This window comes from Thamnophis elegans, chromosome 6 (genome assembly GCF_009769535.1).
Source record: "Thamnophis elegans isolate rThaEle1 chromosome 6, rThaEle1.pri, whole genome shotgun sequence".
NCBI lineage: Eukaryota > Metazoa > Chordata > Lepidosauria > Squamata > Colubridae > Thamnophis > Thamnophis elegans.
The window spans coordinates 22,411,315-22,483,190 of NC_045546.1; the positions used below are offsets into that span (position 1 = coordinate 22,411,315).

The 71,876-nt window shown below is 41.4% G+C and overlaps 3 protein-coding genes and 2 non-coding genes across 6 annotated transcripts; 4 read left to right on the forward strand and 1 right to left on the reverse strand.

Annotated features, from left to right (window-relative positions):
* Window positions 1-13,553: 13,553 nt before the first annotated feature.
* LOC116510703 (ubiquitin carboxyl-terminal hydrolase 12) lies at window positions 13,554-27,931 on the reverse strand. Its single transcript, XM_032220352.1, has 9 exons — window positions 27,669-27,931; window positions 22,374-22,454; window positions 21,453-21,666; window positions 19,323-19,549; window positions 18,219-18,295; window positions 17,860-17,943; window positions 17,435-17,632; window positions 15,554-15,632; window positions 13,554-15,259 (listed from the first exon to the last, which is right to left on the reverse strand). Exons 1-9 carry the CDS (start codon window positions 27,714-27,716, stop codon window positions 15,158-15,160), a joined length of 1,110 nt encoding a protein of 369 aa, XP_032076243.1. The 5' UTR covers window positions 27,717-27,931; the 3' UTR covers window positions 13,554-15,157.
* A 6,112-nt stretch (window positions 27,932-34,043) lies between these two features.
* Window positions 34,044-39,052, forward strand: LOC116510702 (60S ribosomal protein L21). Of its 2 annotated transcripts, none has more exons than XM_032220349.1 (6): window positions 34,044-34,123; window positions 36,037-36,115; window positions 36,403-36,464; window positions 37,446-37,558; window positions 37,896-38,046; window positions 38,924-39,052. In XM_032220349.1, the coding sequence occupies exons 2-6, from the start codon at window positions 36,049-36,051 to the stop codon at window positions 39,011-39,013; spliced, it is 483 nt and encodes a 160-aa protein (XP_032076240.1). In that variant the 5' UTR covers window positions 34,044-34,123; window positions 36,037-36,048; the 3' UTR covers window positions 39,014-39,052. The 2 variants fall into 2 exon arrangements, with proteins under 2 accessions (XP_032076240.1, XP_032076241.1); XM_032220350.1 differs by having other exon boundaries at window positions 34,063-34,079.
* On the forward strand, window positions 36,915-36,996 carry LOC116510846. The gene has a single exon (XR_004255682.1). It is a non-coding gene; the product is annotated as a small nucleolar RNA SNORD102 (small nucleolar RNA).
* Window positions 37,622-37,754, forward strand: LOC116510854. The gene has a single exon (XR_004255688.1). It is a non-coding gene; the product is annotated as a small nucleolar RNA SNORA27 (small nucleolar RNA).
* Window positions 39,053-47,507: 8,455 nt separating the features above from the next.
* Window positions 47,508-59,084, forward strand: LOC116509849 (ras-like protein family member 11A; the record flags this gene model as incomplete). Its single annotated transcript, XM_032219129.1, has 5 exons — window positions 47,508-47,631; window positions 48,091-48,147; window positions 49,268-49,347; window positions 50,413-50,861; window positions 59,072-59,084. Coding segments are annotated over exons 1-5 (723 nt in total), but the record flags the coding sequence as incomplete, so codon positions are not given.
* Window positions 59,085-71,876: the final 12,792 nt, after the last annotated feature.

Genomic DNA, 71,876 nt, shown 5'->3' on the forward strand with positions numbered 1-71,876 from the left:
ATTATCCAGATTCAATGTTTTATTAAAATGTAAATTGATAGATTAAATCAAATTAGTTTTCCCGTATTTGATTTATGTTCTTGTTTACATAAATGGCATAAAATGTGAATTGTGCATGAAACGCTCAGCCAGGCCAAATGTTGGTCTGGGTAGTGGACTTTTTATTGGGAGTGTCCACAAGGAAATTTTAAAAAAGCTCAACACTCTTTTTGCCTCATTCCCCCTAAAAGAATAGCACACAATTTCTGAGGCTTAAGTGTACCTTAGGGTTTGAGCAAATGTCACAAGACAAAGGGGGTGGGACAGTGGTGGGTTCAGGATCCCGGTGCAACCGGTACGGTGCAACGGGGCCCGGCATCCATCACCTGAACGCACGCAGCACGTGCAGCAGGAGTGGGTTTCTCGCCCCGTTCCAACCGGTTCGGTTGGAACCGGGCCGGCGGCGTCCTCGTGCACGTGCGCGGTGCACGCATGCGTACTAGCGTCTGTGTGACGCTCCAGCTGCTCCTGGACGATCGCGCAGGAGCTGTATGCGTCCTGCGCATGCATGGAAGCGCAGAACTAGTCAAAACCGGGTAAGGACCGCGGGCGGGCAAACGTGCCCTTCACCGTTCCCGGAAGTTACTTACTTCCAGGTTCGGCGACCAACCGGTTCGCAGGGACCGCTGCGAACCGGTTGAAACCCACCCCTGACGTGCAGCATGTTCATGCGTCCTTACCTCCTGCGACGCTCCACGATCCCTCTGCGATGTTCCAGCTGCTCAGCGGAGTGTCACACAGGTGCCGTACCGGTAAGGAGTGCGGGCAGGCAGGTGGATGCTTCGGAGCACTGTACCAGAACGGTACCCAGTGCTCCCAGCACCCACTGGTATGCCCGTACCGGGGCATACCAGTCGTAACCCACCACTGGGGTGGGAGCACTAGTCATTCTTGACATGGATGCTTGCACTGCATACCAGAAAATGTCAAGCATGCCAATGTTTGGTTGCTGTTAGGTGGCTTCAGAGGTAGTATTCAGCTGGTTCGGACTAGTTCACCCAAACCAGTAGTGGAAATCGCGGGTGGGTTCGCCCCAGCTCCATGCTGTTCTATTTAGGTACGTTTTCAAGCTACGGACATGCGTGCAAGCCACACGTGTGGAAAGCCAAGCACATGCATGGACGGGGCACGCTCACACTTGCGAACAGGTAGGGAAAGTAAGTGAATACTACCCCTGGATGGTTCCAGCAACTATAAAAGAGTTGGTAGCCAGATGTTTCTAGAGTTTCTAGAGTTAGCAGCTGTTGCTCTTTGCCTGACACACTGAGCTTGCCTATCTATTTATTAAATTTATATGCCATCCATCTCACTGTTACACCACTCTGAGCGGCTTACAGCATAATAAAAAGATAATACAAGATAATTTAAAACAAAGGAAGATGAAATAAAGATTATAAACCATTCTTCAGTCTCAAAAGACTTTGGAATCGTGCTCTGGAAAGAGGTCAAAGCTGGAGCGTCCTCTCCAGCACAAGGCCTGGGTATGGAGGATAGACTGTTACCCAAGCAGCAGATTCCCCGCTTTCCACGTCACTGAAATAGTCCAATGGAATGGCAGAGCCAATACGATTGGTTCCAGCTGTGTCGCAGGAGTTACCAGAATATAGTTGTACACAGTCACGAAGTGCTTCCGGGACTCCGGCTCTGGATTTTGCCTCAAGGTTGACTCCTGAAGCCTTTTCCAGTAGTGGATATAGCCACAAGGCAGTGGAGGTTTGTAATCAGAGTTTCCCTTCTCCTAGAAGATGGTTCTGCTGCTTTATCTGCCATTGGAGCATAGAGCCCTCTTCCACCTTCAAAACCATTGACCGTCTTCTCCTGTAACCCTGGAAAGGGGCCCTTACGAGGTGCTACCAGCCGGGCCAGCTGAACCAAGGTTTTTTAAGGAGGTGTTACTCCTCCATCACTCATCCTTTGTCCTGGCTTGTGACAGGCAGAGCCTGGCTTCCTAAACATTGGGCCCAGGATGGCAGGTTTGATGATAAACCAAGAGGACAGATTACCTGAGTGTGTGGATCTTCTCTCTACCCTGTCAGCCAATCCCAACATTGAGTGTCCCTTTTGGAGCCCAGGTCAGCTGTCACACGCAGGTTTTGAAGGCTCTTCTGGAAGGCCAGGAGTGTGGGAAACAACCTCATCTCCGGGGTGGGGGGCGAGAATATTTCAGAGGCTGGGAGCCACAGCAGAAAAGGTTTTATTCCTAGACCCTTTAGCTGGAATTCTTTGACAGACCAGTTCTGAAGTAGACATGTTCAAGTGGGATAGGCCAATCCCTTTGGGGCCATTTTTCTTTTGGCCCTTCATCTCTTTTTTTACTCCCTACCCAAATTCTGCTCTCCCTCCCCAATCTCCCTTCAGCCACATGCAAATTTTTCAGCAGGGAGGAAAGCTTACCACAATCTGTTTCTTTATCCAAACTAAGAAAAAATACTTCTAAATGAAAAAGAACCCATGGCTAAGTCTTGGTTTTAAATTTAGCATGCAGCAAGTTAGATGTAATGTAGATCTTTTCTAAAAAGTCTGTTTTAGAAATATTTTTGTCATTTTGTTTGGAAGATTGCTTTAAATCAAGTGTGAGGCAAAACTGCTGCTTGTGATCGTAAGAGTGAATAGGTTTGGCATTTTTCCATTTGGGAGAAAAATGAGTATGGCATCCAGACAAAACCCGATTAAATTGTTTAGTCATCATCGTTGCTTGCAAGTGTTAAGAGTCAACTCATCTCTGTAAATTGTTTGCTGTCTTTCTGGAAAATTCTTTGCAAAGCATGATGTCTGTTTTATCTGAATGATGTCTCAGCTCATGGTTTGCTTATATTATCAGAAGCAATTGAGCTTCTTTCATAGTTTACATTATAATGACATCGGCATGCACCGCTTGTAACTCTCCAAAACATAGGCAGGAAGACTTGGGGGGGTGGGATGGAAGAACACATTTTAACTCTTTTTGGTTGTTGAAGGTCACAAAGAGCATGGCTAATGTGTAATAACGTTACTGGAATGAGTTGAACTGAAAATTTCAGCTTGAAATTTTAGGAGCAAAGTAAAAAGGTATTTTTACGGATGAAAATGGAGGATCCATGTAAATTGAAGGTGCTGACCCCTGTCCTGAATTTAGGTAGTAGTACTTGGTGAGTCTCAGTGGTGAATTTCAAATAATTCCACCACCGGTTCACTGAAAATATGACCACGCGCATGGGCGCACGGCAGAGGTTGGTTCCTACCAGTTCGCACCTATTTGGTAGAACTGGTTCATCAAATCTACCAAACTGGTTAGAAGAGGTTCCACCAGTGGACCCGGAAAGCAGGCCACACCTACAGAAGAGGTTCCAAAATTTTTTGAAGCCCACCACTGGTCCTTGGATATGATTATTCTACACTATCATGCTCATATTTATAAAACTCAGTGCCTCTGTGAAAGGTAAGGATGACTACTGCGTTTGTGGTGCAATCAGAACATTGCGTGTGTTGAAGTTGTTTTAACGCAAACCAAAGATGCCTTTTAAAAAACAAGTTTACATCATATTCTTATCCATGCCAATGCTGTGTGTGAGGTAATTTAAGGTGGTTCTGACAAGTGTCGTCGGCATCTTCATATCCGGTCACATGGGCGGCAAGCCACTCCCACCCAGTCACATGGGTGGCAAGCCACTCCCACTAAGGAGGCCACACCCACAGAGTAGGTTGGAACAATTTTTGAAACCACCACTGGTGCACGGCTTCCGTGCATACCCACAGCTTCTGTGCATGTGCACGCCTTCCACGCTTGTGCACACGCATGGCTGCTGTGTACATGCACAGCTTCAGCACATGTGCATGTGCACAGCTTCCACGCATGTGTGGCGGCTTCTGCCATGTGATGTGGCGTGGCTTGACTGAGCAGCCTTTCGGGGCCTGCTCCCCTCCATTTCTGCTCTCCAGGGCAGCGGCTGCTTCTCTCCGCACTGCTGGGAGAGCGTCTTGTGCAATTTAGCAGCTGTGAGCCACCGCTTGCCTCTAAACCCCATCCGGAAAGCGCTGCGGCACAGAGAAGCAGCAGCCATGTTGAATGCTGTTTCTCTCAGCCACAGCGCCTTCCGGATGGGAGATCTTACAGATACGGGCCATTCTCAAACTGCCCACTCTCCCCCCCCTGCAGCCCTTTGGCCTAGTGCGGCCGGCTGCAGGCCAAATAAATTGCTTTGCCCTGGGGGGGGGGGAGGCATATTTTCAGGCCAGAGGGGGTGGCATGCAGGCAGAGGCCCAGGACAAGGCCGGAGCCATGGAATGGCATGTCCCTGGGCCCTGACCCAAGGCGAAAGACAAACAGGCAGGATTCTTACCTTTGGTGAGCAGAAAGGACGAAGCATGGCAGCGAGGCATGGAGATTAGCTGGGCCTCATGGTGAAGGCAAAATATATAAGGTGGAGTGTGGCGGGGCCAGTCAGAGGTGGCATTTGCCGGTTCTCTAAATTACTAAAAATTTCTGCTATCAGTTCGCCGAAACGGCTGGAACTGGCTGAACACCACTTCTGGTCAGTCTGATTCATAAGTTGTTTATGGAAGACAAATCAACTATCAATTCATGGTACACTGTTGACAGTCTGAAATCTTAGACTCAGTGGTGGCACAGATAAACTAGCAGGCAGTCAGCTAGAGTACAACGTGTACAAAATATGTACCTATGTTTTGTAGAGTCGCTCTTAAAATACACTAAAATGTCAATTCCATCCACAAAATCCTCATTTTACTGACCTCGGAAGGATCATGGAAGGATGAGTCAACCTTGAGCTGGTGAGACTTGAAGTGCTGGCAGCCAGAAGTAGCCTGCAGTACTGCATTCTAACCACTGCACCACCACAGCTCTTTATTAATTAATCTCATCAACATGCTGATAATACCCAATGATATTATGTTGGCCAAGGCAAATTAAGTGAGGCTGTCCAAGTCTTGTTCCAGTGTCTGAAGGCTGTGAGAACTGGCTCAATCGTGACAAGACTGTGGCTAAAAATCTTGAGGATCCTGCCTTTGGTCTTGGATGGAATTGCATCCTGTCTGGTGTGCAACTTATGAATCATCTTGGACTCAAGAACTCCTGTTCAGAATATGTGGCAGCAGGGGACAATAGGGCCTTCACACCAGTTATGTCCTTTTCTAAACTAGAAAGCCTCTGAGACAGTCACTCACTCCTAGTCACCTAGAAGTGGGGACGCCAATTGGGAGCTCCTTTCATGTCCCCAATAAGAGCTGGAGTGAAGGACAGGGGCTCACCCTGCCTCACAGCAGCACTAGGATCTCCAATGCGGGCTTGCTGCTTGTCAACCATGCTAACCACTGTACTCCTATTACAGTGGTGGGTTTCAAAAATTTTTAGAACCACTTCTGTAGGTGTGGCCAGCTTTGTGGGAGTGGCTTGCCGGCCATGTGACCGGGTGGGAGTGGCTTGCCAGCTTTCATTTGGGTGGGGGAAACCTGGAAGCTTTCAGATTCAGGTTTTCCCAGATGTGCCAATATGACATCTCTAATAAAATGGAACTTTGGGGAAACTCAAGCCTCAAAGCCTTCTTTCGTTGTGAGTGTTACTTGGAACCCTGACACTGTATGGGTGCCTGTACACCAGTGGTGGGTTTCAGGGGTGGGTTTCTCGCCCCGTTCCAACCGGTTCGGTTGGAACGAGGCTGGCGGCATCCTCGTGCACATGTGCGGTGTCCTTGTGCACGTGTGCGGCGCGTGCGTGCACGCGCACGGCGCACGCATGCATACTAGCGTCTGTGCGATGCTCCAGCTGCTCCTGGAGGATCGCGCAGGCGCTGTATGCGTCCTGCGCATGCGTGGAAGCGCAGAATTCATCAAAACTGGGTAAGGCGCGGGCGCGTGCGGGCGCAGGGGGGGCCTTCGCCGTTCCCGGAAGTTACTTACTTCCGGGTTCGGCGACCAACCGGATCGCAGGGCCCTCCGCGAACCGGTTGAAACCCACCCCTGGTGGGTTTCACCTCTTCTGTAGGTGTGGTCTGCTTTGTGGGAGTGGCTTGCCGGCCCTGTAACTGGGTGGGAGTGGCTTGCCACCATGTGACTGAGTGGGAGTGGCTTGGCAGTCATGTGACTGGGTGGGTGTGGCCAACTTGTAAAATGTGGTGAAACTCACTTAAGAACGCTCTTGCTTAGCAACCAAAATGTTGCCTCAGAAACTCTGGCATTTGAAGCACGCAAGTCTTCAAGCTGTCAAGTTACAAGACCCTTGCACTCCTAACCCTTTAGAAAAAAAACTCCCAGGGGTGTTCAAACTTGACAGCTTTAAGACTTGTGGACTTCAACTCCCAGAATTCCTCCTCTCACTCTTCATCTTGATGATGTCCGGACGGGCGGGGGGAGGGAGCTGGAACCGGTTCTAAACAGCACTGTAGATTTGTGGAACCTCTTGTATAGAAGAGGTTAGAACTGGCAGGAACCCACCCCTGTCCTATTAGTATCCAGGTAATCTCGGGTTACAAGTGCTCCCTTAGTGAATGTTCAAAGTTACATGATCAGTGCCTTCTAGGGTTTACAAACAAGTCCTGAAACTACCAATCTTGCAGCACCATGGCAGTTGTTCACCTTTACGAACAACCACAGAGGCTTTGCAACATATGTCCTGCACTTTGCCGGCCAAAATGGACCTCCATTTAGGCTGCACAGAACACACCTAGTACTGAGTAGGCCAAAATGGAGTGCCGTTTAGGCCTGTGCCGGCCTCACACGGCATTACGCAGGCCTAAATGGAGCATTGGAGGAGCGAGCCTGCCCCTCCAAACCTCCATTTTGGCCTACAAAGTGATGGGCGAGGACCTGCACAGGCCTAAACTGAGCTCCATTTTAGCTGGCAAAGTGCCAGCGAGGCCTGCACAAGCCTAAACAGAGCTGCAGAGGGCCGTGCACAGCTGAGAGGCTGGAGACAGCTTGCTATATCTTCGCATTGTAAGTGACCCGATGTGGCAGGTTGGGTGCGGGGAAAGCAATTGTGGGGAGCATGACGTATTTCAATAGGTTGGGGAGGCCTTGGATGGTCTTAAGCAGGTGGCCTGTTCCATCATTAGGTCTCCCATGGCCTTCGACTGGAATAGATGGGAGACAGGTGGTCTTTCATTTGGAGAGAGAGGGAGGGAGGGACGGAGAGGGAGGGAGGGACGGAGAGGGAGGGAGGGAGATTCACTGAGGATTTGCATATGCATATTGTACTGAAATAATGAAAATATTAATGCTCTATGAAAGTTAAAAAACAAAATGTTCTAAGGTTCAAAAATAAGCCAAAAATTAAAAACGAACATCATGTGTATTTGATAACACTGAATTACTCCCACTGACCTCAACACCCGAGTGTTGAGTGTTGAATGCAAGTTGTGTTTTTATTACTTTACTTTGTTCACATATTGTTTATTTTTGAATTGCACCCCCTCCCTAATGATTGTAAGCCGCCCTGAGTCCCCTCAGGGAGAAGGGCGGCCTATAAATCCTAATAAATACTAAAAAAAATACTAAAAATTATTCAGCACAAATTCTGATGCAAGTCTCAATCATTTTCTTGTATACTTGAAAGCATTTGTCCTTGTATGTTAAGATACGAGGAAACATGGTTTGCTTCGCTTTGACTTAACATGTTGTGTGATCCAGCTAATTGTGATCCAGCAGCTATGCAAAAGAGAGTTCTTATGAAATGCTCAACTACCTTTAGTAAGACTGTGCAGCTCTTAAGATTCAAATGGTGGTGGTGATTCACAGCATGGATGGGTACATACGTAACAGTTGTCAGGAATACCTTAAGTAAGGGCATCTTTTCAGGGAATGAGACAGGACTGGCATAGATCGTCTTGGTTTAGCAACTGCCTCAGAAAGAAACCATTTGCAGTTACAGTGGTGATGAAAATGTAAATTTACCACCAAGGCCCACATTTATGACCTTTGTAACATTTTTTCCTAAGTCACATGTTCAACATTAGCCAGTTGGTACATATATTGCCCTATACCCACTCCCCCCCCATCACTTTGTGAGCAATTGAATAAACTCAGCGGCCTTAATTACAGTTGTTGATTAGAATCCTCCAGCCAGGTACCAGGTATTGCCTTGAAATGGACAAGACCCTAAATCAGTGGTTCCCAAACTTTTTCAGTCCACCGCCCCCTTGGTGCTACAAACTGATCCTCAGTGCCCCCCACTCAGTGGTGGAATTCAATTTTTTTTCTACTGCTTCTGTGGGCGTGGCTTGGTGAGCGTGGCTAGGGGGTCATGTGACTGGGCTGTTTGCACGACGGAAGAAAGATAGTAACAGTAAAATTAAAAACTGTAAATTAATTACACATTTATTCAAAATTCAATTTAAAAACCTTTTTAGTTAATGTTAATTCAACAGAATTGTTGAACATGATCCAGTGATACCAGGTTTCCAAAGTCTGATAGTCATTTATCAAGAACCTTAGTGACTAGTAACTTAGTAAACTCAGTAAAATTTAGTAACTACTTCACTGTTCAATAAATTCTTAATGTGATGGAAGGGCTTGATGAAGCGATATCAGTTTCCCAATGTCTGGTTTTAAGTTACTTAGCAGGAGTCTTAAATCACGACGTTAAGTAATCTGGAGTTGATTTCTTTGCTTGGAGAGAAGTTGTATGGCCACACTGAAGCCACGTTCCACCAAATATGATGTTGGAAATGCAACAAGGAACTTCTTAATCACTCTCTATAGTGCAGGATAGCAATCAGAAATTTATTTCTGTAACCAAAACTCTTGGTATGATTTCTTAAACTTTGGCTTCAGCTCAATGTCATTGTGCAGCTTTATGAGTTGTTCCTCCACTAACCCATCTTCCTCAGTATCTGAAAATGGATTTATCACCCAATCTGGAATTTCCATCAAAAGAAGATCCTGATATCGCTCAGACATATCTTTATGCAGCATGTCCAAATAGTCACAAAAATCTTGAAGATCATCATCTTGTATCCCACCTTTCTCTTCTAGCTCAGAGAAGCTCGGAAATTGGTATAGCTCGCAATGGCCTATATTGTGCTTGAATAGAGTTAACTTTGAAATAAATGTAGAGATGACAGATTTGGCCTTAATAAGAATTGACCTAATTTCCTTGCAACTGCAAATTCACTTTATTGAACTTTGCAAATAGTTCTGATAAATAAGCAATGTCATGCCTGATCTCTTTGAGTTCACCATTGAGCAAGGCATTCTTGTCTTCAAAAAAACTCCACAACACTGTCAAAAAGATTACAAAAGCATCTCACACAGTTGCCGTTTGATAGCCAACAAACTTCTGTATGAAGCAGTAAACGATCAAAATCTTCATCATTGAAAAGGTATTGAAAAAGTGACTTATGACCATTTTTGACGCATTGTAGCATCCCTATGGTCGTAAGATCAAAATTTGGATGCTTGGCAACTGACTCATACTGTACTTATGATAGTTGCAGTGTCTCGAGGTCATGTGATCATCTTTTGCAATCTTCTGACAAGTCAAAGTCAATGGAGAAGCCAGATTCACTTAACAACATTAGTAACAAGTGCAGTGATTCATTTAACAAGTGGCAAGAAAGATAATAAAATAGGGCAAAATTCACTTAACAAAAGAAATTTTGGGCTCAATTATAGTCATAATCTGAGGACTATCTGTAGCCTGCAGCAGGAGGAAAAAGGCTTTTCAGAGAGCAAAGAGATAGCAGTTTGGAATGTAGGCAGGAAGAGAGCAAGTTTGTATCTTCCCTAGCAATTTGTGAAATACAGGTGGCCCTTATCTTTCAACTATTAGTTTAGTGACAGTATGAAGTTACAATGGCACTGAAAGAATTGAGTTATGACTGTTTTTCACACTTATAACCGTTGCACCATTCCATGCCCATGCGATGAAAATTCAGACACTTGGCAACTTATTCATATTTATGATGGTTGCAGTGTCCTGGAGTCATATTGGTCACTTTTGTGACCTTCTGACAAGCAAAGTCAATAGGAAAGGAGGAAAAATGCCACTTTATAGCTAGTACAACTAATGATTAAAGATATTCATTACTGGGAATGAGATCAGGGCAATGACAGTTCATTTTGGGGGGGAAACACAAGGATGTAGTCAGGACAAGATGTTAAACTGCACTGTAAGCTACTTTTATTAGGTGTGTCAATGCTTGAGAACCCCTTGTCTCAATTCCACAAACGATTCTGAACAAAACGTGCCTCCCTCTTTCAGCAGATCAGCCAGCCAGCTAATGCTATGAAAGTTATTACTAATTTAAAACACATTTTCTGGAGCATTTCCAGCAATGGGCAAGATTAAGATTGTTTATTAATCCAGATGATTTTTAAAAGAATCCTATTAACAATACTAATACTATAGGAAAAAATGTGCATCTATGAAGTAGTTGCAAAATCATGCCCTGCCCCAGCATGAAAGGATTACAATCCACAACCTCTTTTGTATGATGTTCAATCCTTATTTACATAAGAAAGTAGTTCAAGCGGAGTAGACGCTCTTCCTCTTAGGACCACATTCCAAAATTTCAGCTTCCCCTGCAATTTTTTATGGAGGCAGCAGCTCAGTTTCTACACAACATGACAGACCGGCCGAGGGTCTCCGTGCACTCATGTCGGGTGGGACAGGACCTTCGGCTCTTGTGAAGCTGTTCACCCACACGCCCATTCATTAAATAACAGGAGTTGCGGAGAAGGAAGGTGGCAAAGCCGGCGAGAAGCAGGGAAGACAACTCCATCGTTACATTTAGGGGGTTCAGGCCCCCCACAGCTGGAGGAGCAGTTTTAACTGCCAGTCTTGCGCAACGAAGAACCCAGCCCTTCCACCCATTGAAGGCGCGCGCGAGACCCAAGCCTTCCCAAAGGCGTAGCATCACTGGTTCCTGGTGAGGCAAGACTGAGCCTCCACCTCCACACAAGGGGAAGGACTCTCGCTTTCGGTCCCATCGCATTCCCTGTGCTAAGCTAGGCGAGTCGGAAGTACAATACAGCAGAACACCTCCAGCACTCCTCTGCCACCTCCCTTGCCTCTTAGTGCTCCTCTTGCCTCTTAGCGCCCCCCTAAGTCATCCCACCGCCCCCCAGGGAGCGGTACCGCCCACTTTGGGAACCACTGCCATAAAGAGTTTCATATTTACAGTTTTTAATTTCTTCTTAAGCGGCTCATGGAGGATCTCCTAGGCAACCAGCTGACCCTAATGGATTTGATGTGTATCCGATGTCTATGTGCCTGCTTACTAAAACTCTTGCAATAATTTCCTCTCCAATAAATGTAACACCAATCCTCTTCTTGCTAAGTACCCCTGGAACTGAGTGAGATTCCAAAAGGTAGAATGGGGAAGGAGGAGTAGAAGATTTGCCCTTTTAGCAAGCATCTTCATGAAACAAGTTCCAGAAACCTTCCCTCTTTGGGATTAAATCCTCCTGATGCTGTAATGCAAGGGGAAAGGGAAGTAAAATTATATATATTCATATGATTTTTCACTTAGATATCACTTTAACAACTGAGTTGCTGGTTCCAATCCATAATCAAGGATAGACAATTCTGCTTAACCCAGATTCTTCCCGACCAGTCCCAGTGAACAGTGCCTCCTGGATCCTACCTAATGAGAAGTATGGTAGGAGGGGACTTAAAAATAGGATTCACACCTCGGATGAGGATAGCTCTCATTTTAATGGCCATTCAGAAGCTAGTAAATCATGGCTATTCTAAAACTCAATGGCCCTAATTAGAAGGAAATAATTGATGCCTAGATGTATAAATATTGTCAAAATATTATATTTCTATAAATATATTATCACATTGGATTGTTGCTGTTGCCCTTTTGAATGACAGAATATTTTAAGGCATGGGTGTCAAACTTGCAGCGTCACAGTATTTTTTGTGGATTTTCCCATTCACAGAGCTGGGATGGACGTGGCCTGCATATGACGCATCTGGACAGCAGCCAGTTTGACACTCCTTAAAGCAATGTAAACATTTTATATGTAAATTATGAATAAATGAAAGGCATCTATTTGAAGGTATGCCTGTTAAAGTCCTACACAGGTGTCAGGGTTCCAAATGTTTCCCTTTGAACGTGATATACTACATAGCCTTATGCTTTAAAATTATTTGGACAAACTGTAGCAGACCTTCATCTTGAATTCTCTATGATTGAGCAGACACTCCAACTTTCATTTTAACCGTCAAGGTATCTAATATCAAAAAAATACATGTAACTAATTTTAAACATGTCTGATGAAACTTGTGAGTTACACACAGCATTTCAAACTGGAGTTGTTGAATCATTCCAAAATTAGTTCACCATCTTCTGATTTCTAGCAAGGAAACAGCTGAGCATATTCTTAAGAGATAAGCAATTTGTGTGATATTTAGGACCAAGAGAGCCAGTTTGGTGCAGGAATTAAGGCTAGAAACTAGTAGACTGTGAGTTCTAGTCTGGCCTAGGGCATGAAACTTCCTGGGTGATCTTGGGCCAGCCTCTCTCTCTCTTTCTCTGCCTTAAGGAGAAGACAATGGAAAACCACTTCTGAAACCTTGCCTAGGAAACTCACCAGGAGACCACCCTCCAATCCTTCCGCGCCGCTTTGAAGATCTGGCTGTCCCTGCTGGCCTGGGGTTAAGACTCCAACCCCACCCGAATTGTGTGACTGTTGTGCTCTCTTTTAATATGTTGTATTGTTTCCATATTGGAATACTGTTTGTCTTTCCCCCCCTCCCTTTTTGAATTGTGAGCCGCCCTGAGTCCCCCCAGGGAAAAGGGCGGCATACAAATAAAGGAAATGAAATGAATGAATGAATGAGTCAAGACAACCCTCAAAAGGCACAATGGCTCAGTGGCTCAATGACAGTGGAGATGACCTCAGTTCTGATGGTTTGAGCCCAAACATTGTGTGGCAGAGTGAACTCCTGTCACAGCTTCTGTATGCCTCACTGTTCAAAAGCATGTTCCTCTATGCAAGTAGATAGATAGGTACCACTTTGGTGGGGAGATGAGCTGGTGCTCTGTGCAGGCAATCAGATTCCTGACAGTTCTGAATCTTTCCAGTTGCAATCCCCATGTGTGAGGCAGTTCTGAGAGGGAAGGGGGCTTTGGATGATGCTGCAGAAAGAACCGCTAGACTTTCTCTCTGGTGCAAAGCCAGCTTGCCCTCTTGTGGCACATCTTGGGAAACATGCAAACGTGTCCTATAACAGGGTTGGTGCTTTGGCAAGCCAAACTACTATTCTGCAACAGCATTGTGGTCTCCTGGCTATTGTAACAATGCCATATGCTAACAACAAAACAATAATACAACTCCACAACATGGCCAATATTTAGGGATTATAGTTGTTACATTCAAAAATATGTAGAAAGCAATAAATTATACTGATGTTTCCAACCAGACAAAGACAGTAATCCCGAATTCAAGTTTTATGCAGTCATAACATCCATAAATAGTCCAACAATATGTACTTTTATATAAATCACTTTTAAAAATGAATATTCATTCTCAGTGGAATCCCCCAGCAAGATGATAGAATAAATGAAACAAAGCTTTACATGTTTTAATAAAAAAATCTTTACAATTTAACATGATTTTTTTTCACATTAGTTAAATAACACAACCTACATTAAAAATCTGTTCAGTTTGATGATGTTAAATTCCTGAGCTAAACTGTATAGGTAAACTGAATGCATTAATTATAGCAGCAGACAAAAAGAGTTTCATACTAACACTGCCAGCAAAACAAAACTATGATGAAAAGGAAGGAGTGCCAAAATATGAAGGCACAATTGATCTAACTGGAAATATGCATTTAGCTTTATTTCATCAAATTACATTCAGCCACTGTCACTCAGACAACATATCAATGATGTAGAGATCCCTTGCTTTCAGGATCAAAATAACCAAATTTAAAATATTCTTTTTCTTAATTTTAAAATTTTAGTGGGTAAAACTTTCACAAGACTTTTGGGAGTTTTCAACTATCCATGCCCATTGCATTCACAGAAACTGAGATATCCTGAAGCTATTTTACATTTTAATTAATGCTACAATAAAGACCAAAATTACATATTTGCCATCCTGGTTCTATTAAGCATGGGCAATTTTGGCCTATATTGCAGTCAGAGTGTTTAGAAGACTTAGAAAAGAAAAACTGGTACAGTAGACTACCTATACCATCTTAGCAATGATAAAACAGAAAATCTGTTTTACACCATCAGAGACACTTCAAATTTTTTAAATAACACACACGAAACATACAGCAAGAGACACTGGCTCCTTATTAAAGAAGCAAATTCCATACTTTCCCCTGGTTAGTTTAGGTTTTGAAAGTATATTTTCTGAGAAATCTTGTAGATGAACAATGTAAAAGAGTATTTAAATCCAATAAAATCTAATATACAAATCTAGGTTCCAAAAATTGTGGAAATATAAAACACAGAAACTCTAGAAGTTGCAGTAACACATAAATAAAAATAAAATTATAATTATAAATCAAGTTCTTCCCCATAGAAAGTTTAAAACTCAAAACTGTTCCCATAAAGGTACTTATTACTGTAATGTAAGCTTCTTACAAGAAGCAAAACACATTTGACTTCTTGGTTCCAGTCACAAAACCATATGCTATAAATTTATTCTGGCCAAGAAAGCAACTGTTAGGCTAATTCTCTATTTATGTGTGCAAAAAAATCTAGAAACTGAATATAGGTAAAATCAAGATTAAGAATCATGTGCACTTTTAGTATTACCAAATAAATTAATGTGCCAAATTTATATTGCTTTGTTCCACTTGCATTCGATACAACACTGACAAGAAATCAAATATGCCAAAGATTATGAAAATATATCCACAAAATTGGACTTTTGATCAAGTCTGCTAGATGCAACTTGCTTGATGGGAAATTCTTACAAGAGTAGCTGATCTGTTTCTCCAGTGCATTTGTGATGCATCAGCCTTGTCCTTATGACCCCTGAGCAAATTCATGGAGCACAATATGAAGATTTTCAAAAGCCTCTCTGAATACCTGGGTTTGTCGCAGCGCAAACCGCATTATCGTTCTTTTGTCTCTACTTTTACTGTCTTCTAATGAAGTCATTTTCATGTTATCCAGAAAAATGAGGCAGGAAGTAACTTTTTGCCTAGATACATTCAGTCCCGGGACTGATAGAAGAGAATATAACCAGATTCTGAGTTTTTTGAAATATCTGATGTCAACCCGTAGAAATCTTCAATAGCTTGGGCATCTATTTTCTGAAACAAAATAGAGGTGTATACATTTCTCAAAAACAATAATTTGCAATTTTGTAGCAAAACTATGACTCTAGCACCAGCATATTAAAATAATTGTCACTTGCAGCAACATATTTACTGAGAAAAACATGCACAATTATTTTTTTTGGGGGTGGTGGTGGTAAATAACAGATCTATATCAAAAGCAATTAAGTTGCTTCCAAATACTTCTAGTTTTAATCATCTAAAACCAAATAGCAAAAACATAAGTTTAATGAATACATTTTACAATCAATGAATCATAACAATTCTTACCTCTACAATGTCATCATCAAAGAGCAGCCAAAAATCATGACTTTTTACAATAGCAATATAGTGTCCTCTGTTAGGTCCACTGTGAAAAGAAAGTAATTAATAGTATGTCATCTTCAAATTCAATATTATGTGGGGGAGGGATTACATAAAATAATACTACATAGAATCTTTGGTTAGCTTTATGGCTTTTTTCTATATGTTTAATATATAATCTTTATTGACTATTTTACTGAAGAAAAAAATGTGGCTCCATCCTGATGGATCATTCTACCACTGGAAATAAAAATGGTTCCCACCCATTTAGAGTTCCGAAAGGATATCAAAACTTGCCTTTGCTGGTTGGCCTGGGGCCTAAGAGGGATTCTTACCACTGGAGATGGCTGACAGGGTAAGATCTTATCCCGTCCATCTCGATTCTGGTTCCAGTATGGTTTGAAAAATCATAATTTGTATAGTTTTAATCTTTTGATATCTTATTTTTTTTTAACTTATCTTGTAACTTATTAAAAAAGCTATCCAGAATTATCTTATACTGTAGGTTAGATGGGCTGAATAAAAATTTAATGAATACTTAATAATTTTCTTGTTATGGAAGATATAGAAAATTATAGGCCAGGACTAAACATCATTAGGTGAGAAACTCATGCTTCTCTTGTCCTGCTACACGCACCTCCATTTTAACTTCCGCTACCCATTTATCACCTTTCCCATATCCGTCCTCTGGACAATCCTGCACTCTATCACCTCCAATTGACCTTCGCCTTCTCTTTCCTCTGGTTGCCGAGTTGCACCAATGCTGGCTTTTTGCAAGGTGGCTGCAGGCCATGCAAGGCCTCAGGAAGGCCCTAGGCAGCTGCCTTGCTCATGACAGGCTGAATGCATCTCATTAGCAATAGGAGGAAGAACACAATGAAGGTCAGCTGGGAGCAGGAGAGGCCACAGGTACAGGGAGAGGTGGGCAGCAGGAAGAGTGTTGCACAGATGATGAGAGTGCAGGGAAAACCAAAGAGCAATGGGGGTGGCAAGGGTATTGTAATCCAGGACAGTAAGGGCAGAGAACATAGGGCACTGGGGGCAGCACAGAGCAGGACAGCCAAAAAGGTAGAAATGGGGAGCGGAGATGTGTGTTGTTAAGTGAGGACTATTATATAAAAATGCTGCTGTACTCTATCTTAACAGCATGACTACTGCTTACTATTACTTTGAAGAGAAAATTTTTGAAGAAGAAATATAATTGGTTGCTATAACATAGGCAACCTGTGATGGTGAACCTATGGCACGCGTGCCACAGGTGGCATGCGGAGCCATATCTGAGGGCACACGAGGTATTGTCCTATGTCAGCTCCAGCGCGTATGTGTGCACTGGCCAGCTGATTTTCAGACTTCCGGAGGGCAGGGGAGGCCATTTTCGCCCTCCCCAGGCTTCAGGAAAGCCTCCAGAGGATGTGGGTGGCGAAAAACGGGCCCAACGAACCTCCGGAGGCTTCAGTAAGGCCTGTGTGCATGTCTGCGGGTGAGTGCAGGAGGGTTGTGCACACATGCGCGGGGGAGAGCATTGCATTATGGGTGTGGGCACGCACACAGCCTTTTAGCACCCAAGCAGAAAAACATTCGCTATCACTGACCTATGTAATACATCAGCATTCCATATTACACGGATGATATGGTAAATAAATCTGGATCACTCAGATAAGCATAAGGTGTGAGTTAAGAGGATAGAGTTACATGGATGTATTTCCTCATCTCATTTATATACCTAGCACTAATGCCACTTTACATATGTAATCAATTTCAAACTTTATGTTTAGGACTTTTAGCATAAATGCATAGCACTGTTTTCCAGGAGGTTAACAAAAAACAGATTGTAATATATTTTATTACCTTCCACAGTGAACTACTACTGCCACAAGATCATACATTCTGTCAGGATTTGTGGCATCACCAGACGTATTAAATAGCCGAAGTTCTAAAGGAAATACTACCCTATAGGAGAGTTTTGTATATCGATGTAGCTGGTCCATGTATTTAAATCTTTTCAGATGAAGAGCAAGAATCATAGGCAGCTTTTTTACTTTCATTCTGAAACAAAATTAAACTGATTACCATATTTAATTAGATTTCAAAGTCTATTACCATATTTAATTAGATTTCAAAGTCTACAAAGTCATAAAAAATTAATAGAATTGTTATCAATCTTCATTTGCTGAAAGTTTAAGTCAGGCAATTACATAATGCAAAAACTCAAAATATGCAGTTAATTTATGTACATATATATTGCTAACGCTCAAAATAAATAACTATGGTACCTTTTGTGTGCTTCCTGTTTACTGCGACATTCTTCACAGTAATATTTATATTCACTGCACAAGGTTTCTGTGTTGCTAAAACCCCTAAAATGGGAATGTAAAAAAATCCATTTTTGAATAAATTATACTTAAAGTCCAACAACTATGAATTACTCACTGAAATATTTTTCATACTGAACTGTACATGGCATATTTGAAACATATGCACTAAGTAGGCAAGTGTTCGAGTTCAATTAAGGAAGAATATAAAAAGTGTTATAAAGTTTATTAATCTAAAACTGGTCTAATAAAATCATTTTACTTAATTTTAAATTTATATGCTTATAAGGACAGAATCAGAGATAAGTTATTGCACGTACCTTAAACAATGTGTGATTGAAGTGTTTTGTTCCACATCAACAGAAAGATCTAAAAAATCTTCATCTTTGCTGCTTATCTGCATGTTAAAAATAATTGTATAATTATCTATTTATGTATATTTTTGAAGGATCTTAAAAACTAAAAATAAAGCAAAATAAAGCTTAAAGCAATAATTAATAATGGTAACCAAACTTTTAACAAAATTCACTCTTTTTAGAGAAAAAATGCTATTATTTTCATCTCTCCATTTGTTAATATTCCACTATTAAAAGCACAGTAAATGCCAAATAATTTCAGGAATCTTCTCTTGATTTATCCTTTTACACTGAAAGAAATTGATTCACTTCTCTTGGAAATACAGTGGCATCTCGGTACTTATCAGTTCTGGGAGGCATGATAAGTACCAAACAATTGTTCTCCATAAGGAATAATATTTCCATACTCACTTTTTCTAAATGTCATCTGTTACCTAACTTTTTTATATTAAAAATTTAGTTTACATTACTATAAAAAAGTCCTTGCACACAAATAAACATCTGTGATTCAATTCTATTAAGTCAGGCTATGAAAAAAGGTTTATTGAAATCACACACAACTCAAATTCATATCAATATTTTTTACTCAGCTTTTGATCCACTATCAAAAACAATATTTTCTTTTTATATATTAACTGATCAGGCAGGGAGGATATGCTGTGGACTCTGTCAGCCAAATAATTCTGACTGGCAGGATCCAGGAAGAGAGACTTGTCTCCTGTTGCCCCTACCTCTGGAACATGCTCCCTGCCCAGAGGAAAGGCAGGCCTCCTCTCCCTTGGCCTTTTGGAAGGTAGTGAAAACATAGCTCTGAGGCCTTTCTTTGGGCCCACAGATGAATACATAACCATGGGGCTGGTTAGCATTCCAAAAACTCTCTCCCCCTTTTAATTATTTTTTAACATTGAATTTTAATCATCCTTGGCTCTTTTTAAATTTATATACTGTTTTTATGTTTCAATATTTTATTTGTACATCACCCAGAGTCCCTCTGCAAGGGAGATGGCCAGTTTCAAAAATTGATAAATAAATACAGAAGATTAAGACAGACTTGTAGAAAATGCTTACAGTTTCACAGGTGAGACACCTTGTTTCATTGGTTAATGTTCCCTGGAAGATTTCATGAACCCATGTTGGATCTGGGGAATTATTGTTTTCGCTATCGATGCTGCCATTAGGTAGACGACCATTCTGTTTCTCCTGTTTTTTCTCTTCTTGCAAAATATCTGCCACTGTATTCAGCAAATAGTTCAAAAATTCATGTGCATCTTGCTGCATATAATTGTCGAACAGCTCTACAAAAAAATTGGTATGTTTAATCTACTTCTTGGATAGATACTGTAAATACATTTAAAAAGCAATTGCTGGGAACAAACAATATCAGAAAGCTATTATACACATCCTGCCTGGCCAACTTTCTTATACCATAGAACTCTCATATAAAGCAGAGAGTTGAGCTGCCTAAGTTTTGAAGTTGAATTTTGTTCAACATTCCAACTTCAGTCTCCCAACTTTATTTCATACATTTAGTGTGATCCAAAACACCCTAAAACCAACTGCAGCAGGATGGAACATATATTCTGGACTTCAGTACTTTATATTATTTCAGGTGTGTTATTGGAAGTTGGTTCTATATATACTTAAATTTTCAAAAATGGGGGAGAGGTGTTATTTTTTTATCCCTGGCGTCTTTCTAGGAGCATATTGAAGAAGACTGAGAATATTTTTCAGACAACAGAAAAAGATATCTGCAGTACGCAAGCCTGCTTCCACCCAATAGTAGATATGATCTATTATTTAATATGATGCTCTGAAAAGACATGGCTGCTTTAAAGAGCTACAGATACATGCTTTCTTGGATTGAGTGCTCAAAGGACTTCTGGAAGTCAATCCAAAACAATGCACAGCCCCAATGCCTATGGGAATAGTCTATGAGAATAGTAATTTGTTTCAGTAATTGCCTGATGTTTTGCTCCTCACAATTGCTTAATAATTTTATCTGTAATTCACTTATGGGCTTGTCTTAACTAAGCAGACATTGAATCAAATTAATAAAATGGTATCCTTTAGGAATAAACAGAAGATGTACCCCAGATATAAATGATTTGTTCAAAGGTTGGTCAAATGAAATAATCATGAGTTCCTTATTCCATGCAAAACATCTTCACAATGCAATTGTATTTGAGGAGCAACAATAAATCAAAGAGATAAATAGGTCTCCATCCTAGAATTTCACTAAAGGAAAAAGTTGCAAATGTATAAAATAAATAAGCATGGTATCTTTCTGAATCAGTTTAACAAATGTTCAATTCCAGTTATAGAGTTATTTTTAAAAATTAGAGAATTTATACTTTATGCTTGGCAACATATCATTTCATGTTCTCCCTCCTGCTTAATAATATTTGTGTAAAGCTGAGGGAGAGGTCATCTGGAGATCGGCAAGCTAAAAACACAGTTTCGTTTCATTTCATTTTCATTTCAGTTAGAATAAACCGAATAGGTGCCTGAAATTAGGAGATAACAGACTTTCTTTGAATGAATTATCCCATGATAGTGTCTCACTTGTATTGGATAGAGTACTTAGTCTAGTGAGCTAGTTGTGCATTCTTAAGTAAGGGAGAGAGTAACCTATATCTGTGAACAATTATTTTCAATAAGTTATTCAGAGGGCTATTGTGATCACATTTTACTAATAGGAAAAATCTTCAGTTTTACAAATCCATTTCTAAACTCTATTCAAAACATTGGTGTTTACAGTAAATCATAATAACTTTGGCTTCCTTAGGGATTTTCAACATGTCATCTTCTGTGTTACCATTTAGATACCAAGCTAAGACTGGTTTGGTTTACCAGAATGTTTTTATTTTATTAGTTGTGCTAATCAAATTCAATTATTTTGTAGTCTTATCAAAATTTTACTGACTGCTATTTTACTAAAACTGTCTCTTCAGGCATTTTCAACCTTTCTTCCATCAGGTGCTATCAAGCACTATCTTATTTGTTTAAAATAAACGTGTTTTAAGGAAGATTGGACTTAGAAAGAAAAGAATAGGACTTTTATGACAAAATTGTAAAGGTTTGGATTTTGAAGATCAGTCCAAGTAAGAATACTGGGAACAAATCAATGGAGAGAAATGCCCATTTTATGACTAAATTAGTTAAAGGCAAAGTCTTCACAACAACAAAATAAAATTTTACCATTCTCTTTTCGTAGTCTTGTTATGAACTTTTTAGGAGGTATCACTCCTACTTTCTTCTTCTGGGTGGCTATACTGTGGAAGAGGTCAGCTAAGCAGGTGAGAAGACTCTCTTTTTTTCTGGGCTGACTCTTGTATGCCAAGACTTTCTCTCGAAATGGTCGACAGAAATAAAGTGCCTGAAGAACTGAATTACAGTAGCATGTATTTCCAAACTAGAAGACAAATTGTCAATTAAGTTAAATAAGTAAGCAAATGGCATGCAGAAAGAAATTTATTAAAAGCATATTATGATTTCTGGATTCTGAAGAATAACATAATCCATGAATCAGGGATAAATATAATGGCCAGCAATCATGCACTTGTTTACTGACACCTGGGTTATATTTTACTTATATTTTATATAATGCTTTTATATTTCTACAATTGATTTACCAAGTAATTCTGAAAATTCCACCATAAAAGTAGAGAATTTTCTTAAAATCTTTGATATCCAACATGTGCATGCTGGTATAATACTATACCATACTACATTAATATTTTGTACATGAACAAAACCAAAATATACCCAATATGTTCCTGAAATAGCTAGATAATTTGTCTATAATTATAATTTCTACTTTCCTTAAGGATTCTCCAATTTACTTGGTAGAAATTATACTGTTCTGAAAAGCATTACCTTAGCATATTAATTAGGGTTACAGTTATGAATAATTTGTGACCTATATCAAGATTAAATACATTAAACATTGTTCATTACATTGAATTAATTAAAATTAATTTAAAAACATTATAGTCACTTTTATTATTATTTTCTCAAAACTATCAATCTCTAATGTACTGGCAAACCCTTTTTCAACAACTTTCTTATTTTACATTATTAATTCCACTTTTTTCTAAGCAAGCAAAATATGAAACTTACATTTACTAAACCAAAATAATGTTCATTGACTGGGAATTGTTCTGGACCAATTTCTTTCTCTAAGGCTGAGGCATTAGCGCCCTAAGAGGGAAAAAAATAGTATTTACGAGCAATTATTTTCTGGCACACACTGACTATAAAAGTTAAGTAGTTTATTGAAGAAAGAACTAAATAAATTGTGGGAAGAAATAATAATGGTATAATTTATAATATTTTGTGATATAAAATTTCAAGCAAATTTGATTAATAAATAATAAAGCTCATGGTATACCAAATAGCAAATTAGGAAATTAGACTGGCCTGGCCATTGTTCCCAACTTAATTTTTCCTATAATACTAAGACAAACCCATACACTGTTAATATTAGATATGATAGAAAGAATATTCATCCATGTAATAAGCATTTATGTGTATATAGGTGGAAGAGTCTTATACCAGGCATCTTTAATTATGGTTAATGTTACTATTGTAAACTTATGATTTTTCCAATCAGCTATATACCTAACATTAATAAGACTACATGATTACATGTTTTTCTAAAATAAAAAAAGTTCAAAATAGATTATAGAACTGAAAGATAAAAATTCGGACACAAGGGTAAAAAAACACTAGAAAAAAATTATGGAATTGTATTTAGTACATAATGCAGCTGATATGGATAACATAATTTATACCACAAGTTATTTTCAGTTATACATGTATAAAGAAAAATGAAACTACAAATTATACAAAGTATGAATTTTTAGATTAAATAAATAAAAAGAATCCAAAGGTAATGTTTAAATTAATAAAAATATTTCAATTTGTTGTTTTGAACTTTTTTTCTAACGTGTGCTTGCACACATGTATCATTCTTGTACTAATGTTTCGGGATAGAACGTAAGATATCAGTCTATTTCTAAAAAATAAATATTGTTCTAAAGTTATTTCTGATACCAGAAATTTCTTGCCACAGTTGTTAAGTGAATCACTGCAGTTGTTAATTTAGTAACATGATTGTTACGTGACTCTTGCTTCTCCATTGACTTTGTTTGTCAGAAGGCTACAAAAGGTGATCACACCAGGGCACTGCAACCATCATAAATATGAATCAATTGCCAAGTGTCTGATTTTTGATCACATGACCACGGGGCTGCTCAAGTATGAAAAACAGTCATGTCACTTTTTTCAGTGCTGTTGTAACTTTCACTAAATGTAAGTCAAGGACTGTCTGTATTAGAAGAATAAAGACAAGATTTGTAAAAGAGCAGATGAGTAGTTTTAGCAAAACACTCAACAAGGTCTCACTTGATATTCTACTAGAGAAGGTGACAAATGTGGATTGGGCTTTACTATCATTAAATGGATACAGAACTGGATGTACAATCATACTCAATAAGTGTACAACAATACCCTGCTTCAAACTGAAGGGAAACATCATGGGAAATGTCAGAGCTTGTAGGACCTGAATCAATGAGGAGGCCAAAAATATGATAATAAATTCTGCAGTGAGAAGGAGAGATAGCTAACATTTTAGAGGACAGCATTAATAAGTTGTAACACTAGACAAAAACCTGAAAGATAAATTTTAACAGCAACAAATGTGAAGTTCATCTGGGTAGGGCAAATCAAAGACGTAAGTACAAGATGAGAAGGGCACATCTGAAGTCTATATGCAGAAAAAAAATGTGGGCACCTTTAGTGGATCACAACCTGAACATGAACCAACATTGTGACTCAAATGTAAAATAAGCAAAATCCTCAACTGCATCAACAGGTACTGAATCAAGACCAATAGAAGCCATTCCTTTTCTTCATTTTGTATTAGTCAGACCGCTCCTACAAATACTGGATTCAATATGGGATTCAATTCCAGGCACTATATTTTCAGAAGGACATCAATAACCTAGATTATGTCTAGATGAGACCAATCACTATGATAAGGGACTAGAAAGAAAAACTGTTAAAGGTATTGGTTGTGTTTAGCCTGAAGAAGCGGAGAGGGGGGTGAAACATGATAAGGGCAGCCCTTGTTCAGTGACCACTTTTCCAGTTACCATTTGGAGTAAGGACAGTGCTGAACGAGGGAACTTACAATGTTTCTCATAGTTGCAGCTGTCACAGCATCCCCATGGTAACGTGACTGCGATTTGGGCACTTGGCAACCAGCTTGCAATTGCAACAGCCAGAGAATTCTGCAGTCAAGTGATCACCAATTGCAACCTTCACTGCTGGCTTCTAACAAGCAAAGCCAATGGGGAAGCCAAGAGGAGATGGACAATGGCAATGGTGTGACTAGAGGACGCTGCAACAATGTAGGATTTGTTTAAAGGCGGCAATTGGAACCCTAGCCCTTACTCCAAGTGACCCACATAATTTGGAAATTATTCTTCTATTAACCCAGGCTAGAACTACATTTTTTGGGTAGCCTTACCACATTATTACCATATTTTTGGCTCTCAATCAACTACTTAATGTTATTACTAAGTCAACTAGTCCATCCTATACTTCATTTTGTTTCCTACTTGGAAAAAGTTGCAATGGTATATGGTAAATTTCATTATGAGCCACGGTGGTGCAGTGGTTAGAATGCAGAGTACTGCAGGCTACTTCTGCTGATTGCTGGCTGCCTGCAATTTGGCAATTCAAATCTCACCAGGCTCAAGGTTGACTCAGCCTTCCAGCCTTCCAAGATGGGTAAAATGAGGACCCAAATTGCTGGGGGCAGTATGGTGACTCTATAAACCGTACACTCAAAATGTATCTTTGTGGAAACTCAATTAAGATAACTTTATTTTTATTAAACATATGTAACCATATTGACATGTTCTATTGTTCTCCATTTTTCCTAATTGGAATTCTTGGCAATTATGTGCTATTGGTTATATCTACATATCCATATACATTCATCTTCACCAATTTTTGGACAGCCAATAGGAAGGCTTTTATTTTTTTTATTCCATTTACAGGTTCTTATTTTAACCAAAAATAGTTAACTCTTATGTTGAAATAAGGTAGATTTCCTACCTAAACGTTTTCACCAATCTACTATTATTGTTTTCTCGTGATCTCATTCTCTGGAACCTGCCTTTTAAAATATTATTAGTCTTTGCTTATTCAACAGGAAACAATCATTCAATTCCTATTTGGCAATCAGCAGCTCTCAGGACACTCTACTTACAATCCACAGCTATTCAAGAAAATCACCTTTTCACAGTTCCTCACAGCTCAGCATATAATCTATCAGAGCACATAATGGCTTTTTGTTGTCCCTAACTTCTGTTTTTCTTGTTACTTCACTTGACAAGCATTTGTTATGGTAGTTATCCTTGTCTTCTTGGTTACTTACCAAGCATTTTTGGTATTATATTTATTTTATGTAATAACTAGTCAGAATCCCTTCTTGTTGACTATTAAGATTACATATAACTTCAGAAAAGTGATAATTCAATATAACAATTTACACTTTGATCTGGGTAGCTGGCTTGAGAATACCAATTTTCATACACTATTGCTAACTAATCTGGGAAAGTTAGTGTCAACAAAAATGATTATTTCATTTATGTTTTGGAAAAGTAATCTAAATGAAGGAAACACAACCTACAAACTTTATACATCCTATTTCTACTACTTGGAATCTATCTAGGGTATGCGATTTGTCAGTCTTTTTTTTTTTTGCATTGGGAAGATTTAAAGGGCAGAATGAACAAGAGAAATTAATTTGTCTGAGAAATAGGGGACTGTAAGGTAAATGTATTATGAATCAATTAGACCTAGATAATAATTTACAAACTTCTGTAAAATAATAACTATTTTGTTTCCTGAGGAAAAGGAGCTTTTAACTTGGCTTCACAAAGAACCTTTGCATTATGCTGAAAGAAGAAACAAGTATAATGGCTCTAAAAATCTCCATACTTATTTTAAACTACACTGCCAAAGAGTAAAGTATAAAATTAAAAAAAAACACAATCAGCACACCCAAAGGGGTATATAATGTCTATTTCTCTTCTAAATCATATTTCATAAGAAGGTCTGCTACTAGAGACTTTGATGTGATTAAGATACTTTTAAAAAATTACAGACTGGCTAAAAATCCAAACGCAGTATATATAAACATAAAAACACTTCACTGTTCTGCTGCACTACTAAACCATTTTCAACGAGTTCAGACAGATCCCAACATCATTCGTGTTAAAAACTCCATATTGCAACATGACCCCTCTATCTGTGTACTAAATTTGTTCTACTTAAACTTCTCTTTTCACCACACCCACCACCTCCATTTTTTTTCCTTTCCTCAATTTTTCTGTTTTTGTGTCATTCCTGCCTCTTCACCCTCTCCAGAGCTTTGAGCAAAATTAACATCTGGCTCTCCTGGGAAATGTTCTTGATAATTTGCAAGACATCAACAAGTTATTTTTTTCTCCCACCAAATTTCAATGCAAAGTTATTCCTCTCCCCCCTTGTTGTTGTTAGTTGCGAAGTCCTGTCCGACCAATCATGACCCCATGGACACCATTCCTCCAGGCCTTCCTGTCCTCTACCATCCTCTGGAGCCATTTAAGTCCACACTGACTGCTTCAGTGACTGCATCCAGCCACTTCATTCTCTGTTGTCCCCTTCTTCTTTTGCCCTCAATCTTTCCCAACATTAGGCTCTTCTCCATGAGTCCTTCCTTCTCATCAGGTGGCCAAAGTATTTGAGTTTCATCTTCAGGATCTGGCCTTCTAAAGAGCAGTCAGGGTTGATCTCCTCTAGGACTGACCGGTTTGATCGCCTTGCAGTCCAAGGCGATCAAGTCCAAGTCCTCCCCCACCTTCTTTGGCTAAAACCGACTTTGTTGAGGAAATGTAGAAAGATTTGCGCTAAACCAAATTGCAGGCTTAGATTTCTTTAGGTAGAAGCCTTTTTTGCCCCAAGATCAGGGATTGCATCCCACCAAATATCACTGCACGCCTCTTTCGAGATGGCCTTCTATTAAGTCCTAGCGTGCCTTTTTTGAGAGGCATGTATATATGTAAGTCTGGTCTGATTCCATGGGCTTTACTTGGGAGTAAATAGGCACGAGGGGGACACAAGTCTCCAGTTTCTGCCGCCTGGAAGAAACCCTCTCGGGGGAAAAGGGGACCCCCAACGTCCCCCCTATCCCCTTGACACACACACACCCGTCCTTCCCAATGGAGCGTAAGGCACACCTTCGCCCGGGCTCCGCCCAGATTCCCCGACCCGGCGGCCCTCCTCTCACCCGGCCGCGGCGCCTGGGCCCCAAAGGGCGAGCGAACGGGTGTCGGGGGCACCGCCTCCCCTCACACTCACCATGGTACAGATGGAGGCTATTTTGGAGACTGTCATTAGGATTTCCATCCGCGCAGCGCCATCTTCTTCCACCCAATCACAACGTCGAGCCGAGCCCGGCCGGGGGGAGTCCCGCCTGAGGAGGAGGAAGGAAGAGGGCAGCCCGGCGGCGCCACCCTCAAGCAGCTTACAGCGGAACCCAACCAGGGCTCCGCCCCGCCTAAACGAAACGGCCCCGTCAACACCTCCGGCCCGTCGAAAAGGCGAGAGCGGCAACGCGCTGCTCTACGTCCTGCCCTCGGGAACCAACCGTCCCCCTCCCCGCTTTCGCTTCGGGCAGGATCCACGCGCGCGCCCCCGCGCGCACCGCCACACCACACACACGCGCGCGCGCCGCTGCGTGGACCGGCCCTTCTTCCGCCCACACATGCGCGCGCGCCCCTGGTCGCCTCGCTCTGCGGGCCGTTCCCTGTTTCGCCGGAACCTCGAGCTCAACCAATCGGGTTTCGCTATTCCAACGCTGTCCCTGTCCGGCCTTGCTATTCTAAGGTCTTAGAGATGCTCGGTTCCAAGCTGCTGCTGCTGCTGGGTCTTATTTTAAATGTCAACGGGGGTGCCGAAACACCCGGGGTCCCGCCTCGAGCCGTGCTCAAACTTGCTTGGGGACGTGGGGTGTAAAAGCCATGATTTATGGCTTAGTAGGCTTTGGGTTAATCGTTTTACCGCGGCGTAGTAGCATGGTGGAATATCACAGCCAATAAAATCCTCACAAGGATTCACTGCTATCAGTCGAAGGTTTATTGGTCCGTTTAACTTTGACTTTAGTCCCCTCCGTGTGGGATTTCTTGCAATATAATAGAATAACAGTTGGAAGGGACCTTGGAGGTCTTCTAGTCCAACCCCTTGCCCAGGCAGGAAACCCTACACCGCTTCAGACAAATGGATATCCAACATCTTAAAAACTTCCAGTGTTTGGAGCATTCACAACTTCTGGAAGCAAGTTGTTCCACTGATTAATTGTTCTGTCAGGAAAATCCTCCTTAGTTCTAAGTTGCTTCTCTCCTTGATTAGTTTCCACCCATTGCTTCTTGTTCTACCCTCAGGTGCTTTGGAGAATAGCTTGTCTGTCTCTTCTTTGTGGCAGCCCCTGAGATATCGGAACACTGCTATCATGTCTCCCCTAGTCCTTTTCATTAAACTAGAAATACCCAGTTCCTGCAACCATTCATGTTTTAGCCTCCAGTTCCCTAATCATCCTGGTTTCTCTTCTCTGCACTCTTTCTAGAGTCTTGACATTTTTTTTTTACATTGTGGTGATCAAAACTGAATGCAGTGTTCCAAATGTGGCCTTACCAAGGCATTATAAAGTGGTATTAACACTTCACGTGATCTTGATTCTATCTCTCTGTTTCTATCCCTCTGCAATAGGTTTGCACTCTTGAAGTATTGCAAGTCGTTTAAGTTAGTTTAATTGTGGTTTAATCTTATATCTTATACAAACTGACACAATATATTCCACCGGTTTCATCAGATCTACTGATTAATTAAACAGGATAGCCTATATCAATATATGCATATTCTTATAGAAGACAGATTTTTGGGTGACAGGAATGATAGCCTCAGGTACTCCAAAGTCTAACAATATGAAAGAATTTAAATGACATTTATACCACCTGTGTTTATACCTACTGACACATTAAATCTAGCACATAATACAAAATAGAGAATCCCAACCTATTTAAATTTTCTTCTATTTTATTTTTATGATTGTTCGCTATCCAATAACCCAGGTTTGGGAAGAGTGTCTATACAAATTGAATGAATAAAAAACTTGTCAAATAATTATCACCAATGTTTAAATGATAATAGAATAAGGCAACAACAGGCAGTTCTCTCTGAAGATTTGGAACATTTATAGATGTAAATGCTGTCTTCCTACTGCACTTCTACCGGTTTTTTCATTTTCACTACCGCAGTTTTTCATTTTCCCTCTGTTCTCAAGCTGTTTTGACTATTGTTCATATCCTCTAATATAGAGTAATGGTTGCTTATTATGTCAACACTTTGAAAACAAACTTTTGTGTATACAGCAGAACATAAGGTCCTAATGGAAAGACTGTAGAAACGCTATAAATTTTAAAAAGCAGAAGTTAGTGCTGTGGGGGTGGGGCAAGTGCAAATAACTTGGGAAGAACCGAGACTGAGACATTAAAGGTGGCAATGAATCAGGTAATGCTGTCCAGCTCTGAATATAGCAAAAAATGGCAAAATAAATTCTTAAAATTATCTTCATTTTATGTGTTATAGTGCATTGCAGGTATAATTAAAATGTGAACAGGTAAGCCATTGAGATTAACAGCCATTGACAGCCCTATTCCTCCTATGTTTGTTTCATCTTCTTTAAGGCTTTCCACAAGCAATCTGTGGTTTTGCACTTGCTTAATTCCCATATCACAGGACCCTTATTTTCATTTCCCAACTCTCAAAAACATCATCACTGACCTTAAAATGAAAACACCACATGAGGTAATGAATGATCCTCTCAGCTCACCAAGAAAGCAAATTCAAAGACAGTGAACCAGTGGCATTTCCACATTCTTACTTAATGGTGGAGGTGAATACTTATAATTAAAATTTTTCAATAGGGAGGGAGGTGGAAAAATCAGTTGCTCCCCTATTCAATCTAAAACAGCTGAGATTATTTTTCAATAGTTTAATATGTGGGAATAAAGGCAGCCTCGAGGATCACATCATAAGAAAATGACCTATCCAAAGCCATTTCTCAATAAATTGCAGCTAAATTAATAAATAAATCAGCTCAGCTGCCATAGACATTAACATGGGATTGGATGGATAGGATTTATTTATTTATATTTCATAATAGGGGCATTTCGATGACAACAAAGTTGTTTTCCAGTGTTAATATATAATTGTGAATATTGCTGACTGAAAACAGCAAGACAAAGGAGATACTTTGGTTGAGTGACAAGATGGAGGACAAATTGCAAAGTTTTCTTAAATGTCTTTGGAAAAACTAACAAGGATTGAGGTCATTTGCCCATACAATCATCAGGTGTCAACTCAAATTGATAACACCTAATGTAAAGCACCAAGGATTATTTAAATTTATTTGGAAGTATCAGTAATTGAATATAACTATTGCAACTAATGTTATTTTAATTTATATTGCTCCTTACACCGTAGATGTCCTCTAAGCAAAACATGTACTGAATTATATAGTCATGTATTTTTCTTTATGTGTTATTTTAATTTCTTTGGAATATACAATAGGATTATGCTATATATTCAGTAAAATTTGCTACTTGGATACAAAGCTGATGTTTGGCATAATTTTTCCTGTAACACAAAACATGTTAATTAGAAAGAGCTTGTTCTTTGCTGATTATTCTGCCATTATTATGTTTATGCTACAATAAATGTTTTAAGCAATGCTGTCTTCCTTATCAAGAAAAGTGGAAGCTGTAATTTTGATTGGCTTCCTTTCTCACTATATTATACTATACTATTTCCTTTCCAAAAAAAATCTGTGGTTTTGTTTCTAATTACTTGCAGATGGTCAACTAATTTAAACTTCCCATCTGGCTTTATCCAAGGATAAAAATCTGTATTGGTTATGAATACACCCTGATGAACAGATTCCATCTGTTTGAATCTTCTTTATATATCTATATCAGAAATGCTACTGTTAAATTAAATGAAAGACCACCAAAACACTGATTGGAAGGAATCAAGTATTGCTTTTGCAAATTCTTATTTATACGAAAGAGTTCTCTAAAATATTGGAAGGTTATTAACATGTTTTTTCTAGCATTTTAAGCGTTTTGGAATTGAAAGATATGTAGCCTTTTTGGCTTTTAGTATACAATGCTTGAATGAAGTAATAAGTTCTCCTTCCTAAATAATTTATGTAATACAAATATGTATTTCTTTTATTTTTCTACAGAATGGAAACCATTGGCAAAATTGAGATGTTATTCAATTGTAAAGGCAATGAACTTGATATAAACTAATGTGAATTTTCCAAAATCATATGAACACTGAGTTTAGTCAGATGAAGCTGTTAACATTTATTAAATATCTTAATATTAGACATGGAAAGAATACTGTAAACTATATATTCCCATGTACAAAGAACTGGGAGAAAGCTTCTTTGGATAATATATCCTTTTGCTTAATTACGTAAAGAGAATTAAATCAGAACTACAATTAATTTAAAAAAGTCAATATTTCAAGGCAATGAGTGAATTGTAGGCTGCTATAACATGGCCTGTTTTGTTTCAACTTCCTATGTGTTGTGAATCCTGTTTGCATTTTTAAACATGATCTATAATTTAGCATTATATATTTATGTGCATAATAGCTTTCATTAATAAGATGAGAAATGAACAAAATCTTAATAAGTTACTTAGATTTGTAAGTTTGCAAAATGCAATGATGTTGTTAGCATCCATTTTGGTGTGTATGTGTATGAAACATATGAGATGCATTTACAAATACAAATTTGAAATATTGTCCTCTGCTTAATTTTGAAAAGACAAGTCTCCCGATATTATTTTTCAACTAGAAGCCCAATTAGAATATCAAATTATTTGAAATTATTTAGCATCTATCTAAACACTATATCTACGGCTAAATCTTAATTGAATTTCTGATCAACCTTGCTGTAAAATCTGCCCAGTGGATTCAAATCACTCTAACCCATTGTTTGTCTATTAAGACATGGAAGTCTGATTCAATGTAATCTGAAGCCATGGTTTACAAATTACAGTGGTTGACTTATGCTAAACCAAAAATAAATGTACATTAAAATCTCATATATTGTGTGAATTGAGGAAAACCTCCAACTTTCAATTCCTAAAATCCCATACTATATATTGTATTAAGCTGGATTCACATATCAGAGTAAACCATATTTGATTTTGGCATAGCATATTGCATGAATCGAACCATTGCGATTTGCATGCCCTGACTTAAAACTATCCTAAAGGTGCTTTTCGAAAGGCAACTGAACTGTTTTTTTTTTCTTGAAGATGTTTCTTTTCTCATCCTAGAAGCTTCTACAGTTCTGACTGAATTGCGGGGTAGGGGAGAAGTGGAAGGGTTTATATTTTTTGCAATCATCTTGTTAGCTCTCTGAAAGTAGTTCAGGCCACTTGGCCTCTGTATTTGTACTTATCTGTATTTGCACTCTGATTCAGATGACCCTGAGGCAGAGGTGGTATTCAGCAGATTCTGACCAGTTCTGGAGAACCGCTAGCGGAAATTTTGAGTAGTCCAGAGAACCAGCAAATACCACCTCTGACTGGCCCTACCCCCATCTATTCTCTGCCTCCCGAGTCCCAGCTGATTGGGAGGGAATGGGGATTTTGCAGTAACCTCCCCCTGGAGTGGGGTGGGAATGGAGATTTTACAGTAGGCTTCCCCTGCCACACCCGCCAAGCCATAACACGTCCACCAAGCCACACCCACAGAACTGGTAGCAAAACCTTTTGAAACCCACCACTGCCCTGAAGGTACGGATAAACCCCCAAGGGGCTTCAACGACTCTCAGATATCTAACAAGGATATGATTGCAAAAAATGCAAATCTTTTCATTCCCCCCTTTCAGTTAGAACTGTTCTTGGATGAGAAGCGAAATTTCTTCCAGAAAAAAAGAAAGTCCAGTTTTGCCTTTTGAAAAGCACCTTTGGGGCAACCATGACCTGGGATGATTGAGAATCTCCATAGACATTGTTTTTGAGCTAATTTATGCGGGGTGAATCATTCAACTTAGTGTTGTATCCTTTCATTCTTGATGCATGTTATTTTATTCTCCTTATGTACACTGAGAGCATATGCACCAAAGACAAATTCCTTATGTGTCCAATCACACTTGGCCAATAAAGAATTCTATTCTATTCTATTTCTCTTCTATTGTGCTGGTTTATTTAATCCTGTCTGAGCGAGCTTCAACCTTAATCCACTACGCAAGAAACAGGACCGCAGAACTGCTGTCTATGGGACCGCATCGAGTTGTCCCCAAACCTCCCACTTATGGCCAACAGTACAAACACCCCGCCTTTTTTTTCTTAGCCTCATATGAGTGCCCTCCCAGAAAGCTGTCTAAAGCAGTGCCTGCTCCAGTTCAGTATCGTAACACCTAAGAAAACCCAGAACATTTATTTTGGGGCGACTTAAATATTTGCCTCCTTCCTATTTCCTTCAACTTGAGGCGAGAATATAGTCAGTTCCCCCCCCACCACCACCACTCCAACCAGGTATTTCTGCGAAACCGTTTTTCAATCGGGCGCTTTAAAGACAGGCGCGGGTCAGATTAGTCCCTCCCTTCCTCGCGCTAAACCGGAAGGGAGGCGCGGAGACCTGGCGAAGCGCCGCCTTCTTTCTTTTCGGCCTGTGGACGCCATCTTGAAGGTACCCGCTGCAGTTGGGCTGCTCTTTTTTTCCGTCGGGCCCCGGTATGCGGAGGGTGGCGGGAAGGGAACGGTAGCCTTGGGGCTGGCCGGAGAAACGGGTGAAAGGAAACCCGGCTCGCTGGGATCCGGGAGGGCCTGGGCTGTTTTGAGATGGTGGGCTCGGAGCGTCGGGCAGATATAAAGGCCGGGCGGAGAGCGTCGGGGAGGCGTAGGGAAGCGAAGGGGATGAGAGGAGCCGGGCGGGGAGGCTAGGAAGATAGAAGAGCGAGAGAACGGAGTCAGATCCGGGCCAGAAGCGAAGTACGGGCAGCGGCAGCGGCGGGAGAAAGGAGGGCATCCAGGCGCACGTGGCTAAGGCAAAAGCCCTGCTTACGAGAGGCCTGCTCCTCTCCCTCCCCCTCTGGTAGCCCAGCGCTTGGGAAGAGCCCAGCTTTGCATTTAATAAGCTTTCTCTGACTAAATACGTGAAATGGATACGAATAAATGGGGACATTGACGGTACGCACCAAAGTGCCCATTTATTCGTATCCGTTTCATGTATTCATAATCATGTTTATACTTGTATCTGTTACCTTACACATACTCGACAAATAATAAGAATAAAATAAAAATAAAGTTTAGTAACTTGAAGCACGTGGTTTGAATGCAGTGGGGGCGGGAGAGAGATGTCCCCTCCAGCCTCGAGAAAAATAGTAAACACAATCGCTCCATCATGAGTCCATCTGCGATTTGGCATGGCAAAGTTGCGTATATTTCCCCCCAAGAAGTTGAAACTGGTCGATGTGGGTTTCTCTAACCTGGTGCCTACCGTCAGATCGGTTGCGAATTAGCTTATTTGGGAGGCCATCGATTGGGGGAGTATTCCTGATCGACGTGCAAGGACATGATCGTAGGTCTTGGGAAGTGATCTGGCGCATCGATTTAACTTTTTTTTTAAATTAGACTTAAAAATATGGCGGTCCTTATTAACGCTTCAACCCACGATCTTTTGAATTGCTTGAAGTTTAGTTACTTCTCTTGCTAATAGTTTTCTTCTGGGTTGCATTGCAGTAAGTGTGGGGAGAGGTTACCACATTCAGAAAAGACAAAGCTCAGATCTTTGTAATGTTTTTTCTAGGCCAGAAAGGCTCCCTCTCCTTAAGGGAGAAGGCTACATTTGCAGTCCTTTACTTGTTAGTCTTATGTGATGGGATCGCAGTGGAGATTGCTGTTTTAATTTCAGAAAATCTTGTTGCATTCAGTTGAGTCCTAATTATTGCCACAATTCTGGTGTTGTACGTCAAAGTAACTACAATTAGATTACTAAAGCAAAAACTTTGTTTTCCTGTACTTGCATTTTATTAAGATTTGTTTGCTTTCAAATTATTCAGTTGGATAATTTGGGACTGAGAGAATTAAATTTTGAGCAGTGTATCTAGAACAGATCAACATTTGAGACACTTGCTTTGTATACTAGGCTATTCCATCCTGGCTGCTGGGTATGGTAGATGAAGTAGGAAAAAGAATGTCCAGGGTATTGAATAGGGAAAGGGTGATCTAGTGTAGACTGCCACAGGCAAATCCCATATGTATAGTATATCCATCTTAGCTGAATAAGTAAGAGTGTAAGTGTCTTTAAAATAGGCTATCTTTCTACTTCTGAGAAAGCCATTAAAAATGCTCAATCATACTTGGGGGTCCTTATAAGAATTTGACACTTAAAGGATTTTGTGTGGAAGTTGTATTTTGGCAGGGCTTGCTTAATTCATACACAAATTACCAAGCTCAATTTAATTTTACAAGATTTCAAGAGCTAAAAATGTTTTTTCTGACATAAATTCTCTTCATTACAGTCATGTGTTCAATAATAATAAAGCATCACTATTTTAGTATTTACAAGAAAATCCATTTAAACTTAATACAGTTATCTTTATATTTCTTTTGTCTGAATTGTTGTAAATTGATTACTCTTACAGTGATCTGTCAAGATGACAAACACAAAGGGAAAGAGGAGAGGGACACGTTATATGTTCTCAAGACCCTTTCGCAAACATGGTAAGTAAAATTTATTGAGCCAGTTAAATTTAATAAAATGATAGAAATAATGTTGATTGAATCCCTTACCTGTGTGAATTATATAACATGCACTATAGTTAAAGGAATATCATCACATAATTTAAAATTCACTGTTACGTTTGCCTAATGCCTACTGTTGATCATTATTGGGTGAAATAATTCCTTAATTCTATTTTTAATTTTAATCCTTAATACAGGATTGGGGTATTAAAGTACATGAAATTAAATTAACTAAAATGTAAGTAATTGTTGCATTTTTTAAAAAGGTGTTGTCCCTCTTGCTACCTACATGCGAATCTATAAGAAGGGTGATATTGTTGATATTAAGGTATGTTTCTTTAAAAATTACTTTCCTGAAACTAAAATTATGTTACACAACTGTTATTACTTTATTAAAATAAAAGTGTAAAACACCATAATATAAAAGGATAAACAGTTGTCTTCAAATTATATTGCTGAACTTTGTGAGTGCTTGGGTATCTAATATTTAATTTGTTGTATTAATTTAATTAATATTTGTTTATTTAAAAATAATAAAAATATACAATTTTTTAAAAGTAAAAATTGTGTGGTTGTAATGGAGCATCTGTAATCAGATGTGCAGTATTTCACTTGAGATTGGATATAGTTTTGTTTCTTGAAAAATACTAGTGATATTTTTTCTAATGTGTAACTTTAATCAAATGGCCTGGGTTAAATTTTTGCTGAATTCTTAGCGCAAAGCCTAATTTGACTGTCTGATTTTGTAATGCTGCATTACATTATTTTAATGCTCTGGTGCTTGATGATGACACTCTCCTATGATTGCTTTGTAATAAGTAAAGCAAACTGAGCAAAACATTTCACCGGCACTGAAAGCAAACCAGAGACATTATCTAGCTCTCCAGGAAACTTAGGCTCCCAGACAAAATAATAAAATTAGGATAGGGGTTTATGCTGATTTATAATGTAATAAAGATATGATGTGATTAGTAAGCCATGTGTGATTCATTGGGCTCATAAATTCTGCCCATACCATTTATAATTTGGTGGCTGATTAATAAAATTACTGGAAGATTGGAGTTCAGTTAAAACAGAAAATCATCTAATCATTCTTGAGTAGCTGACTTAGAGAGTAAGCAAGCTTGTTCTGATTTGACTAGAAAAGCTTATACTATGTGGGCAGAGCAGCAATTATATTCATTAATTTAAGAACACTGGCATTCAGTTGTAAATAATTCTTTGATGTCCTTTCCCAAGATTTTTTCAATAAACATTCTCAGGCATTTTTATTTATAACTATTTATGGTGTAACTTTTTGTACTAACAGGGCACAGGAACAGTTCAAAAAGGCATGCCCCACAAATGTTACCATGGCAAGACTGGAAGAGTATATAACATTACTCAGCATGCTGTGGGCATTATTGTGAACAAGAAGGTTAAGTAAGTGCTTTCCTTATTTTCGACTTTATTCCTCATTACTGAATGTTATGTTAAGATATGTCTGTTTCCCCCTTCACTTTACCAATTAGACATTTCTTGTCTTAATTGGTCATTCAGGGGGGGTTACAGCAATTATCCTTTTAAAACCCAGCCAGATTATATTTAACTGGCTTGGATCCTGTCAGAGGAAACAGATGCTGAGTCTCTTCTGCAACAATATATAGTTTGGAAATGTCAGACAATAGAGCTTTGCTGACTTGATCTCAGTGATCTAGTTCTTGCTTATTAAAAAAAATTGATAAAACTCTGACTGTGCCCATATCTTTTTTTCTCCTAGAGGCAAGATCCTTGCTAAGAGAATCAACGTGCGCATTGAACACATTAAGCATTCTAAGAGCAGAGACAGTTTTTTGCAGCGTGTGAAGGAAAATGAAAGGAAGAAAAATGAAGCAAAGGAAAAGGGCACTTGGTTTGAGTTAAAACGCCAGGTAACATTGAGAATATATCTCAAATACGGTAGTTGGTTCTAAATCTAAAGTTACTTTGAAAAACACCTTGTATGTAACTAGACAAAAATGTTGAGAGTTGTTTAAATTTGTAACAAGACAAAAATGTTACATTATCTAATGTCATATACATTATCCCTGTCAGATCTCACATAAGGGAGAGCTAGTTGACATACAGGTAGTCTTCAACTTGCGAACATAATTGAGCTTGGAAGTGCAGTCATTAGTCAAATAACCAGACCTGATTTTTAAGCAAATTCCATGGTGATTAGGCAAATCAGTTTTCCCCAATGGGCATTTTTCCTGTTGGAAACTGGTGAAAAATGTTCCAATTTGTGATTAGGTGACTGGGATACTGCAAATAGCCTTAACTATGAACCAATTACCAACTGTCCAAGTGCAGTTGTGAATGGAGTGTGTGATCATCATAAATTCAAAAGCAGGCCATAAGCTTCTCTGGGGAGGATTCTATTGTAGCGTTGAATAAGTGTCTGGTTGTAGGTTGGGAACTATCTGTAAATAAAATATCGTCTTTAATTTATATAGTGTTTAAATGTTACTGCATGTCTTGATCTATTGTCTACTGTTCATAACAAGCTAAATTGGGGGGGAAAAAGGGGGCACGAAGAGTCAAATGATTTTAGAGTTGTCGGTCACATTAAAAGAACTAGCTTAATTTCTCAAATATAAAAGACTATATAATTTTTTTGTCTTTGCTCTTAAGATATGTTCCTAATTTTGAGGGAAGACAAAGTGACCTAATTATTAAGTGTGTAGTGGTAGAAAATGCTCAGTAAAAAAAATTTTTTTTTATATCTTGCACTGTTGTAACACACTTCTTTTGTATTCTTGTTTACAGCCTGCACCTCCAAGAGAAGCTCACTTTGTTAGAACCAATAACAAAGAGCCAGAGTTGCTGGAACCAATTCCTTATGAATTCATGGCATAGTCTGTATGAACAAAATAAAATAACATGAAAAGAATTGAAGCACTTGTTTGCGTATTCAAAATTATTATTTCTGAATTGAAAGTTCTGTATTTCTATTATTTACTCTTTATGTTATAATTCAGCATACAATTAATTATGGGCAGACTAAGAGGCAGCTATTTTTCTGTGAACCATAAATTACTTGTCTGTTGGTAGCCTTCAACTAGTTTTTATAAATAAACAGGAATATTCTTACAATTACTTCCCAGTATATTCTAAATTAAAAATGTGTTAAAGATAGAAAATATTGGAGTTATAAATCTAAAGAATGAGGTTTGTAAAAAACATTGCTGATTCTCTTTCAATTATTTCTGAGAAACTAGCACATTTCTCAAATTCTTTTCTTGGTTTTCTGATAAGATACTCTCCATTCTTGATAATTTGGCACTATATCTTTCTGTTATTTGCACGAACTACTAAAAGTATCTCACCTCTCTCTTCCTTACCCACCAATGTCAGGGAATCCTAGTAGTATGAATTAGTCTGAAATTGATCGTGACATTCAGATAACAAGTTTGTAAAAATCTGACGTGAGAACTACTAAATGAATATTGTCCACTTGTATTCTGTATTCAAAAATGTTTTCCCATTTAAAAGCTTCAGACCCCACTTTGATGAACATGAAAAACTCACAAATAACTCCAGGGTTTGTTTGTTTTTTAAGTTTTAACACAATGGAATGAGTGACAGGTAGGAGCAAACCCTGAGAAGATGAATTAATTTTCCAATTTAAGAAAAAATATGGATAAGATATGTGTGTTATAAGTTAGCAAGTCTGATAAAATGTTACTAATCAAATAATAGATCATGTACATCTATTACGTTTGGTATCAAATATGATGGCATTGTTTGATAGGACATCTGGGGACAGAACATCCCTCTCCTTTGTGGTAACATTCAGACAAATTTAAGTCAAGCCAAAAGAGGCAGCATGTAGACACTCCAGGAAATATTATGGTGGGGGCTAGACTAGAAAGCCAGCAAAATATTCCAGAGGAAAGCAGTGGCAAGCCAACTATTACAGCTGACAAAAGACAGGCATTTTTATAAAGTTGTGCTTAATTGGAATCTACCATTAAACTGCATATCTTTGGCTTGGTTAATACTGTATATGTGTAAACCTGTTGATTATACTTTAGTGATGTGCATATAAACCAAATATTCTGACTGGTTGCTGTACATAAGGCAACCCTTTTCACACAAATTTCAACTTTTCTACTGCAGGAGACCTGATCTTGAAACTGAAATCAGGCAAGCTTCATATGACTACAATGTTTGATTTCCAGCAAAATAAGCACCGGTGTTTTGTGCTTTGTGCCCTTTAAATGGTGGGACTTCAACTGCCTTTACAAACTGCTTGACAGAATGAGTTTTGGAACAGGCTTTAGACTTTGAGGGATTGCTTAGTTGATTTGGGGGTTTTGAGCAGTTACGAGCATGTCAGAACAATAGGGAAATTATATAATCGATGAAATATTTCAACATTTAAATGCAGAGAAAAACAGGTGGGAGAGAACGCTTCTTATCCTTGTCCCCTTCCACAATGCATTTAGACAATATATGCATATGCTGACTCTGTAAACTGCTTAGGGCTGTAAAGCACCAGAGCAGAACCATGATGGAAACCCGTGTTTACTTACTTATAGCAAAAACCACCCTATAGCAAACCATGGGCTTGCTTAATGACTATGGCACTTAATAACTGCCACAAAAATGATAGTAAAATCTGGAGCTGCTTTTCTATTGTCACTACTTAGAATAAATTGTGAGCTTAATTAGTCAGTGGTGGGATTCAAATAATTTGACAACCGGTTCTCTGCCTCAATGACCGGCTAGGTAGGCGTGTCTGGGTGACGGTGGGTGTGGCCAGCTTGACATCACGTTGAGGGGCACCTCTCGCCATGCCCGCCATGCCTCGCCCCTCACTTCCCAGCCACTGCTCGTCACATCCAGCTACTGGCTCTGCTGCCAAGCCGGGCAAGTAACTGAGTGAGAGGCCAGGTAGGCAAGGAGTGGCTGGGAGGGGAAGGGCGAGGTGATGCCAGGTGTGGGGAGGCACGCTATTCAGCCGGTTCGCCAAACCACAAAACGTTAGCTACCTGTCCTACTGAACCTGTGCGAATCAGCTAAATCCCACCACTGACAATATTCATGGTTTATGGAATATGCTACAATTCATTCAATACGAAGTCATAAATTGGTTCATAAATTACAATGATTGGATGCAAATGTTTTAAGCCTAAATCCCGCAAATTTCCTATATTGTATGAATCAGGACACTGCCATTCTTATCCCTAACCAAGATGACAGAGGCCGGCATTTGATTCATTTCAGACAAACTCTTGTTTCAGTTAGAACTGATTTTAAGATTTACCTTTGATGCACACCTTAATTTAGATATATGGCCTCTAAGGAATTTCTGTCCACTATTGCCAAGTGGTAACAAAATGCCACTACACTGAGTTATGGCTAGAGTGGTTGAAGTGTTAATTCTAGAGCCACAGATATTTTAAGATATTGTAACACCTTTCCCAATAATAGTGTTCTGTTTTGTTTTTAGAAATGCTGATCTGGTTGGAATTGGACTATCAGAGAAGTCTACAAAAGTTGCTTGATATGTTCTCCACCCCCCATTACTAAAAGCCATACATAAATTAGCCCCAATTGGCATGAATCATTAGTAAAAATTGGGGAGTGGAGATTGGTGGCTGCAAAGAAGTTGTAAATGAAGCTTGCAGGGGAGCTTAATTTGTAATGATTAGTCACTGAACTTTTGATGTCATGTTTTGTAACGTTGAGGGTGTACATTGTCACCTGTAGGCTTTTGTCTTGGTGAAGCTTTTGTATTCTTCACTTCATATTTTCAAGTCTTTTTTTAATGTTTCTGAATCTTCAAAGGCCCCTCCTCATTTGTTCCTATTGTATCTATCATTTCGTTTTGTATCAGTTCTTCCTCTCACTCCCACATCTGTCACTTAACCTTCTTTTCTGAGATTGAGTCATTGTTCTTTCTCGCACAACAGACAGCTAATTTTGTTAGTGCAAAAGGCAGCTTTTCCTGGACTATGCATGTTTCAAGAACATCTGCCTACCTACAAAGGTAGCTGTTGAGATCAAGTAGGGCAGGCTAAGCCAAAGGTAAAAGGAAAGCTGTTCTTGGGGAACAACAAGATTTTAGACTCTAAACTTCAAAAAAATGTGGAGAATTGGCTTCGTCCTTGAATACATTATTAGGTGACTCTTACAGCAGCATTAACTGGGTGTTTGAAAAGCTAGCATGCAGCGCATCTAGTCTATGCACAGGCTATGTTCATACAGCACAATAAGTCTGCTTGCTTAACCAGAGTTCACTAAATGACCTATGATTTACTCCAGGGGTGGGTTCTTGCCAGTTCTAACCTCTTCTATAGAAGAGGTTCCACAAATCTACAGTGCCGTTTAGAACTGGTTCCAGCTCCCTGCCCCCGCCCTTCTGTAAATCATCAAGATGAAAAGCGAGAGGAGGAATTCTGGGAGTTGAAGTCCACAAGTCTTAAAGCTGTTAAGTTTGAACACCCCTGGGTTTTTTTTCTAAAGGGTTAGGGGTGCAAGGGTCTTGTAACTTGACAGCTTTAAGACTTGTGTGCTTCAAATGCCAGAGTTTCTGAGCCAACATTTTGTTTGCTAAGCAAGAGCGTTGTTAAGTGAATTTCACCACATTTTACAAGTTGGCCATGCCCACCCAGTCACATGGCTGGTAAGCCACTCCCACTCAGTCACATGGCTGGCAAGCCACTCCCAGAAAGCAGGGCACACCAATAGAAGAGGTTCTTTAAAAAATTTGAAACCCACCACTGACTTACTCAAACTATAAGATGTACCCGACTATAAGATGCACCTAGATTTAGAGGAGGAAAACAAGAAAAAAATAGTTTTTGGCTTCTGTGTATCCCATTTTCACCCTCTCCAGCCCTCGGAAGCACTTTGCAAGCCAAAACAAAACCAGGCCAGTTTTTGGCCTCCTAAATCCTCCGCGCATCACATTTTTGCCAAAAACTCATCCTTTTTGGGGGAGATGTTCACTGACTCACCTCACTTGTTGCCCTCAGCCTCCTTTTCGCTGAGAGGCAAGGCTTTCTTGAAGACCTCTGCAGCCGATAACAGACCTCTGGATCGACCCGGAGCTCTGTTATCGGCTACAGAGGCCTTCAGGAAAGCCTTGCCTGCTACAGAAGAAATGGGCCAGCAAGGCAGGTGTCAGGGTATGTGAGGCCTGGCTGCAACTGTTTGAAGGTAAGTACCCTTGCACCCTGGAGTGGGTGGGGTCTTAATTAGGGCTTATTTTGCAGGTAGGGCTTATATTGGGCGCTCAAGTAAAAATCAAGCTGAGGCTTATTTTTGGAGTAGGTTGTGTTTTCGGGGAAACATGGTAGATGTCCACAAAATGCTGGGTATACAGTAATCTTTTTCACCAATCATATTTTGCAAAATGTAGCCCTTAGGCTGAAAAAGGTTGATATACTTCTGATTTATCCCAATGAAAATTGAGCATGTTCAGTGGCCATGAAATACTAATTGCTGGAGAGCAAACCAGAAACAGGGAAATAGCTCTAGAAGTGCCCGAGAAGAGGACTTAGGTGACTCACTAGAATCCAGAATATGAACATTTCATTCTGTTGAAGAGTTTTCTTCTTTGCCTGTAGAGATTTCTCCCACTCCTCCATTTCTCTGGCAACTGCTAATACATCCCACATTTGTAGCCTCCTAGCATGATTTCTATCGCCAAACACTGAGATCATATTAAAACAATTTAGAATGGAAGCTGGCCAATTATTAGGCTGCATCTCAGAATACGAGTCTCTGTGGATTATGATGTTTGATTTGGATTGATAGTATGATAGCTCCATCCATTTCAGATCTACATTTCCTGAAAAATTCAGTGAAATTTGCTGCCATGAAGTGTGTTTCTCTAGAGGGCTATAGCCTCATTTATTATGATTGGATGTGTGCTTATTATCTTTATTCAGAGGAGAAAATGTGATTCACAATTTTAATCCTTCAGCAAAAACATTAGCTTGGGCAGCAATGTTTAGCCATGTAATGTATCTCTTGTGATATAGGTTTATTATAGAATGAAAGCAATATGATTATGGGCCATCAAGTTGTTGCTCTTTAGGGACCACACATTTAGATTTTCTACATATTGTGGCCTATCAGCCGCCGGCCCCTTTAGCAGCCAAATCAGAGAAGGAGGAGGTGTGGGAGTCAGGGTCAGCATCAAGGCAACCTGACAGCTCCGAAGGGGAAGAGGGAATGGAGCTGGCAGAGAGACAGAAGCGGAGCTTGGGCCGTCCATCAGCCCTCAGATGGAGAGTCACAACGAAGATGATATGAACTGGCACACTTGGTGCACTGTATTTGAATTCAATGTTGCAACTGTTCAGTCAGCTTTACTGACCACAGTTATACTTCAAAAGGTTGGGGCTGCTCTCTTCAGAATTTTTTGAATGAAATACAATCTCCTCAAGTCAAAGAAAGCCCTGTTTTACAAATTTTAGGATAATATGGACATATGGAGCAGATTTTAATGGCAGTTTCCTCTCTCCATCAGGAATGAGCCATGTTGACACAGTAGTTAAGAGTGCAGTACTGCAGACTACTTCTGCTGATTGCTGGCTGCCTGCAATTTGACAGTTCAAATCTCACCAGGCTCAAGGTTGACTCAGCCTTCCATCCTTCCAAGGTGGGTAAAATGAGGACCCAATGTTGGGGGCATATATGCTGACTGTAAACTGCTTAGAGAGGGCTATAAAGCACTGTAAAGCGGTATATAAGTCTAAGTGCTATTGCTATATTGCTACATCTCCACACCATATCAATGGCAGAAAAACAAACTGTGTGATCATGCCAAGATGCAAAGAAGTTACAAGCAGGAGAAAGGTAGTTGTGTTTCCCAACTTTCATCAACTGGAGTGTTACACATATCTTTTGAACAAAGCCATGTACTCCTGTGGGTCAGGTGGGATATACTTTGCAGTAATGGGCAAACGCCCTGCCAGAAGCATCTGCAAACAAGAGAGGAGAAAAAGATGAAATGCCCATCTTTCAAGAAAGTGCCAGCAATAGCTCTATGCCACCACTGTGTAGAGGATCAATAGACTCACAACAAAGATGATATGATCTGGCACACTATATCAGAATTCAATGTTATAACCTTTCAGTCAGCTTAACTTGTGATATCAGTTCACCTGATACCACAATCAGCAATAATTCAACTACAAGCAAGGTTTTAAAATAATCTTTTAATTATTCATTTCATTACTGATCTGGCTGATTGTATTCTGATTGTATACAATTTATTTTAATAAATTTTAATTTTAATTGTAACCCAGCCAAAGTCGCTTAGGAGTAAGTGGCCTATAACTACATTGATTATGTGTTTATTATTATAAAGGAAGGCTCTTTATTCAGAAAAGTGTCTTGTAGATTTATTTTTCAAAAACTCACTTTTGTCCTTTTTTTTGTGATTCGATTTTTACCAAATAAACGGTGCCACTGAATAATGTATATAGGCTTTCACATTCATGTGAAAAACATGGAAACTGAACTGTCTTTTTAAAAACAAATTTACATATGCTGTTTCATTTTAGATATTTTTATTAGAATGTTTTTATGTTTCTTGATCTGGATTTTTCTTTTATAAAACTAAGTTATAAACCTATTCTAATGAACATATAAAGAAAATATGGTCATCATATTTATAAATTAAATTAAGTAAACAGGGATTGTCCCATTCCAATATACATAATTACTTTTGGAATCCGTTTGATAAGGTTTTGCTAGTAGGTGGCAGAAAAATGCTTTTGTGAATGACCTTCAATTTTTATTCAACCCCTCCCAGTAAAATTCTGCTTGCATGAATGCATTACTATGCCTTTAATTCCCATACGAATGGTATTATGAGTAACCACTCTTCCCTCCACACATACACCCCCCAGGCCTCTTAAAGCTGTGCCTACTATTGTTTCCATGGCAATTACACTATTTGCAATGTTGATGTACAACTTCAAAGCAATGTAAGCTTTGCAAGGATGCTGCCTTTATTCAGACTCTCAGGGAAATTAGATAAAAGATGGAAATGAAACGTTTTGAAGATTACCTGTGTGACACATCTCTGCACCTGGCAAAAGGCACTCCTCTTAAAAAACACAGAAGAGTCATTCTAAAGTAAGCTATACCTTCTCCTCCTTTAAAAAAAAGCGGATGAAATCGATGACAGAAAACACAGTAAAATCACTCTGCTAAACAAATAATTCCCTCACCATTCAAACCTCAAACCATTCACTAGGGCTGCATTACTATTAGTATTAGTCTTCTCATCCTTCCTATCACCCATCTCCTCCCACTTATGACTGCAGGACTGTAACTTTGTTGCTTGTATCCTTACGATTTATATTGATATTGGTTGTTTCCTGATTGCTTATTTATACCCTATGTACCTTCTTATGTATCATCGTACCTTATGATTCTTGACGAATTTATTTTTTAATGTCTTTTTATGTATACTGAGAGCATAAGCACCAAAGACAAATTCCTTGTGTGTCCAATCACACTTGGCCAATAAAGAATTCTATCTAATCTATCTATCTATCTATCTATCTATCTATCTATCTATCTATCTATCTATCTATCTATCTATCTATCTATCATCTACCTACCTACCTACCTACCTACCTACCTACCTATCATCTATCATCCATCCATCCATCCATCCATGTATGTATGTATCTATCCATCCATCCACCCACCCACCCACCCACCAATCTAACATTACCGGTGAGGTCCCCATAGATAAGCAACAGAACGCGCAAACAAAACGGGTCACAATTTCGCACCCGAAGCTTCATTCATTCATTTCAATGCGAATTGGAGAGCGAGCGATGCTTACTACACGGGAGAAAACCTAAACGGGGCCGAGGATGCAATCCCACCCATTTCACAGTAAGGAAAAAAAAAGGAAATTCGTTTGTTGTTTTCGGAACATTCACTCCACCGGAAGCCAGAGCCCAAATACCGCAAAATAAAACCCGGCTTTTACGATGCACCGGTGAAATCCTCGGGCAGACTGTCCCCATTAGCCCGCCTGCCCTCCCGCTATCTCTCGTCCATCGCCAGCTATGTCTATTGTCTAGGTCTGCTGGTACTGGGAACGGAGGCGTGCGTACAGCTGATCGCCCTTGTGCGTACGCAGGGCCGGGGCTTCCCAAGGAGGGGCGGGGGTGGAGGTGGCGCTTTGTCGCAATTGGGCTTGACTTTAAAAGCGCCGCGCAATCCGCGGTTCCCCGGCAGCTGCAGCAGGGCTTCGCTTGGAGGCGGCGCTGGTTCCTCGCCTCCGCGCTTTGCATGTGTTTTGGGGCCACTCCTGCCGCCGATCCCGTTATTTCTCTTGCTGGGGCTGGAGGGCTGGCGTTTTCCCATGCGGTTCTCGTCGATCATGTCCCAACCTTATCTTTTAGCGCCCATCCAAGAATGCCCCGCCGAGTTCCTGGTCAAGGAGGTGAAATTGGCGGTGCTCGGAACAGGGGGCGTGGGGAAGAGCGGTAAGTGCCGCGGAAGCGAGTTCGGCTGGGCTGCTTGGGGATCTGGGTGGGCGAAGGATCCGGCTGGGTGATTGAGATCGGGGCAGAGGAGAGAAGATGGAAAAACGATGCTCTACTCTAGAAATAATAAAATGAGGATGCTCTGTGTGGAAGCCGGGAAAAGGTGGGAATGTTGGAGGGGAGGAAACCCTTGATAAGTGAAGTCCTGTCTACCGTCCCCATCGCAATGCCGTCCACATATGGTGGAATGCAACGCCCATCAGCCGGTGAATGAAAATCCAGCTGTCTGGGAGGACTTTGGGATGGGCGCATAGACTGGTTGGGTGGCTTAAAGAGCTCCTTTTTCAAGCAGAACATCAACTACTCTTGGGTTAAGCAGAAAATTCCTCCACGCTTCCACAGGCATCAAAGCTGTTCATTTGGTTTTCTCATCGAGATTCTCTCTCTTTCCCCCCGCAGCCATGATTGTACGGTTCCTCACCAAAAGGTTTATTGGAGACTATGAACCCAACACGGGTGAGTTTTCTTCTTAAAGATTCTCCCTTTCCACAAGCCAGTTGTGAGGTCTGAGGGAGGGCAGCATCATTTTATGCCATAAGGAATCTGCTTTGGCCACCCTTCCTTTAGGGACTTTTTCAGTGGCTGAGACACTGAGCTTGTCGATCAGAAAGGTCGGCAGTTTGGCGGTTCGAATCCCTAAGCGCTGCATAACCGAGTGAGCTCCCGTTACTTGTCCCAGTTTCTGGCAACTAAGCAGTTTGAAAGCATGTAAAAAATGCAAGTAGAAAAAATAGGAACCACCTTTGGTGGGAAGGTAACAGCATTCCGTGCGCCTTCGGCATTTACTCATGCCGGCCACATGACCACAGAGACGTCTTCGGACAGTGCTGACTCTTTGGCTTTGAAAGGGAGATGAGCATCGCCACCTGGAGTTAGGAACGGCTAGCACATATGTATGTGCAAGGGGAACCTTCACCTTTAAAAAACGTGGGAATGCAGGTGTTTTCCCATCTAGCCTCCTAGAAAGAAGGGGAAAGAAGAAACAAGGCTCTGAAAGCTATTTACCAACCAGCTAAAGCTCCAGAATCCCATTCTGAAGCTTGATCTTAACATTACACTGCATTGATTTTTCTGCATAAATTGGGAAGAAGGTTGGGGGACTGTCTGTACTCAATGATTTTTTTTGGAGGGGGAGAAGGTTTATAGGGGCTAGGGGGACTGCACTCAATGTTTTGGGGGGGGTAGTTGAACAAAAACAGCAGCAGGTGGTGATCTGAAGTGGGGATGGGAGTTTCCTTCCCTTCCCCCAAGACTTGGGTGGAATTTAAGAAATTTTGGTCACATGTTTAATTAGTGTTTAGGATTTGCACCAGTTTTCAGATGTTCCACAATTCAAAATGGGGACCGATTGCTACCAGTATAATTGTTGGCAGTCATATTCTGGTGCGTGCGTGTGTGTGTGTGTGTGTGTGTGTTAAGGACCCCAATCAGTATTGGGTTCCTGGACTTCTGACCTCTGGGGTGTCATGGGCCAACATGAAGGAGACCAGTAGTTGTTCTATTTCCTCTAGGTTATTTCTTGCCACCAATATAAGTACAAGTTTCTTACTCGCTTCTTTCATGTTCATTTTTCCAGGGAATCTATATTCAAGACTTGTTCATATAGAAGGTGACCAAACGTTTCTGCAGATCCAAGACACACCAGGATGCCCGGAGGTACAAAATAATCTTAAAAATATGTTGGTTCTGATGGTCAAATGGGATTTGCTTCTCTCAATGTTACAGAAACACGTTGGGCTCTTCATATTTGCATATTTATTCATTTTATTTTCATTTGCTCGCTGCTTCCAATTACTTTTAATGAAGGGAGAACAAATGTAGGAAAAGCTGATTAGTCTTTAATATGCAGTCATCCTGCCTCATTTATTCAATATTTCTTGCTGCTTAAAGCAGTGTTCTGCCATTAAAGATTCTCAACTTATGACAGTAACTGAGTCAGGCAATTATGGTCATAAGTTCTGACGCTAGTAAAATTGCTCATCAGCTACTAGACCCGATTTTATCACCTTTTTTGCAGTGGTCATTATGTGAACACATTGGTTGTTGAATGAAGGCTGTGGTCATTAAGCAAACCCAGGTTTGCTATGGGGTGTTTTCTTCTGGAAATAAAAAATAAATATTAGTGTCCAGAAATAAATAGGTAAATTGTGGTTAGATGACCATGGAGCAAATGTGGACTGGTTACCACATGCCTAAAATTCTGTTATGTGACCACTGGGGTTTGGCAGCAGGGGGAGGCACTGGATATTGTAACTTTAGAATTGGGATGAAGTAGCTTTGGGGGTGGGAAATGTTGTAACTGTGACTGGTTGCTAAATGACCAATTGTAAGTAGAGGATTACCTGTAACAAACAGTCAGGAAGTCAAATATGATCACTGCCAATAGTTTTAGTAGCTCTCAGAACTTTCAGTCTGAAATATGATGGTCAAGGTTGAACACTGAATAGTTGAACTGTGAGATGAACTTCTTTATCAGAAGTCTTCAAACTTGGCAACTTTAAGTCTTGTGGACTTCAACTCCCAGAATTCTCTAGAATTCTCCCAGAATTCTCCAGCCAGCTATGCTGGAGCTATGCTGGCTGGAGAATTCTGGGAGTTGAAATCCACAAGTCTTAAAGTTGCCACGTTTGGGGACCCCTGTTCTTTATTGAAACTATGTCAGCAACTGAAACCTTTTCTGTTCTTTATAAATGTATGCAAATAATCATTCCTTCTTTTCAGATCCAAGAAGACTTACCGCAAGCGCTAGATTCAGTTTCTGGTTGTCTCAAGTGGGCAGATGGTTTTCTCTTGGTCTACTCAATTACTGACCGTCATAGCTACCAGTTCATTCGGCCACTTTTTCTACACATCCAGAAGATTCGCCCTGACTCAAAAACCCCAGTCATCATTGTAGGGAACAAAGGGGATTTGATGCATTCTCGCCAGGTTGCAGCAAATGATGGCCTACAGTTGGCCAATGAGCTGGGTGTTGTGTTTCTGGAAGTCTCAACGAGTGATAACTATCAAGGCGTATGCGATGTCTTTCAATACCTTTGCAAAGAAGTTAGTAAACAGCACAGTTACGGCAGCCGAGACAAAAGAAGGTCATCCATCATCCCGCGTCCCAAATCTCCAAACGTGCAAGACCTCAAGAGACGTTTCAAACAGGCTCTTTCATCCAAAGTGAAATAGACTTTGAAATGGCCTTTGTTCAAAACTGTTTTATTAATTACACCTTTATAAGAAGATTTTTATTTTTGTACTGATGCTGTTGTTATCTATCTAGATAAAAATATACAACATCCTTGGAATTACTTTCATATGAATTTTTCTTCCTCCCCTACCTATTGCAACAAAATAAAATAAAATGATTGAATTAAAGCTATATTTCTGTTCCATTAGAGATTTACTTTTTAAATAAGGCAAGGGAACTATTTATTTACCAGATTTATGCCTCGACTTTTCTCCAGGAGCTCAAGGCACTCTTTTTCAATAATAACCAATAGGTCACTCAAAAGAGTTTCCATTAAAGGGGAATATTTATAGCTCCGGTGTAAAATCATGCATTTTGGAATTATCAGAATTTGACAAGTTATAATTCTATAATTGTAGCAGTTAAAGCATTGAAAAAAGAGGAAGACCCAAATTTTAATCACCGTCAGCCATGGAAACCCTCTGAACTTGCTTGTTTTCTTCTAGACGTTTCATTATCCAAACTAGCTAGTTTGAATAATGTGAAATTTATAGGGATTAAAATCTTACTCACTGACCTGTGGTGCATATTTTATAGATTATTCAATGAGCTATATAGTATCTATTGGCTTCATTTATAGGGCAATTTTGTTATATTTGTGCAGTAGCTCAGTCTTTCCTAAAGGGAAGATTAAAAAGGTTACTTTTTATTTATTTTTTAATGTGCCCCATGACAATGGAACTAACATAGAAACAAAGCCAGTGGACAGATGAGTGTGCAAAATTACTAAATGTAAATATATTACCCAGGAATAAATTCCATGAATCAATAATATTTTTAGTAGATTTGTAGCGTATACGGAATATTATTCCCATTGTTGCTGGTTGATTTCACTGAAATCTAATGCCTTATCTATTTTATTTTGCTTTAAACATCCATGTTCATCTATCAGGTTTTCTAGATAGCCTCTGGAAAGACTTTATCCTTAAATCTAATCTTACCAGGAATATAAGAAGCTGTCTGGTGCAAACTCAGGCTTCTTTTTAACCATGATTTGATGAAGTCATTATTATAATTGAGTATGCACTTAATATGAAAACCATAAACTACAGCAGATAAATAGCCTGCTTTGAAAAAGAGAATATTTTGTTTTGCCTCAATATGTTGGAATATCCATCTTGCCAAGCCATTGGTGTTTCTAAACCACAGTGTTATAGATTGCCATTATCTGTTATTCAGTCAGTGTTTTCTTCTTCCACTCATGTCCTAGAACTGTGTGAATACTGAATCAGTGCTTTATTTTTCTAGCTCAGCATTTTCAACATCTGCTCTTGCAGCAAGTGTAATTTCCAAATGTGTTGGAATACTCATCTTCCCTAGACAACCTGCTGCCTGGGATAATAGGAATTAATCTAATATAGCTGGGTTAGAAGAATAACAGAGTTGGAAGAGACCTTGGAGGTCTTCTAGTCCAACCCCTTGCTTAGGCAGGAAACCCTACACTACTTCAGATGAATGGTTATCCAATCTCCTCTTAAAAACTTCCAGTGTTGGAGCATTCATAACTTCGGAAGGCAAGTTGTTCCACTGATTAATTGACATCTAGATAGACAAACTGGCTCCATATGCTGCTCAATTATATTCTTAGAATCCTTAGGAGACATGGCCAATTATTGCTGTCTGGAATTATGGAAATTAGAGTCTAATATATTTGGATGCTGATGATGAGAACTTTAATTCAGCAACATCTGCAATGCTGTAGGTTGTCTACATTGGACCAGTGGTGGGATTCAGCCAATTTGCACCACTTCGGGAGAACCGGTTGTAAACTTTCTGAACAGTTTGGCAAACTGGTTGGAAAAATCATTAGGGCAGAGAACCGGTTGTTAAATTATTTGAATCCGACCACTGTATTGGATTATACTAAAAAGCAGAATCTGTTCAAAGTATCAGATAGGAATGATTTTGTAGAAGATGAATAAACTAAGCACGATGGCAGGGGCAAATGCACCATTAGTTTGGAGTTGCTACACTTCCACAAGAGACCCAACTCCCTATGAATGCCATTGACCCTTATTTAGTGCCAGTTTGGTTCGACTATTAGTAGATCAGATTCTTGTCTATAAGTTGCATATAATAAACGTTTAGTGCTTTGAACTCAACTTCTGTTCTAGGTTACTTGCTTCTGACAGATTCTACAGTGTCTTTGACAGTAGACAATCCATACCCCACTGTGTCATTGTTCCAGGGATATTTCCTTATCTAAACAAAAGAATGGCAATAGTTGGGGGGGGGGAAAGAAGTGGGAGTGGGAGCGACTTCCAACTTCTTGGTGGCCTGCACATTGAGTTTCCTGGTGAGAAGTTGGCAGGCATCATTAAAAAAATCTTTCCTTTCTTGGGGCAGTGTGGGTCAAGAAGAAGGTAGGGAGGGGGTCACAAGGGTATGTGAGAGGTGTGCTGGGGCATGATGTGGTTTGAGTACACAACAGATGCTATGCAGGTCAGGGAATGCATGCGGGAGGGGTAGTCAAGGATGTGGGTGCATAAGAGGTAGAGCAATAGCAGTTAGACTTATATACCACTTAATAGGGCTTTCAGCCCTCTCAAAGCGGTTTACAGAGTCGGCATATTGCCCCCACAATCTGGGTCCTCATTTTACCCACCTCGGAAGGATGGAAGGCTGAGTCAACCCTGAGCCGGTGAGATTTGAACCGCCGAGCTGCAGAACTAGCAGTCAGTTGAAGTGGCTGCAGTACTGCACCCTAACCACTGCGCCACCTCGGTAGAGGTAGAGCATGGGTTAGCGAAGGTGTATGGTAGGATAAGGATTTGGTAGTGGTGTGCAAGATGTGCGGCATGAATCAGGAAAGACACCCGGCAACTGCATAGATCAGGGAGAGTGCTTGGGGGATGGCATGGGTCAGGGAAAGGGTGTGAGGGTACCCCAAAGGTGGTGCATGGGACAGGGAAGGCATTCAGGTGGGTGGCATAGATCACGAAAGGCACATGGGGGATGGCACAGGTATGGCAGTGAATGTGGGAGTTGGCACAGGCTTGGAAGGTGCACAGGGTTCCCTTCCCTTCCCGTAGCCAGGTGAGCAGTTGCTGCTTGATGGGGGAAGGAAGTGAGGGATTGCAAGACTGGCTAGGAAACTGCCCCAGAATGTTGAAAATGAAAATCACATGACTTCACCAGCAGTCCAGCATCATAGCAACAGCCAATTGCATGGAAGTAGCCACTATTTCCCCAAATTTCATTCCCTTGGGAGTCATGGGTCCCAAATAACTACTGTATTTTTCAGACTATAAGATGCACTGGTGTATAAGACGCACCAAGATTTCAAAGAGGTGAGTCAGGGAAAAAGGGTTTTGTCCTCCCCGGCCCCCAGGTGCACTCTGCAGGCTTCAGCAGGGCTTGGGGAAGGCAAAAATGCCCCCATTTTTCACCAAAACCAGGGCATTTTTCCTTCCCCCAGCCCTCCTGAAACCTGCAGAGTATTTCTGGGGGGTGGGGAAAGGAAAAAAACACCCTCGTTTTGGCAAAAAATAGCCAATTTTTCACAAAAATGGGATGCAGGGCAGGGCTTTGGCAGCCAAAAATAGCTGTATTTGGTGTATAAGATGCACCAACATTTCCACACCCTTTTAGGGGGGAAAAGGTGCATCTTATACTCCAAAAAATACTGTAACATTCCGTAAGTTATCTCATTCATAATGATTTAAAATTTGTTCTCCTGTGATACATTGTTTTGCCCAGTGGAAGCTCATGACAATTAGATTTTCAATAGTATATAAATGTCTAAGATTAAATATAAATCTATTTGCATTATCAACAAAGTCGATGTATGTAATTAGCCGCCCGGAGTCCTCCAGGAGTGGGCGGCATACAAGTTTAATAAACAACAAATTAACAATTTTTTATAGGAGATGATATTTTACAATAGTATATCATGGTATATATAGTTAGTCAAATAGTATTATTAATTTCCCAACCAAATCCTTGGTTTTCTTTGTTGTTGTATGAATCATTGAGTTGAATGATAAACTCAGAGAATTAACCGACAGTCATTCCTGTCATGGTTTCTTAAAGCTAGTCTATTGCAATGTATTTATATAGGGCTGTTTTTTTAAAAAGAATTTGGAAATGCCATTGATACCATCTTCTCTCTTACTGGTAAAGGATTTCATCCAACCAACTTTTCCAGTAAATTTGTAGTTTTCAGATCTACGTGCTGATTTTAATCTCTTGAAGCCTTCATGATGGGATTCTCAACAATCATCAAGACTGCCTCTTTCAAGTAGAACTAACTTGCTCCATATGGTTAACTCAGAAAGCAAAACTTAAAATCTTATTGTAGGAAGTTAGCACCCAGCCCTCTTCTAGAAGAATGAAATATCCTAGGAAATATTGAAAAGGCAGAATATTATATTTCCCTGGATAAGAAACAGAGAAAGATGTTTTTAGGCAGGAAACAGACTCATTCTTAATAGACCGCACCTTTGCCAATGGGTCATTAAAAAGCCTGGGCCAGTCTATTCTACATAACTAAGATCTCCCACGTTCAGCTCCAGGGTGATGGGATTAAGGCATTATAGTATTAGCCTATACTATAATGCCTTAATCCCATCACCCTGGCTATACTATAACTACAGGGCACCTGGGAAGAAGCAATGCTCAACCAAACTTGGACTCAAAACACAGCCTAGAGAGTTGTCCCTGCATGGCCCCATGGGAGTCTGACAACCAATCAGAATACATTTCTTAGACAGGAACAGGAAACAGAGACGTGGGGCCAAACAGAGAATATAAAAAATCCAGGAACTCTCAGCAAGCCCTTCTCTCTCTTTTTCTGCTTCACCCAACATGTTGAAGCATGTGATCGCCTTTTCCCTCAGGACCTCAAACTATGTGGTCCTGTCCACCATTAAAATCATTTTTCCAAGCAGTCTCTATGTTTCCAGTGCCTTTTTCCCCACTTGGAACTGAACCCAGAAGGACATTTCTTCCAATATTACCACATAGGAAGGCTCTGGAGGCAGGTCCCTCCGCCCTTCCACACACACACACACACACACCCGTTGTAACCCTTCCCTTTGGCATCCCTATCCTGGAAAGACTGTAAAAACAAGATGTCAGGCACCACTCCATTCCATAATTAGGAAAGAAGACTAAAAGACTCCATGGTTGGAAATCAAAAGTACTTTTACTAATTATAAATGGTAAGCGAGCAGTAGCAAAGCAAAGTCTGCTTAATTTGGCGCGAAAGCAATTGATATATAGAATAGCCCGTTTCCCCCCCCCTTAGGATCAAAGCTCCAGTCCAATCATAAGTCCTTCAAGTGTCAGGTGTGAGATAACTTCAAAAAGACAGGCCGAAAGATGGAATGTCGAGGCCGTTGAGGCAGGCGGGAAACACAGACGCATGCGCAATCCCAACGCCTGGCACATCCTAGAACATTCCTCCAGCACATCAATTAACCCCTCCCAATTACAAGCCCCCCCCTTCCCGTTTCATGGCAGCTGAAGCAACAGCAAGGCAGAAGCTGACATCCGGCCGTCCCCCGGAAAAAAGGCTGTCAGGCCTGGAAAAAAAAAGAAACAAAACAGACAAACGACAAAACACAAAAAGAAGAGGGAGGGGAGAAAAGTCAAGGCTTGTCGGGATAAGAAGCATAAAATTTCTGTAGCAGACGGGGAGCACGAACGTGGGATTTATCAACCCATTCCGTGTGGGAGGGGGGAAAGTGCTTCCAAGCTACCAGGTATTGGATGCGATTACGGTGCCTGCGGGAATCAAGAATTTCATGAACTTCAAAATGATGTTCCCCATCAATCAGCAACGGAGCAGGTGGAGGTTCATCTGGGGGGCGTAAGTGGGAAACCCGAACAGGCTTGATGAGGTTGATGTGGAACACCGCGTGGATTCGGTTGAGGTGTTTGGGCAATTGTAAACGAACAGAAACAGGATTGATGACTTTCACAATAGGGAAAGGGCCAACATACTTGGGTCCCAATTTCTTAGATTTCTGTGTAGTGTGCAAGAATTTCGTGGACAAATACACCAAATCCCCAATGCGGTATTCATAGGGCTGAGAGCGTTTCTTATCGGCTTGCTTCTTATGGGCCTTATGGGCAGCGTCCAAAGTGGAAAGAGTCAGAGGCCAAATGCGACGGAGACGCTCACTCCAGTCCGCAACTGAAGGAACCTGTGGTTGGGCAGTAGGCAATTCGGGAATAGGAACAAAATCTTGGCCGTAAACGACCCGAAAAGGGGTGAACCCCGTGCTGGAGTGAACCGAGTTGTTGTAGGCCACCTCAGCATGTGGCAACAAGTCGACCCAATCGTCTTGTTGATAATTGATGAAACAACGTAAATATTGCTCAAGGACGGAATTTGTACGTTCACAGCCGCCATTAGTCTGAGGATGGTAGGCGGAGCTAAGGCCCTGGGCGGACCCAATGCGTTTGAGAAATTCCTTCCAAAAAGTAGATGTAAATTGGACCCCACGATCGGAGATAATACGGTCGGGAACCCCATGCAGACGGTAGATGTGTGAAAGGAACAGTTTAGCCAGTGCCTTGGCGGAAGGAATTTTGTGACAAGGCACGAAATGAACTTGCTTAGAAAACAAATCAGTGACCACCTAGATGACGGTATGCCCCTGGCTTTCGGGAAGCTCAACAATAAAGTTCATAGAAATCTCCTTCCAAGGGGCAACCGGGCGAGCGACGGACTGGAGTAATCCTTGAGGTTTCCCGGGCGGTTTTTTGGCGGTAGCGCAAACTGGGCAACTGGCCACATAAAGTTCAATGTCCTTTTTTAAAGAGGGCCACCAGAATTGTCTCTTCACGAGGTGCAAAGTTTTTACGAACCCAAAATGACCCGCCAATCTGGAGTCATGAGCGCGACGAAGGATGACCAGACGTAGGGACGCGGGGATGTATAATTTAGCACCAATCCACGGTAGATCGTCCCGCATGGTGCACTCGTTCCGATGGTTCAGAAACCAGTCGTCTTGAGGAAGAGCTTTTTTAAGGTCAGAAAGTAGATCTTGAGGCACTTCCCTCTGAGCTTGGGTCTGCTGACGTGTGAGTACCGGAGCTGCCAGGAGCGGTTGAACGATACTCAGTTTAGAGCAATTATATTGAGGTAATCGGGACAAAGCATCCGCCATGAAGTTCTTTCCGCCCGGGATATACTTTAGAGTGAAATTGAAACGGTTGAAATATTGGGCCGATCGCATCTGTTTGGGGGAGAGACGACGAGGCGTTCGCAACGCTTCCAAGTTCTTGTGATCAGTCCAAACCTCAAATGGGTGTTTAGCGCCTTCTAGGAAATGGCGCCAAGTAGCGAGGGCCCAACGGACGGCGAAAGCCTCCTTCTCCCAAACCGCCCAACGCCGCTCCGTGTCAGTGAGTTTACGGGAGGTGTATGCGCAAGGCTGCAAGTTACCTTGGTCGTTGGCTTGCAGCAGAATGGCCCCTACGGCGACATCACTGGCATCAGCCTGGACGACGAAAGGCCGGTCGAGATCAGGATGCTTAAGAACTGGTTCAGCGGCAAAAAGGCGTTTAAGTTTCTCGAATGCCGCTTGGCATTCCATGTTCCAGTCTAAAGGCTTATTAGGTTTAGGCTTCGGGTCGCCTTTCGTCTTGAGCAAATTAGTAATAGGGAGGGCAATCTGAGCAAAAGAGGGAATGAATTGACGGTAGAAATTAGCGAAACCCAAAAATTTTTGCAATTGCTTACGAGTTTTGGGCGCGTCCCATTCAGTGACCGCCTTCACTTTTTCTGGGTCCATTTCAATGCCATCAGGGGAGATGCGGTAGCCCAGATAGTCAATTTTAGATTGGTGAAACTCACACTTAGACAATTTAGCATAAAGGTCAGCGGCACGGAGTTTTTTCAGAACAGTGCGCACCAGATTGACGTGGTGGTCGTAACTGCGAGTATAAATGAGGATATCGTCCAGGTATACGATAACGCCCTTGTAGAGATGATCGTGCAAGATTTCATTAATAAGTTGCATGAAAACAGCAGGAGCCCCTTGTAGGCCAAAAGGCATAACCCGGAACTGGAAGCAACCAAGAGGGCAGTTGAAAGCAGTCTTCCATTCGTCCCCTTCCTTAATGCGTACTCTATAGTAAGCTTCTCGCAAGTCCAATTTAGTGAAAATGCGGCCCTTCCCTAGCTGTGCCAACAAGTCCTTCATCAATGGGAGTGGGTAGAGGTTCTGAGTTGATACAGCGTTAAGATTTCTAAAATCACAGCATAAGCGAAGAGAACCATCTTTCTTTTCACGAAACAGTACAGGGGCAGCCACTTTGGGTCGAGCCGGTTCAATGAAACCACGTTTCAAATTTTTGTCAATGAAAGAACGCATCTCCTCCATTTCCCTGGGCGACATGGAGTAAATCCGGGGTTTAGGGAGCTTAACCCCGGGTAAAATGTCTATGGAGCAATCAGTAGGCCTGTGGGGGGGCAGAATGTCCGAAGATTGTTCGCTGAAGACGTCCTTAAGATCCAGATATTCCTTCGGAATTTTCTCCTCCCCTGCAATCCTCTCCTGCCCTCTAGCGGCCACTTCCGGAACGTCAGTGATAGGTTGGTCCGGAGAGCCCTCTCCCACTGGAGGCACCTTCGAGCGAACGCGTAAGCGGCCTGTCCGCCAATTTATGTGAGGGTTCCACTTCCGGAGCCATGGGATGCCCAAAATGAGTGGCCTGTCCATGCCAGGTGCGACCACAAAAGAGATTAATTCAGTATGGGTACCCATCCTCATTTCCAAAGGCTCCGTAAAAAAAATGGGCGCCCCCCCCCCCCCGCAATTGATCCATCAATTTGGCAAAATACAATTGGGGTCTTCAAAGTGCGCAATTTGAGGCCTAATTTCTCCACCATGGCTGGGTTGATCATGGATCGGGAACAGCCGGAATCAAGTAAGGCCAGGAGGGTGGCAGGTTCCCCCTCAGGAGGAACTTTTAATTCAATAGGGATTAGCAGGGGCCCCTTGTTTGAACTCACCCAGTGAGGCGATGTGTCGTCATCTGAGTCCTCCGAAGAAGAGGAGGTAGCATCCGCGTCTCCCTTTAATGGCTGGGCAAAAGGAGGGGGGTTGGATTCTCCAGCGAAAGCCGATTCCTTCTTCTTCTTTTCAGGGCCTCTGCCAGACTTTTCCTCACGTTTGGGAGGGAGTTGCGCAGAGAGGGGTAATTTAGCACGGCATTCGGGGGCGGTGTGCCCTAATTTGCCACAGCGAAAACATGTTAAAGGCCTGGAGAGGCCAGAAGGGGGCCCCCTCGCTTCACTTCGTCGTTTGAAAAGTGATTGAGTGGCTGGAGGGGGGAGGGACTTGGCAGCCCTCTCCTTCCGCTTCCTTCTTTCCTCTTTAGCATAACGGAGACGGGTTAAGTCGAGTTCAGCGTCCGCTGCATGCTCAAACCAAGTGATTAAACGTCTAGGCAGGTTACGATTGACACATTGCTGATAAATGTCTTCATTCAATCCTTCAGCAAATCTGTCCAGTAGAGCGTCCTCCCCCCAGCCTCTCATGTATTGGGAAAGACACTGAAATTCCTGGATGTATTGGGCGACAGGTCTATCGTCTTGTTCAAAGGTTAAAAACTTCAATTTGCTTCGCTTCTCAGTTAACGGGTCATCAAAACGTTGGCGGAAAGCCTCCATAAAGCGGTTGAAATTCCCCAAGAGGGGAGAGCCAGACATATGCAGAGCAGTTGACCATTTAGCAGCCTCATCATCTAATGACAAAAGAACCATTCTGACCCTCATGATGTCAGTTTCAAAGTCTCGGCCATAAATCTCCATGTAATTAAACACCTGCATAAGAAAAGAGGCCAGGCTAGCAGAATCACCCTTGTAACGCACAGGCAAGGGAGGGATTTTAGCCATCCGATGTCTTCGGGGGGGAGGCCCTCCTTGGTCAGCAAAACCTCTAGCTGCAGGGGGTGAAGCAGGCCGAGGGGGAGGGGGAGATGTCGGGCGTGGGTAACGTTGCCAATTTCTCCAGTCTCTTTCCTCCTCCCCCCTTCTTTCCCCCAAATAAGTTTGACCCCAATAATCAGGTAATTCACTCCGCTGGGGTTTTCTCATGGGCCCCTGGAGCTGGTAGCTTCGGCATTCTCCTTCATCGCCTCCCCTTCTTTCCCCAAAGTACCTTTGGCTCCAATAGTCAGGGAATTCAGTTGTCTGGGGTTTTCTCACGGCACCCAGCTCCAGCGAAGGTTGTCTGGGTGGTCTTTGGGTGAGTCCAGCATTCCAGCTTGTCTCTGTCTCTCTTTGTCCCACCGAAGTTGACCATTGGGGTGGGGGGGCAGGTTCAGGCTGGCTGGAAATTTGTAGTTGAAATAAATCTTCGTGTAAGGATAAGTCAGGCGGGCTGGGCTCGTGTAGAGAAAGGTCGGGAGGTCCTACTCCACTGGAATCCGCACCTCCAACGGCCCCCTCCTCCTCTCTGATCAGAGAAGACATTATCTCCCTTCTCGGTAGACGTAAATCTCCTGGAAAGGGTTTCTTTTTGAGACTTTGCTTCTTGTCAGGCACCACTCCATTCCATAATTAGGAAAGAAGACTAAGAGACTCCATGGTTGGAAATCAAAAGTACTTTTACTAATTATAAATGGTAAGCGAGCAGTAGCAAAGCAAAGTCTGCTTAATTTGGCGCGAAAGCAATTGATATATAGAATAGCCCGTTTCCCCCCCCTTAGGATCAAAGCTCCAGTCCAATCATAAGTCCTTCAAGTGTCAGGTGTGAGATAACTTCAAAAAGACAGGCCGAAAGATGGAATGTCGAGGCCGTTGAGGCAGGCGGGAAACACAGACGCATGCGCAATCCCAACGCCTGGCACATCCTAGAACATTCCTCCAGCACATCAATTAACCCCTCCCAATTACAAGCCCCCCCCTTCCCGTTTCATGGCAGCTGAAGCAACAGCAAGGCAGAAGCTGACACAAGACTGTTGTGGGAAACATTTTAGAGTTAATTAACCATATTGGGACTGAGCACCACCAGGTGTTATTTAATTTGTTGTTTTTAACAGCTCTTACCAATTGGCTGTTTAATTGTTTTTAATCATTGGGAATCATATAGGCCCCATGCCCTCATGGCTATATATCAGGGGTGTCAAACTGAAGGCCCGTGGGCCACATCCAGCCCGTGGGGTGCTTAGATCGGGCCTGTGGGACCAGTCGTCTCCTTCACTCAAAAGGTTATAAAGAGGAGGAAAGGTAAAATATTTTATCTTTCTGGCTGGCAGGATTCTGCTACTATAGCCTATGTCAAAAATTTATAGTTCTAGTCTTCCTATGGAGTCAGTTTCTTGATCTGGTCTACCTCTCATAAGGTGATCAAGTAGATTAAGTATGTATTAAAAAAACCACAGAAATTTACACCTCTCTACTTTTATAAATGTATAAAACCATGTGTGCGGAGGTCCTGTGTCATGCCCACTCTGGCCATGCACATCCCAGCCATTTCCACCATGATCACGCCCTCCTGGCCACCTGCCCCCCCTCCGTCCTCCAAGGTTAAACACAACCCTCAATGAAATCAAGTTTGACATCCCTGCAGTATATAAATGTTGTAAATGTAGATAGTCCTCAACTTATAACAGTTCATTCAGTGACCATTCAAAGATATAACGGCACTGAAAAAAAGACTTATGACTGTTTTCACATTTACGACTATTGCAGCATCCCCATAGTCATGTGATCAAAATTCAGATGCTTGGCAACTGGTTCGTATTTAGGATGGTTGTGTCGTGGTCCGCTGGCGACCTGCAAAGCTGGCAACAGAGTCGGACAGTGAGGAGGTTGGGGAGGAACATGGGCCAGTCCTGGAGGCTGGGGAAGGCTCGATGAGGGCTCTGCATCAGAGGCAGAGAGGGAGCCAGGGCCATCTGAGAGCCTCCAGAATCAGACATCAGTGAGGCAGAGGAACAGGAGGAGCCTGTTCCCAGTGCGTGCATGGATAGAGCTGCCAGAAGGCAAGAAGAGTTAAGACAAAAGGGGCGACTTGGGAGTAAGGCTTGGAGGTGATTGGCCCCTCACTTAACAAATGTCTCACTTAGCATCATACATTTTGGGCTCAATTGTGGTTGCAAGTCGAGATCTATCTGTATACAAATCAATACCTACCTTGAATATACATGCACAATCAGATTTCAGCATTGTGGTTATTTTTTAGCCCATTGCATTTTACACAGAATGAACAAAGGAGAATGCATTGCTCGGGCTTCTCATCCTTTTATCAGCAATGTTCAAGGCTTGATTGCCAATCAAATCTCAAGAGATGAAAACATTTTCTAATTTGGGATGCGATGTAGGGTAAAAAAAAAACCTATTCATTTCTGAGTCTTATGTAAAAATAAAGAGCACTGCCTTCCCACACCTCCACAAAGGCAAGTTAGTTATGAAGCAATTCATCTGCTGAAAGAGAGGACTGACTCAGAGGCTTCAGTTCATTGGCTGGCTTCAGGAAAGGACAAAGTTAATACTAAGTAGAAGGAAATGATGCCACTGTTTAAAATTTGTGCCTCCCCTCCCCCATCATACCAAATACTTGCCTGAGAAGATAAAGTGCCCAGATTTCTAGCATCCGTTTGACTTCCATGATTAGGTCTTGCATTAGGATTGGGCCCACAGCAGAGGTGGGTTGTTGCTGGTTCAGCCTGGTTTGGTTGAACCAGTAGTGGAATTCAGGTCTGGGTCGCAGAACCGGCAGTGACCCCGACCTGACGTGCCCCCGAACCGGTTCCCTCACTGCCACTGATGTCGCAGCCATGTTGGATTTTAGTGACTGCACATGCGCACAGAACAATTTCCATTGAATATTGCATGCATTGCGTGCAGGTTGCGAACTGGTAGTAAAACCTGTAGCCACCCATCCCTGGTCCATAGCATGTAAAAACATCAAAGACAAGTTTGCTTGTCCATAGAGGGGGAAAAAAAGTCAGAAATCCAGTATGAACAGATTCCCAGAAAAAAAAATTGCAGATTATAGGCACCATTTGCACTTCAGTCTGAGATGCAGACAACAGACTCACCCCTAGGAGCCTACTTGTATGTTCAACAGTGAAGGGACACAGGGCAGAAAACATCCTGCAGAAAGCATAGCTCCACAACACAGTCCTTTCAGCAGTTCCAAGAAGGCTCCTCACGCATTACTCAGGTGTCCCTGAGGACAGAGACAAACTTCCAAGTGGCCTCAAAAAGAATGCAAACGACCAGCTGTCTGTAAAGAATATAAATCCTTCCATTTCCCACTATCCAGTCAGGGCTGAAGAAGCTTCTTGGATGAGAAGCAAAACGTCTTCAAAGAAAAACAAGGAAGTCCAGTGGCCTCTTGAAAAAGCACCTTTGGGAGAAATCTGAAAAGGTTTTGTTACCCCAAAATGTTCAATAAGAGTGTAAAATTCTTGAGACAGGAGGTGACGTTGCAACGGTATGATGCGCGATCTCAGAGCTCCGAGTCGATTTTTTTTTGCCGCTGGACAGTCCTTTTGGACCTAAACCATCCTGAAGAGACAGTGACAGGGAAGAGTATGTCTTGTTGATCTCAGGGACATCGCAAAGTCCCTGATTGATCCAAGAGAATCTCTTCTTGCCAGTGACAAAAAGCACAGCCAAAAGCTGCTGAAGTTGGGACAGCTACACAACGGGAGGAAAGCAGAAAGAGAAAGTGTCCATTTGGTGAGGAAATTTTATTGTTATAAAAGAGACTGCCCCCCCACCAAATCAAAGCTAAATTAAACTTGCAAAGAAAAGAAAATAAGCAGCAAAATTAGGCTATATTGGACAGTGTGTTATCCTTTTTTTTTCTTTTAGGGAAGAAAATGGAAGTTTTGCAAATATTTCCTACTTTTTAAAGTGAAAGTATTATTTTTTCTTCTATTTCTCTTTTTACCTATGGATTAAATCTTTTTCTTTACTTTTATAATATTGGTTTGGATGGGTTTTTTCTCTTTATTTTGCTCCATTTAAGAATTTTGTTTCTTTTAAGCCTGGAATAAAAGAAGATATAAAAGGAATATGAAGAGGGTAGTAATATCAGAGGGAAAAGAAGTTGCACTGCCACTTGGAGGTTGGAGGTTGAATCCTGGAAATATTGCTTCCTCTTTTGTCTCTTTGATCATTTTGACTTTGCACTTCAAAGGCTTCAGCTTGTTTACAGAAGAGATAAGGAGAAGAACATGGGTTGTTTATGCAGATACTCTTTGGATGTTTCCGTGGCAGCTGGAGAGAGGTGAAAACAAAACCTTGCTTTGAAACTAGAATGGCAGTGTTTATTAGTTGGAAGAATGGCACAGCTCCAAAAAGAAACCATAACATTAAAACAGATTATGTTTGAAATTCAAAAATTATTAGAAACAACAGAGAGAATTGAGAAGAGATTGGAAAATATAGATTGTAATGCAGTGAAATTCGATGGAATAGTTGAAGATATCCAGCAAATGGAAAAAATGGAGGTTAGAGTCCTAAAAACCCAGGGGAGAAATGAACAAAGAAACAAGATAATTGTGGATACTGACAGTGAACTGAGTGTGGTTGGAGATGGAAAGAGTAGAACATGGAAAGGGAAGATAGATGGAAAGGAGCTCTATCCCAGATTTCAAAGTATAGAAGAAGAAAAAAGAGAAGAATTGATGGATTCAAGGAGAGAAACTTTGACAAAAGCACTACTGATAACCAAAGATAAGCTGATTAAAGAAGCTGATGGAGGGTCTCGAGATTTTACAAGATATGTAAAAAGCAACAAGTTGCAAAGAGAAGTCCAAACAAATTTGATTAAGGAAATAACCAGAAGACAAATTCCACAAATGGCAAAAGACATAAGACTGCACTATTACTGGAAAGATACAGGTTGAGATATGAAAACTAATAACAAAATATTAGTCAAATTTAGTTAAAATTAGAGCATTATGTTAAAAATGAAGTGATAATGGTTATAGATAAATAATTGATAATGATAACAATGTACACATATGTATTGGTATGATAAGAGGAAATTTGGTATAAATTCTAAATGGTGATCATGAAACGAAGTTTAGAAACTTTTTTATGTATGAAAGCTTATAATATAAAAAAAGAGTAAGTTAAATTTAATTAAACTAAGACCAAAAAAATATATGAAATGATGACAGATATTGTTAAATAAATGATTGATAATGATAAAAGGGAAATTGGATTTAAATTAAAAACAGTGATTAAGAAAGGAGGTTTAGAAACTTTGTTATTAAACATAATTAATTTTTATTTAGGAAGTGTTATAAAGATGTAATGTTGCTGGATGATATTGAAAATAGATAACGAATGCCATCATGTGGTTTTGCTTTAAATTTTGGAATATTTTATATAAAGGGACGTAAAAACAATTATAGTCATATGAAGATTGAGGTATGATGATAGTATTATATATATATAAATATATTTGATTTAAAATATATAACTTGATATGAATTTTGTAGGTGATGACTGTGGAAGGGATGCATGAAAGCTCTTTGTAACCAATTGACACACTTTTTACAATTTGTAATGGAAGATATTTTTGTGGTGTTTGTTGTGTTTTGTCTGTGTGTTTATTCAAAAATAAAAAATATATATTAAAAAAAAGAGTGTGAAATTCTTCAGACTTTATCCCCACAATGTCGCAAAAGAAAAATATGAAGAGGCAAAAATGTGTGTTAGATATTTCAAACCATGAAGTCTGCAGTGTAGTGGTGGGTTGCAGGTGGTACACCCCGGTAGCGACGTCCTGGAGCCTGCCCAGAGCCCCGGGTACTGTTTTGGTACGGTGCTCTGGAGAGCTTGCCTGCCTGCCTGAGCTCCTCACCTGTCCTTTAAGCCTTTGGTGCTTCCACACATGTGCATGGCACCTGTCCGCCAAGCAGTACACATCCATGTGGGTGGTGCCTGGCCCGTTCCAACCATACCAGTGCTGCAGTGTTATAACTTGTTTCAAGATGGAGATGACAGGACGAATGTGTTACTCAGCAAGAGATACTGGCAATATCAGGCTTCCTTCAGAGACCAGAAATACTTGCCATTTCTCTGCTTTGCTATTACAACAGATCCTTTGCATGTACATAAGCTCTCCGTGTAACAAAAAAATCCTGCTTGTTGCAAAATAGCAAAGGGAACAAACATGGGTGGTGAAACCTAGCCTGCCAAGTAACACCTGTTCAAAGGCTTTCCCTTTGCAGAAAAATAAAGGTTGAAGGAAGCCTGACCTGGTTTGATTTAGATTGAACAAAGAATGGAGAGACAGCAAAGGAGTGCAGATTTTTTTTTATTTTTTTTTGCTGGAGGATGGGAGCGGACACTGACAGAGGTTGTATTCAGACGGTTCGGATTGGTTCGCCCGAACTGATAGCACCGAACTGTGGGTTGGCCCCTCCACCTGCCCTGGCTTCAAAACGTCCTATGTAGCCTCATTTTTGATGCAGCGCGCATGCTATGCACAGAAGCTGGGCATGCGTGCTATGTGAGCGTGTGCACGTACATGCTCACAGTTGCGAACTGGTGGTAGACCCAAGTGAATCCCATCACTGGACACTGCCAGTCCCCAAGTTCTAGTGCTTTTCCTAAAAGCTGTGGTGGATAGTAGTTAAGAAGGCAAACTAGGACAGGAAAAATAATATGGGGAAAGGCCCCAGGGTGGGTGATGGGGGCGGGCACCCTTTTATTCAGAAATGCTGAATTAATTTTCCTTTTTTTTTTTAAAAAAAAAAAGGGAAATCGAAACGTCCTTGTCAGTTGTATGTATAGGGTTGATTGTCCTTTCTAACCTTGTTTGAAACCTCTGTGAAGTGTTTAGAAGCAATTCTGAGAAGAATAAACACCAGGAGGAATTGAGTGGGATATAATCATAGCTTTAACAGCAGGTTGTGTTGTGTGAAGCCCTTGACAGGCAAAGTGTTCACCTGCCTTTCTTCCTGTCATTGAAATGGAGTTCTTATTACTGAAGATGGAGGAGAGAATTCTCTCTGCAATAATAGAGGAGCATGCGGTAACGGCTTTACACTTGTGACACCTTACTGTCATCTGTTACTGTAAATAATTATACTTTTTGCATGTCCCATTTCAACAGATGTGGGCATGGTTGCTTTGGATGTTCCTCAATAGGAAATATAACTTAGCAGGCAGATTAGACTGGTTCCCTCCCCCCCACAGCCCCGGAAAATAGAAAATGATTTAGGAAAGTGGTATGGCTGATCAGTCTGTGAAGCAATGGTGGGTTGCAGGTGGTACGCCCCGGTACAGGCATACCGGAGCCAGCCCGGAGCACCGGATACCATTCCGTTATGGTGCTCTGGAGGGCCCACCTGCCCGCCCGAGCTCCTTACCATGTTTTAAAGCTGTCGGCGCTTCTGCGCACGCGCATACAGTACCTGTGTGATGCTCCACTGAGCAGCTGGACTGTCGTGGAGGTTTGTGGAAGTGTCACGGAGGCTTGCAGAAGCATCGTTTCCAGCTACAATGCATGGGCGCGCCATGCATGTGCGCGTGTGCACCGCACGCATGCATGTGAGTGACGCCGCATGCATGCATGTGAGTGAATCCGGAAGACACACTGCATTTATTCCTTTTAATAAACTCTTGCCAAAGATTAAGCTGGGCGGACTTCAACTCTGGCTGGGGAATTCTGGGAGTTGAAGTCCACATTGTCAACCCTGAAGCTGGCCTGGCCGAATCCATCTTGGAGGAGCTTCAGTGCTGCCATACTGGAGCCGAGGGATAGTGGTCGCACGCATAGAATTATGGGTGTGGCAAGCCCATGCATGACCCCCCCTGTGCTTGCCCCACTTTTGGCACACGATGGAAAAAAGGTTAGCCATCACTGCCCTAAGTATACATACCGGTAGCCCTCAACTTACAGCAGTTTATTTAGTGACTGTTCCAAGTTACAACGGCACTGAAAAATGTGTGTTATGACAGTTTTTTTTATAGTTACAACCTTACAATACAATACAATAGCAGAGTTGGAAGGGACCTTGGAGGTCTTCTAGTCCAACCCCTGCCTAGGCAGGAAACCCTACACTACTTCAGACAAATGGTTACCATCTCAGACAAATGGCTCTCCAACATCTTAAAGACTTCCAGTGTTGGGGCATTCACAACTTCTGGAGGCAAGCTGTTCCACTGATTAATTGGTGCTGTTAGAGGAGGAGGAGGCAGCAGCAGTTAGTCTGGTGGTGGCGGGGGCTTACCGTCAGTCCAGTCGCCCCGTCCTCATCAAAACAAATCACTGCGGCTGTGCGGGAGTTGAAAAGTGCTGTGCGGTGTTTTCTTGCCTTGAGAACAGTGGTCCCGCGGGGGAGTCTCCGGCCGCTGCGCTCGCCTCGCCCGCCGGCCCCCGAAGTGAGCGAGGGATGCTTTGGGGAAAGGCTCCTCTTCCAGACCCCGCCGAGGGCCACACACACAGGTGGCTCTTTTCGGAGAAGCGGAGGCTTTCCCATGGCTTGTCCGGGTGGAAGTGGGGCTGGAAAGGCGAGCCACTCCCCCGCCCATCCGCCCGCTCACTCGCTACAGTACCCAGCCCATGCGAGCGGCAGCGGATGGGCAGGGGAACGAATGAGCGGCTCACTCGCTCCCCGCCCATCCGCTCGCTCACTCGCTACAGTACCCAGCCCATGTGACTGGCAGCGGATGGGCAGGGGAACGAATGAGCGGCTCACTCGCTCCCCGCCCATCTGCTCGCTCACTCGCTATAGTACCCAGCCCATGCGAGCGGCAGCGGATGGGTGGGGGAACGAATGAGCAGCTCACTCGCTCCCCGCCCATCTGCTCGCTCACTCGCTACAGTACCCAGCCCATGCGAGTGGCAGCGGATGGGCGGGGGAACGAATGAGCGGCTCACTCGCTCCCCACCCATCCACTCACTCACTCGCTACACCCAGCCCATGTGAGTGGCAGCGGATGGGCGGGGGAACGAATGAGCGGCTCACTCGCTCCCCGCCCATCCGCTCGCTCACTCGCTATACCCAGCCCATGCGAGCGGCAGCGGATGGGCAGGGGAACGAATGAGCGGCTCACTCGCTCCCCGCCCATCCGCTCGCTCACTCGCTACACTACCCCACCCATGCGAGCGGCAGCGCTACACCCAGCCCATGTGAGCGGCAGCGGATGGGCGGGGGAACGAATGAGTGGCTCACTCACTCCCCGCCCATCCACTCGCTCACTCGCTACACTACCCCGCCCATGCGAGCGGCAGCGGATGGGCCGGGGGAGCGAGCGAGAAGGCACCAAAATTAAAGCGGGATCTTTTGAGAACGTCACAGGATGCGGGAAAAATTATGAAAAGACGTGGTTGTCCTGCCAGATGCGGGACGTCTGGTCACCCTAACATACACACAAAGTTGCACCAGGATTCAGAAAATTTAGGTTTTCCTCCTCAGCCGATGTTAGCAATACCACTAGCAGCATTTTGGCTGGTAGGTGTAAGTAGAAGTGGAAATTCATTCTACTGAAAACATTGTTTTTGCTTATGATTGGATAATTAAAATTTCAGAAGACCCAAAGGCATAGTATTAGAGTGTTACATAGTGCAGTGTTTTTCAACCTTTTGTGTGCAAAGGCACACTTTTTTCATGAAAAAAATCACGAGGCACACCACCATTAGAAAATGTTAAAAAAATTTAACTCTGTGCCTATATTGACTATATATAAAGTAATTCTCCCACGGCACACCTTACACTATGTCACGGCACACTAGTGTGCCACGGCACAGTGGTTGAAAAACATTGACATAGTGCATAAACTAAATAACTGTCTCAATATGCTCCCTCCCCCCTCTCAAACACACACACACACACACACACACACAGAGTTGCACCAGGAGGATGAAGTTTGAATTCCTCCCCCTCCCTCCAACCCACACGTACCTTTTCCAGATGTTTCAGAGAAGATTTCAACTCTGCTCTTGCCTGCCATCATGAAAAGAAAAAAAAAATGTAAAAGGAAAAAAGCAAGAGCTGAGGTCAGGCTGAGCTAGTTGCTGCCAGAGTCACCGTGTGGATGACTCTGCTTAACTGTTTAAAAAAGCCTCTTTAAAAAGGCCTCCAAAAGGAGGAGGCAGGAGAACGACATGCCTCATCTACATCAGGAATTTTTCAGCTTTTAACCCTTGCTTAGCTCTGCTCAAGTGATCATAAAGTCAGACTAGATGAGGCACCTCATTCTCCTGCTGCCTCCTGTAGAGGGTGCTTTTTAGAGGCTTTTTTAAACAGTTAAGCACTAAGCAGAGTCATCCATGGTGACTCTGGCAGCACCTAGCTCAGCCTGACCTCAGCTCTTGCCTTTTTCCTTTTACATTTTTTTCTTTTCATGATGACAGTGGTGAGGCTCTGCCTCCTCTGCCTCTCCTGACTGCATGTCCCTGACATACACCTACCAGTCCTCCATTTGCTGCCCCATTAAAATTGATGTTTTTTTAAAGCCAGATACTTAAGAAAGGATGAGAACAGAAGGATACCCTCTCCTACACTTCCTCTAAAATAAAAGGATTTTATCATCTTTCCATTACAGCATATGTGTAAAGACAAGTACTGTATATAAAACAAACAAAAAAGGTAAACTTACCCTTAAACTGAGCTTGACTCCTGGCTAATTAGAAGTTGGCTAGAAATACATATTTCTATACCCTTGACATTAAAACAAGCAAGCCTCTTATTTATTATATTCTGATGTTTGAAGAGAAATTCTCTGACCATTTAATTGGCTACAAAGACTGCATGAATCATCTTGCGAACTATTTTATCTACAATTTTTAGATTTAAACATTTTAAAATAATCCTTCCTGAATTCTAACATATTCTGTTCTTTCAGTGAATGGTTATATTTTCTTTGCCACTCTAAAGTTTCAAAATAACTGCTTTCAAATTACGGTTATTGCTTTTCTTTCCTATTTTAGACTATTCTTCAGTGTAATAATCTTTAAAGCACCTTCAAAATGGTGTACAATTGAGGTGGCAGATAATAGTCACTTCAGAG

Bases quoted from the DNA above. Each gene is read 5' to 3' on its own strand.
- LOC116510703 (XM_032220352.1), bottom strand. From the start codon at position 27,716: ATGGAAATCCTAATGACAGTCTCCAAAATAGCCTCCATCTGTACCATG. The intron at 21,667-22,373 runs GTAAGTTTCATA...TTTGTCTTCTAG, and splicing joins ATTATTTTGGTTTAGTAAAT to TTTGGAAATACATGCTACTG. The intron at 15,260-15,553 runs GTAAGAATTGTT...ATTTTGTTTCAG, and splicing joins TTGATGATGACATTGTAGAG to AAAATAGATGCCCAAGCTAT.
- LOC116510702 (XM_032220349.1), top strand. From the start codon at position 36,049: ATGACAAACACAAAGGGAAAGAGGAGAGGGACACGTTATATGTTCTCA. The intron at 36,116-36,402 runs GTAAGTAAAATT...TTTTTTAAAAAG, and splicing joins AAGACCCTTTCGCAAACATG to GTGTTGTCCCTCTTGCTACC. The intron at 36,465-37,445 runs GTATGTTTCTTT...TTGTACTAACAG, and splicing joins GTGATATTGTTGATATTAAG to GGCACAGGAACAGTTCAAAA.